The following is a 71,652-nucleotide window of genomic DNA, read 5'->3' on the forward strand; positions in this document are numbered from 1 at the left end:
CCATTCTTTTCAAATTCTGAGCAATGTACAGACAAAAGTCTTATTATATATGTATATATATATTAATCCAGGACCGAAGGAGCATGTTTACTACTCTGGTAGCTTAGTGTACTGTTTGTTCTGTTCGCTAGACCAAGTGGAATGTTCCCAGCTGTCATTGGAGATATAGCGTAGAATTACCTTAGTAGACGAATAAGCTTTAGTAGAGTTACCATGGAAATACCTACAACAAATCATCCACGATTAAAATTTTTTACATACCACTGTCCAAACTCAACCGTCAGACATCAATCTTGTAAATGGAGGAAATGTTATTGCACGCAGTATCTCAGATTGATGAATATGATCCACTCACTGAAAGAAGTTTTCCTTGCATTAAACACTTCAAATATGATTGTTGCCATAGCACTGTTTTTTGTAACCTAAACATGGTGCCAATTCCAATCTTCTAAACGTTCTAGTTTATCAGTATATCTCTGGATTGAGACAGAACTCCTCAATGGACGTATCCACACCGATAGAACTGTGCGCATCAACGAGGCGAATGTGGCATAGTACTTTTACTGAAAATAACATTTTATAACAAAAGTTCATTGTCGTCAGGGTTCACTGAATTTTTCTAGTAAAGGAACAAATTATATCTGATGTCAGTTTTAGCTGTTGGAACGTTCTCGTTATCACCATATTGAAATGAGAAATTGCATACGGATTTCGTGTATACTGTTAGGTGCCAGCCATGTGGTAGCTCCTTTTGATACTTCCAGGAAGGGGCTGGACACTCAGACGGCCTGTGAGGTGGGGCCGGTTTTTGTTTTCGTCGGCCGGATAACCTGTGAGTTTCTTGGAGATTCAACGGGAATGTTCTGCCTTTAGTGACATCGTGAAATTTCTGGATAAAATCACGCTAGCTATAAAAAGGTAGGCTAACCGCGGACAGTCAACCAGAGTTGGGCTCCGCGGGGGAGTCAGTGTGACACTGAGGGAGTTGAGGTTCGGTGGCTGAGCTGAGGGCGACAGAGGTGGTTGGCTGTCGCTAGTGCCCCACCGAGGTCTGAACGAGGTGCTTTTGTTGTGCTGTCGGAGAGACCAGTGAGTGTGTAACTGGGACGACAGAACTGAAGTCTGTACTGTGTGTTCATGTAATTCTGTGGACTGGGGATCGCCGTGAGTCGGCGAGGAAACGCGCTATGGTGAGGGCGAGGATAAATGGATCTGTGTTAATGTTCGCTGTCGTGAGTATCGTCCTGCTGTTGTATACTGTTGAGCTGTTTAGTTGTTCACTGCATGGGACTGTGTGAAGTACAGGATGGTATGTGAAGTCGAACCAACAAACAGTCGTCGTGTGTTGTATAGCCAGTGTTCAAATCCAGCTGTCTACTCATGACAGCTGTAGGAGGTGACTGGACTTTGGGAAAGTGAAAGTAAGGATTATAGTCGTTCCCAGGTAGCAACCGGCCGGGACTACCGGGTGTATGTACAGAAGAATGATTTGTAAATCGACTGTTAATTAGTGTGGCCATTCATAACTGGTTAGAATACTTTGTGTTTAAATATGTCATTTATTAGGCCATCCTGAAACAGATGGAATGTTATTCGTAACAATATATAGTTTACGTTTACGTTTTAGGACCAAGAGACAGAGATCGGAATCTTCTTCTTCGTCCTATGGTATATTCTGCACAGATGCAGGGTCCATGGTCCATTTGTTGGTTTTCTTTCTCCATTTAACTCGATCCAAGGCGTCGTCGGGGCTGACGGCTATAGCACGCGTATGTTCAGAGAACCCACCGCATATTAGGCCGACCGCATGGCCAGCGTCCATCAGGTAACATGCGATATGCCATCTTCGCAACTGTAGTGTCGCTGCTTAATCTCCTCCCACACATCTTGTCAACAATAGCTGCCGTCTATTTCCATACGCCTCCAAAGGCCTCACACGAGGCCTAGAAACTATATGACTTTTCACGAGAGTTTAATCCTGATGTAAACATGGTACGTCCACGCCTCCGCCAAAGAAAGAGTTGTGATTCGCTGAGCGTGTACCACCGTCCTCCACCCCGTCAACGTCTCGTGTTCGGACTTACAGGGCTGCGCATCACATACGACAACAGTGCGAAGATCTGAACTTCTGAATAAACGACTGAACCTGGATTCTGTTCACTTAGTTTATTGAACACATTCACAATGGACTGCCTATGGTCACTTCTGAGCGGTTTTCCTCTTTTGTGCTTCACTACACGCGATGGACCTACCTCTTGCTCCATTTCTCTCACTATGAATACTGACACTGCAAGATGTAACACCTTATCTTCACGCTGTACAGCTTGGGACTTTCCCTCACTACGAGAGGACTTCCCGTATTACACCACGCCTTGTGCCTTCATTTCTCGTTATTTAATCACTATTTTATTAAAACAGTATACTGGCATGTACGACAACCATATTTTAATTTGATTACGTACTCTTCCAAACTCTCTTAATGTAATAAAGTAAAAAAGAAAATTAATGCGACGTAATACTTTTCTTCGAGCTCATTTACAGTGGAGTGAGTGGGACTGTTGCTTCTCCAATCAACTACGTTTATGTGCACGTGTATAGGCAAGGTGCTCCACCTATTTGTTTACATCAGAATTAAACTCTCGTGAAAAGCGGTATAGCGCACCATATTCATCTCCATGGCTTGCCGTGTTTGCTCATGTCTGGCAGTTGCACACCTTGTACGACAAGAGAGCGAACAACGGACTTACAGATCTACACATAAGTGCCACTAGGATCAGAGTGAGAATAGAGAAAGCACTGTCCACCTTTAAGGAATGTGAGGCATTTGCTCTGTTGTAAACACTTGGCGTGTAAGGCTAAAGTAATGAAGTGCTGCATCTTCCACATGTTTTGTATGGAGTTGAGTCCTGGACTTTGACCAACACGTCTGATAGGTATCGGGAAGGCTTTTGAAATATGGACTTATAGACTGCAACTTATATTATCATGGAATGGCCAAATGACTAACCAAAACGTAGTGAGCCGAATTAGTGAGGACAAACAGTTAGTTAATACAGTCAAATAAAGGAAGTTGGAACACTTGTGGCATATCGTGAAGAATAAAGGAAATTACCGAAACTCCACCTCGTAATGTATAAGAGAAATAAGGCGGAGAATGCCTATTTAAAGAACCTGAGATGTTGGCACAAGATATATTCAGTATAACTGTTCCGAAACACCACCAATTACTCTGAAATCGCCATATGGCGAACATCCGGAACGAATAAGACAATAATAGTAAAAGAAGAAAAAGATATGCAATTAATACACTAACACTACCTGCTGGGTTTCTTTAATACGAAAAACATTTCGTCCTGAAACCTAACATTTTCTATGCCCCAAATATGATGGTCTGATGTCGGAAAGTGTCATTTTACAAAGAAGACTCCCTTTTTTGACGTAAATATGTTTATAACTTCGGTCCTCGGTCCATTACTCACGATGCCTGTCACTGGTTTGAGGCGAGCTTTGTCACCCCTATAGTTTCTAAACTGCACGACATATTCGACTGAAATAAACGATGGTAAACAGACGAAAGATCATTATATCTTACTTTACCTTGAGATGGAGTGGGTGACGTCATCCATCGATACGCGGGAACGGAGGAATTAGTGGCACAAATTGGCGCGTCGCGTTGGAGTCGAGACAGTGCAACTTCAGAATGCGAAGCTACAATACGTTCGTAGTACCAGGCTACAATCTCAACTGAACAATAATCAACAGTCGACAAAAATCGAGAGTGAATTTGAACAATGAGGGAAAATAACTAATGTCGCGGCATTCGCGCAGTGCAAATGGCGTGGGGTGCCAGCGGCGGATAACAAACGATTGAGCGCATTGTCACGAACAGAACAAGCCGAAAATGGTCAACTATGACCCGGTTTCATCAACGTGGGTCAAACCTCAACTAATTGTTACACAGTTTTAACTGTGAATTTGACTCTTCATTCGGTTTTATCAAAAAGGGTTAAGTGTAACCCTAGGTCAAAGTTGCAGTGAAGTTAACCCCTCCTCTCACTTGAATTAAACTGTTAACACGAAGTGGTGGTGGTGGTGGTGGTGGTGGTGGTTGTTATTGTTTTAAGAGGAAGTACAACTAGGCAAACATACTCTATATAACACTGATCAGAGAGAAAATAATGGAGGGGATCCGTGTGTGTAATTCAGGTTACCACAGAAATGTGGAAGAAAGACAAGAGCCACAAAGGGCGTGAAAATGACTCCCTCGCCCTCGAATGCTCTAATAGCGTCGGGATCGGAAAATAACAAGAGTTGACAAAAAGGGAGGTCGGACAGGATAGATGAAAATGAGGAGCCTGGTACAAGTAAGTGGAAGTAATGCCAGAACACAGCCAAGGGCCCCGTGGTCGCCAACCCACGCTGCCAAGTTGAGAGCCACTAGGACCCTTTTTTAATGCTATTTGTTCGGAGCGTCGACCTACAGAGATCTTTTCCCCTGCTTGCACCATGCAATATGAACCTGCGTGTAATTGGAATGGAGGAAGTGTAGAGTGGTGAATGTGAGGAAAGGAAATTTAAGGACGACACAATCACCCAGTCCCCAGGCCAGGGATATTAATCATTTACAATTAAAAACCCCTGACCCTGTCGGGAATCGAACCCGGGGCCCCCGGCTGACAGGCGGACGCGTTGCCCCCTACACCGCGGGGCCGGACTGGGGCCCCTTGTAATAGCCTCTTACGACGGGCAGGGTATACCTTGGGTGTTTTTTACCGAAAACATTTTCTGGAAAGGTATAGATAGACTGTCGAAAACCGGCATCAGTAAGGTCAGCGATGAGATTTGCGAGATGTTAGAATACATTACAGACAGTAATTTTATTTCTTGCCTTTCTTTTTCCTTTTCTTTCCAAATGTGAACTTTGCTAAGCAGATAAAAAGTAATCAGGTACAAGGTCTAGCTCGTGAGCTCAAGACACATAATAAGAAAAACTATGATAACAAGATAACAACAATTTAACAACCCGAGCTTGAAGCTCCCCGTTACAAATTTAACAAAAGCACCACTGCTTCCTTCAATACCTACTCAAGAAAGCAGAGCTCCAAAATTTTACATCCGGAGGACAGACGTTACACACTAGGAGACTATTCTCGAGTATTTACAGTTCCAGGCCTTCTATTAAGGCACAGTCTATATATAACTGAAACCAACAGTATACACTGTCTTAATTGCTCAACAGTGTGATTTACCTTGACAAAAAATGAGAAATAGAAGCTAACTTAAACAGGGGTAACAAGTAATAATAATAATATTTGTTTTACGTACCACTAACTAATCTTTGACGGTTTTCGGAGACGCCGAGGTGCCGGAATTTAGTCCCGCAGGAGTTCTCTTACGTGCCAGTAAATCTACCGACACGAGGCTGACGTATTTGAGCACCTTCAAATACCACCGGACTGAGCTAGGATCGAACCTGCCAAGTTGGAGTCAGAAGGCCAGCGCCTTAACCGTCTGAGCCACTCAGTCCGGCGGGGTAACAAGTACCCATTCTACATGGCCTTATTTAAAAACAAATGGTTAAAGTTGTTACCGAGGTTTGGTGGATTAGCAGAGGTGAAAGAAGGTGCGGGGGTGAACAGGTCTCAAAATACGAAATTAAAGTTAAGATAAAATTTAACAAGGTTATATTTTCTTTTTAAGATTAAGAAATAACAAATAGAACAGGTACTCAGTAGCCGAAACACAAATCGATAATGTACAATTACAGAGTTACAGAATTTGGGCTCCGAGAGCCAGACACACAATTCTTGAGCTATAAGCCCAACCTTACGATATACAGAATTCAACAAAGGGGCAGAAGACCCCAATCATGCCCAGGAGCACTTGCTCCCAATTACACAGTAAAGCCTCCTCGAGGCGCGCAGAAAACAAAATTTTAGAAAGAGCAACCCGCTCTTAAGTTCAAGCCTATCAAAGGCCACACCAAACTCCACTTTCAAGCTGTCCTCCAAGGACATGAAAACAGGGGTAAAAATACCCAACCTACTGAGGCCTATTAAGTAAAGAAACAGGTCAATTACATGGCCTCTAAAGTACCAACTTGAGAGGAGGCGTTCTTGCACTCCTAATACACTTTATATAAAACCTACTTGGCACTAGGCCGTTACTGCAAGGGCTAATCCCATACTAAAGAGGTGACTTATAGAAGGAGACAATTTACATTACGTTAAGGAAGAAACGGTAGTGAAAATAAGTTCACCTCAATGCAATATGAGTGGGAGCTCGAGAGGGTTAAGCACTCTCTATCCCAATATGTAGTTTAAAAAGATAGAATTGATACTAAGTGTCTTTACATTTTAGGGGAAAGTTACATGGTAGAAAGGCTTCGGACCTGCCCCGAAGGTTAAACTGCTGAGCTAACAAGAAAAGAAGTTATTAAACGGCCATTACCTGGTGGTTGAACGGCTGCCCGAAGAAAGAGGCGCTTCCCGCCCCCCTGCTACGTACTTTACACACTGATAGATGTTACTGAAGTGGCGCGGAGATCCGAAAATCAGCAGTTTATATACCCTCGTGGAAAGTTCGAGGCGTTTCAGGAATGAGGACACCCGCCCACAATCACTTTATTGGCTAGTAACGAAAACCCTTACACTAGATGAAGAAGAAACACATTATTGGTGGAAAATTAATTACAGAAATTTCTTATTGGTCAAATTCAAAACTGGCGGAAAGAAAGAGTTAATATTGCCAACATAAACAATAACTGAAAGAAATTTAACTAAGAACAAACTTACGAATTCAAAATTTCTCCAAAAACACAGTTCTTTCACTTCGCACTAGGGTGCATAATTGTAGTCCTTCAGTAGTGCCATCTGGAAGAGAATGTCCACACTTCTTACTACAGGCAAAACAAAAATACATCGAAAACGACCCAGTTCAGAAACTTCAAAATTTACAAGTAGGGACATCTTCTGAGAAACTTGAGAATTAACACAGTAGATAAAGTTCCTCCAGTAGAGGAGTTTCAACTGGCGCAAAGTTTGAATTAGCGGCGTGGAGGTGTACCACCCGGTACAGACATCCCCCCCCCCCCCCGCCAAAAATTTCCTCCAAGGGGTAACACAGAAGAACATAAACTTTTGTTTCAAAATAAGGTCCAAGTCATGATGTTGATATAGAAGTTAATTGCGGAAGTATTTACCAACAAGTTTTCTTAAAATGTTTGGATCCAGTTTCAAAATTCCTTGGTTACTATTGATGTAATGTCTTTGTGCTTGTAGAAGTTGAATTCAGAAGGAGAAACCTTTAATTCTTGAAAGTCGAGAAAATTTTTCTAAGTCCACCAGATATTGTCGTTGCATTCAAAAATGGTAGTAATGTTGATATTAAATGTCCATATAGCTGATTAAATATATATTCAAGGTTGATTAAGTTAGACGGCCAGACCGGCCGCTGCTGCTTGTGTCCAGAGGAGGCCGCTCGGACCCCTCAAGTACCCTGAGATACCGCTCGCCCGCACTATGAGAGAAGTAGTGGAGTTGAAGCACGCCGCGCCCGCGGCGAACATGCAGGTCGCGGGCCAGGTGCCGGTTGTGCGCCGCACATCAGCCTTGGCCAGGAGGAGGACTCCGGCTCGCCGTACACTGGTTGGCCTCACTGGAGAGGGACGGGCCCATACCCCACCTCAGTGGCGGTACGGCGCCGCGCTACTGCGGGAGCACTGAAACATTAAAGCTCGGCGGCAGAATTTGGTTGGACCAGAATGATTTTAGGGTACATTCATTGTGGTGGAACTGAGGGGCCAGCGGCGTAGAAATATTTATTTCATTTAAAAGCCACTGTGTGTTGTTGAGCAGGAGACGGGAGCAGGGTAATGGCCATGGCAAGGACAGGATGGCAGTTTAACTGGTCGGGGGAGGTTTACAAAAATGCTTACATGCAGGGAAACAGATTCCAAGGGCAGAAGGCCTTAAAAGTGAAACCTCTCAAACAAAAATATAACCTTCATATTTCTTTCAAAATTATATGAACCAAGTTACCACAGAAATTACACCGGTTTCACCTGTGACAGGTGAACCCTAAATATCCTCTCGGTGGCTGGATTGCTTAGCAATAAGGTAACGGGTGTAAGGAAATCGAGAATAGTACACGGCCCATGAAATCTGGGGGCAAGCTTGCCCGGGGGAACAAAATTCTTGACCATCACCTGGTCGCCTACCTTCAAATTGGTGGGTCTCCGTCCACGATCATATCTTTCCCTAACCTTTTCATGAGACACTTTAAGATTGGCTTTAGCCTTCTTCCAAAGATCTTTAATATTATCTGGATCTATTGTCTCGGGTAGAATGTCACTCAGAGACCAGAGGTTAGAGATCGGTGTGTTGGGAACAAACTTGAACATTAAAGAAGCTGGAGTAAACTTATGAGATTCATGAACAGCCGAGTTCAAAGCAAAAGCTAACCAATGCAGTTACGTGTCCCACCTGGAATGATCTTCATGATGATAGGCAATAAGGGCCGACCTGAGATTACGATTAACCCGTTCAGCCAGAGATGGTTGAGGGCAAAAAGCAGAAGTTGTCACATGAGAGATGGACAGGTCAAAACAGAATTTACGAAATAGATTAGATGTGAAAGCCTTAGCATTATCAGACACAATATATTGACACGGAACAAAAGAAGCAAAGATTGAATTTAGACAAGTGATGGTGGACTGAGCGGTAGCCAGCTTAGTCGTAAATAACCAGGAAAATCTTGTAAAACCATCTACACATAAAAAGATGAACTTGTTGGCATTTCCCTTTGACTGGGGGAAGGGTCCTACATAATCAATATACAGGCGTTCCATTGGGCGCGAAGCCTGATGAGAAGACAAAAGGCCTACCTTGGTGGACATGGTTGGTTTACTAAGCAAACAAGATTTACAAGCCTTTACTAGTTCACGGTCCGACTCGTTGGCTGAACGGTCAGCGTACTGGCCTTCGGTTCAGAGGGTCCCGGGTTCGATTCCCGGCCGGGTCGGGGATTTTAACCTTAGTTGGTTAATTCCTACGGGACGGGGGCTGGGTGTATGTGTTGTCTTCATCATCATTTCATCCTCATCACGACGCGCAGGTCGCCTACGGGTGTCAAATAGAAAGACCTGCACCTGGCGAGCCGAACCCGTCCTGGGATATCCCGGCACTAAAAGCCATACGACATTTCATACTAGTTCACGGATTTCACCGTCCATACCTTTCCAGATGAACCTTTCACGAATCTTTTCAAGAGTTTTAAAGATGCCTAGATGACCCCCTAATGGGGTCTCATGATAGTACTTGAAGATCATAGGTACAAGATCAGCTGGAACGACAACTTTCATCATCTTATCATGCCTCGAAGGGCTACATAAAACACCATTCCTCAGTACATAAGGGACGACGTGTTCCCCAGAAGAAAGGGTTTCCATTATCGGAGCCAGCGTCGGATCTTCACGTTGGTATTTCTCAATGTCCCTAAAGAGCATGGGAGCATCTGTTAAGATGGCATTAACCTCAGATAGTATGGACTCGGGAGGTGATGAACTATCGACCGGTTCATGGGTCTCGACGTCGTTGGAAAACATACGGCTGAGTCCGTCTGCAACAACATTTTCAGTACCTCTGATATGCCTAACGTCAAATTGGAATGCCGAAATTCGGATAGCCCACCGGGCTATACGACCAGTACGACGCGGCCTACCTAAGACCCAGCTTAAGGCTTGATTATCAGTCTCCAAGTCGAATTTGACATGTTCCAGATAGAGACGGAACTTTTCTAAGGCAAATAAGACTGTCAAACCTTCGAGCTCATAGATGGAATACTTGGCTTCTTGAGCCGATAGAGTCCTAGAGGCATAGGCGATGGGTCGCCTCCCTAATTCAGTCTCTTGAAGAAGGACTGCAGCTACCGCCGACGACGACGCGTCGGTTTGGACGGTGAATTTTTTGGAGAAATCGGGCATAGCCAGAACAGGGGCGTTACACAGAGCTAATTTAAGATCTTCAAAAGCGGCTTGTTGAGAAAGTCCCCACTCAAATTTTATGCCTTTCCTACGGAGAAGGTTCAAGGGCGCCACTCTATTAGCGAAGTTAGGGATAAACTTCCTGAAGAAATTCACCATACCAACGAACCTGGCGATACCTTTGATGTCCTTGGGAGGTTTAAAATCACGGATGGCCTGTGTTCTAGAATGATCGACCGCAACACCATCAGGCGACACAATATGCCCTAGGAATGACATGGAGGGCTTAGCGAAGGCAACCTTGGACAACTTAACAGTTAACCCAGCCTTACGAAGGCGATTGAGAACTTCTCGCAGATGATCTAGATGTTCTTCAAAAGTCTCCGAAAATACGACGACATCATCAAGATAGTGATACAAGTACTCGAATTTGATGTCGGGGAAGACCCTATCTAGCAGTCTAGTGAGTACAGCTGCTCCCGTAGGGAGCCCGAATAGCACGCGGTTGTATTCATACAGATTCCAATCCGTGGCAAACGCTGTAAGATGTTTAGACTCTTCAGCTAGGGGAATTTGATTATAGGCCTGATTCAAATCCAAGATGGTGAAGAATTTAGCTTTACGAAACCATGAAAAACAAGAATGATGGTCAGGAAGGGGCACAGATTGTAACACCACCTTCCGATTGAGAGCCCTATAATCAATGACAGGCCTGAAGCCACCTTGGTGTTTCGGGACTAGAAAAATAGGCGACGAATACGCCGACTTAGAGGGCCTAATAATACCATCCTTTAACATTTGATCGATGATTTCTTTCAATGCCTTCATTTTAGGTGGAGATAGACTATAAGGTGGAAAACGGACAGGAATCGAATCCGTGACCTCAATTTTGTATTCGATCAGGTCAGTAACACCAAGAGTATCAGAGAACACCTCTGGAAACGACTGACACAATTTACGAATACTATCAGCCTGCTCCTCAGGTAGATGTCTAAGGTCTAACAACATCTCATCCTGGGTAGGCGAAATAGATGAACATGATGCAGAATTACATTTTAACAAGGGGATTTTACAGTTGGAAGCAAATTTGAATGTGCACGACCTACTCTGAAGGTCGAGCACTAGACCGGTGTGAGAAATGAAGTCAGCTCCCAATATTATGGGGCAAGACAAGTGCTTGGCCACAAACAATTTAACTTTCCAAGTAAATTTAAAAATACGAATTTTGGCATATAAGGAGCCTAAAATTTCTAATGGAGAAGAATTAGCCGAAACATATTGAACAGAAGATGAACAATGGTCAGGAAGTTTACAAATAGATTTCAGTTTCGAATACCATTCAGTCGAAACAATAGAACAAACACTGCCTGAATCTAAAAGAGCAGTTATAGGCCCATTATTTAACTCAATTTTGAGAAAAGGCACAGGTGCGGGGGTATCCGCCGCAATCCTAAGACATTCTTTAGGGCATTCACAAGATAAATTTGAAGACTGAATTTTCCCTGAATTTTCGACCTGTTTACCACGGGCTGAGCCTCGGGAAGATGGATTAGTCGACTCAGCCGAAGCCACTAGTCACTTTTGATTGTTGTTGGAAGTTGCACCCGAATTTGAGCAAGAGGGGGTGCTGTTGGTATTAGGGCAGTTCTTAGCAATATGGGAGAACGCGCCGCATTTAAAACAGTCTTGAGATGACCCTGCTCCATTCCTTGTCCCACTAGACTTGATTGATGGGCACTTGTTCCGAAGATGGTCAGGCGACCCGCAAGCATAACATTTACGGGGTGTGACTGGTCGGTGAGGTGGAGGCCGAGGATTACTAAAAGAAGGAGGGAGTTCTTTCGCAACACGCAAGGAATCGGCGTATCTAACTCCTTCAGCCGATACAGCCATAGCTTCTAGATCAGCGAAAGTTTGCGGACGCGACGCAAAATACAAGTATGATCGGTAAGGTGGTGAAATACCTTCTACAATAGCCTGTACAATCTGATCTTCCGGAAAATGAAGAGCAAACACCCTGGTATAGAATTTAATGTCTTGTATGAAATCAGCAAGATTCTCATCCAGTCTTTGTACTCGATAATAGTACTTCTGAATCAGAGATGACCTAGCACGAGCAGGAATGAAATTTGCAAGAAGATGTGCATGAAAATCTTCAATAGATGACTGTTCAGCAATGGCTCTTACTATTTTGTCTGAGAGAACACCAATTGCATAGGGATAGATGATTTGCAAAATCTGACAAGCAGAAAGAGAAAAAACGAGGGCATGATCCTGAAACTCAACCAAAAACCTTAAGAATGAAATTACGTCACTTGTAGAGTTAACCGAAAACTTAGAAATACCTTTAAGCAACATAGCCAATGGATGGGGTAAACTGCTGAAACCAGGAGACGTGGTAGGAAGGGGCCTAAGTGGCGGAGAAGCAGATTCAGAAGGAGCATTATTTAACACGAAGGGTGGAATGGACTTGCGACGATCTGACATAGTTTCTGATGGGGCAGATGTACGTTGGGTAGTCGCCTCAGTATTACTTCCTTCCTCTTTCGAGGAATCCTCCCCACTAACAATATTTACTACCATAGGTTGGTCGACTTTAGGGATAGCAGGTCCAGATAACAACTGACTAACTTTACTAGACATTTCGGACAAGTTTTCAGCAAGGGCACTAGCTTCCTTACCCTGAAGGTCATTTAACTTCAGAGACAATAGATCACATACCCTATTATAAAAGTGGTACAACCTAGCCTGTACTCTTTTAAGTTGATTAGGAGATGGATCACTTACTTCAAAAAAACTAACTACAGATGCTAGCTCAGTAGTATTGTCATTGATCGTAGAGAGAGCATAGTCAATCTCTTTTTCTCCCAAAGTCGGGATGGTAACAGGTAAATCAAGGGAATATTTTAGCTTATTGGAGTCGACTGCAACCGTGCCTCCAGATTGAACGTTTCTGAGAGATAGTTCATAAATTAATTCCTCTTTACGCAAATAGAAAGGATGAAGAACCTCGTGAGGGCCGGACATGCTGATAGAACAATTTTGAAAAACGAAAGGGAAAAGTCCAGCAACAGAGAAAATTGTTAGAGTTCGAAAGCAAAGCAATGTTTAGCCGTCAAAAGGGGCTAAATTGAGACCCATTCAACCACGCTCTGCTACCACTTGTTACCGAAGTTTGGTGGATTAGCAGAGGTGAAAGAAGGTGCGGGGGTGAACAGGTCTCAAAATACGAAATTAAAGTTAAGATAAAATTTAACAAGGTTATATTTTCTTTTTAAGATTAAGAAATAACAAATAGAACAGGTACTAGGTAGCCGAAACACAAATCGATAATGTACAATTACAGAGTTACAGAATTTGGGCTCCGAGAGCCAGACACACAATTCTTGAGCTATAAGCCCAACCTTACGATATACAGAATTCAACAAAGGGGCAGAAGACCCCAATCATGCCCAGGAGCACTTGCTCCCAATTACACAGTAAAGCCTCCTCGAGGCGCGCAGAAAACAAAATTTTAGAAAGAGCAACCCGCTCTTAAGTTCAAGCCTATCAAAGGCCACACCAAACTCCACTTTCAAGCTGTCCTCCAAGGACATGAAAACAGGGGTAAAAATACCCAACCTACTGAAGCCTATTAAGTAAAGAAACAAGTCAATTACATGGCCTCTAAAATACCAACTTGAGAGGAGGCGTTCTTGCACTCCTAATACACTTTATATAAAACCTACTTGGCACTAGGCCGTTACTGCAAGGGCTAATCCCATACTAAAGAGGTGACTTATAGAAGGAGACAATTTACATTACGTTAAGGAAGAAACGGTAGTGAAAATAAGTTCACCTCAATGCAATATGAGTGGGAGCTCGAGAGGGTTAAGCACTCTCTATCCCAATATGTAGTTTAAAAAGATAGAATTGATACTAAGTGTCTTTACATTTTAGGGGAAAGTTACATGGTAGAAAGGCTTCGGACCTGCCCCGAGAGTTAAACTGCTGAGCTAACAAGAAAAGAAGTTATTAAGCGGCCATTACCTGGTGGTTGAACGGCTGCCCGAAGAAAGAGGCGCTTCCCTCCCCCTGCTACGTACTTCACACACTGATAGATGTTACTGAAGTGGCGCGGAGATCCGAAAATCAGCAGTTTATATACCCTCGTGGAAAGTTCGAGGCGTTTCAGGAATGAGGACACCCACCCACAATCACTTTATTGGCTAGTAACGAAAACCCCTACACTAGATGAAGAAGAAACACATTATTGGTGGAAAATTAATTACAGAAATTCCTTATTGGTCAAATTCAAAACTGGCGGAAAGAAAGGGTTAATATTGCCAACTTAAACAATAACTGAAAGAAATTTGACAAAGAACAAACTTATGAATTCAAAATTTCTCCAAAAACACAGTTCTTTCACTTCGCACTAGGGTGCATAATTGTAGTCCTTCAGTAGTGCATCTGGAAGAGAATGTCCACACTTCTTACTACAGGCAAAACAAAAATATATCGAAAACGACCCAGTTCAGAATCTTCAAAATTTACAAGTAGGGACATCTTCTGAGAAACTTGAGAATTAACACAGTAGATAAAGTTCCTCCAGTAGAGGAGTTTCAACTGGCGCAAAGTTTGAATTAGCGGCGTGGAGGTGTACCACCCGGTACAAAAGTTACTGGCCGAAAATCAAGATGTTAGGAGGCGAACTCTTGCACTCCTTGAAATTCACATGAAAACACTTAAAACTCTATGTAGGTTTATGGCCCGACTTTAAGAGGCTAAGCCTATACTACGGAAGTGACTAGATGAATAAACAAAATTAAGTTACAAGATAGATTTTAAAAGTTACAAAATCATAGACACCTCAGTGCCAAATTTAAGGGGAATACGAGAGGGTTCCCACTCCTCATTCCTTAAGTTATCTCAAGTTCTTTAGACTTGTTTGAGAATTTACATGAGAAATAGAAGTTATATTACGAAAGAAATTGGAAACCTTCCCTTCGCACTATCTTTCAGAGACTATTACACGTTTATGCTGAGTCTGCCATTACCTTGAGCTGGTGGACCTCCCGGCGATGGACGAGGCTGCCCTTTCCCTGCCTCTGCTACGAAAACACTCTAAACCTCTTGATTGGAGCGATCGAAAGACAACATATCGCAGCTTTTACAGCGGAGAGGGAGGTTCCAGATTTCTCTGGGCCGAAACCCTGACACACCCACAATTTCCATTGGACAATCAAATACATATCGAAAAATCTGAGTGGTTACTTAAATAAATGTACAAAATTTCCTATTGGCTACAATTTTAAGCTGGCAAGAAGAGATAGAATTGCTGATAAGTTCCGAATATCAAAAACAAGCTATAAACAATTCAGTTTAGCAAACCTTAATACACAAAATTATTTTGAAAATTAATTGTTCATCCTCGCCCCAGAGAGCGCACATAATTTGACAGTAGCGACATCCGTTGATAAGTGATCAAACTTCATCTACCACATAGTTTGAAGCACAAGACAAAGTTGGCCTTCTAAAAGGCGCTTAATTTGAATATGCGGAGCTGTTGTACCTCCGGTACAATTATTATTCATTTGACAGAAACAAGCCTCTCTTTTCTATACTGCAGGTAACGTTTGCATTAATATTTTACGCGACAGAGTCGTTCCATACACGGTAATGGTTGGAGACAACGTTGGAGTATCAAAAGCTACCGGCAGCAGAGTGGTGTCTAAAGTGTCTTCAGCTATAGAATTTATAGAATTGTCTAAGTTGTTTGCAAGTTCACACTCTCAAGTGGGCAATGCTATTAAATTACCCTGTAATTTGTTTCCATGTGTCCTCTCTTTCTTTTAAGGTAACACTATCATTCTTCCTGCATTCTAAGATACTTAGTGACTAACTTCGCGAGTAATGTTTAATTTGTTCTTCAGTTTCACTTCTGAAACTCTTCCATTCATTTGATCACTAATGTCAGGCCTATTCCGAATGAGTAATTCAGGTTACCACGGAAATGTGAAAGAAAACAAAGTGCAGCACAAAAATGAAACACAAGAATCGCACAGGAAGCGTGTTCATAACCTCTGATTTTCGGTTACAGCCTCCTTTATTGGCACGGTAGATGTTTCCGGTGGGGGTAAATACAGAAGGTCATTCGGGATCTCTGGTGACTAGTTTTTAGGCCGCAGACAGGGCTGTTATCAATATGGACACGTCAAAACGAGGTACAGAGAACGTGCATGTAAAGTTTAGTGACATTAGTTGCAACAATGCCGAAGCAAATTGGCCCTTACTGGGACAGCTACATAACAGCCCTTTTCGATGCTAAATATAGCTATTCTGCAATCCAAGGAATGTGCAAGAAGCGTGATTTCTTGATATCAAAGAACGGGATCGGTGCTGTATTGAATAAAAAGATGCCAAAACGGATTGAGCTTAATTCCAGTGGGGAAAAACAGGCAAATCCACGACTAGTCAGCAGCCGTACACCAGAAGTGGTGAGGAAAGTGAAGGCCCTTGTCCCAAGTGATAACTCTGCCCCCCCCCCAAAGGACTATCGTACGTAAGTTGGGTATGTCTGTTTTAACAGTTATCACCATAATCAACAAGAAAATGCAATTATAAAAGTAGCATAAGCGCTGAGTTCAGAAGCTGTTGCTTCGTCACATTTCGGAATGTCACACTAACGCAAGAAAGCTGTATAGGAGATATCTGGCAGGGGACAGATGGAAAAATGTGGTGACGTTAGACGAAGCATATGTGTACCTTGATGACAAACCGCCCCAGAGACTAAAAGTGTTATCAATCATTGTATAAAGAATACCAGGAAAGCTTTCCAAGGGGTTTCATTATCATCGCTGGATACTGCTACAGTGGCAAGTTAACAATTCGCCGTGTCGTTAATAATGTGAAGGCGAGCTTTTTCCATATATCAGCAAGAGGTTTTAAAACCCATTAGTGCATATAGGTTTTTTTTGTCTTGCCGCCTTCCTGGCTACAAATGATTCAACAATGAACGCTAAGAACTGAGAATAATGTATTCTTGTTTCCTTTTAGCTACAGCCTTTCTGAAGTGAAAGAAAGTGCTTCTTATCGTACTTTTTATCATTTTTAAGACATCCGATTTTTCGGATGCTATGCACTAATGGGTTCACCCATTTACAACACAGATATCCCAGCACTGTATGGGAGGGCGAAAAATCAGGTATGAGTACATCAAGGTAAAGCATCCAGCAACACCTCTCGTTCGACTCGTCTGTTCTTAGAGAGAATGGAGATGGATACGGGAATCCGTGCAATTCCTTTCACCGATATTCCACTGAAGGCACCCGATGGGGTCACCCATGGACGTCTGTGCATTTGGACTCCTAAAAAGGGTCTTAGGGAATATATATCCATGCACTGTCAATGGCCTCTGGAAAGCCTTCCAGGAGGAGTGGGATAAGATATACATGCTAGCTCTGCGAAAAATTCTGCTGCAATGGAAATTACGTTGTCGGGCTATACCTAGAAATGCTGGCTTTCCAAATCAGCATGTTCGTTGGCGGAGGCAAGGCTTTTCTGAAGCTAATTACTCTTCAATACCCTTCGAACATCGTCCCCAGAGATCCCAAACGACCTTCTGTACGGTGTTAGTTAACCATCTGCTGAAATAGCTCGGTAAAACGCATGACTCACAAGAACCGAGTTAAAATATTAGTCCGAAATGAATAAACCCAGGGTTGGAGTATATTTAACCCTCCTTGAAAAATCCGGCTTAAAAGGCGCAGAAGGTACAGAGAACGAGAGAAACTCGAGGTGGTACAGCGAATCGACTAGGAAGCGAGCGCATCAAGTCCGGCTAATCTGGACCCTGTGGATGTGGACAGGTATACCGATCTATTCCAAGCTAATGAACATGAGGCGATAGACTTTGAAGCACAGTTCCTAAGATCGTCAGATTTTGAAAATTATTGGAAGTTATCGATTAAAGACTTCCAGAGATAAATCCATTAACATACCACCTAGAGAGATGTGTTCACGCATAAGAATTGCGGCAGTCTTCGCGATATAGACTATCCCAATATTTTTAGTACAATCTATCTTTTTCTCTGGACAAAGTTAAACACTTGTCGAGCTTATTTGTCTTGAGTTTTTATGTCTTAAATCTGCGACGTGCTGATGGAAATGCAAGCCATGATCACCTAGGGAATCATTGGGGATTATATCACGAAACTGTTACAACAAAAGCAGAGCAACGCCTCGCCGTGCAGAACACAAAGACCCTTGGAGGAGTGGAGGATAAATTCCAATTTCCGTAGTCTAACCTAGGCACTTAGCTGAATAGGGTGATCACCTTACGTCTGGCTGAGTTTGCTCCAACGAATTACCCTGTTACTCATATTTGGCTGAGTAAACCTTAGCGGCATGTACCTCCTCAGACATGGAAACCTCGTTTCTTAATTATTTTTTTTTTTTTGGTAGGCCATATATTTCTGAAACATACCATCCCTTTGTATCATTCCCCAGCCCAAGCTCAACTCTTTTATGGAGATTACCCTAATCTCTTCTCCCGCCATTAATTGAGCAATATTTAAAGTCATATTCAGGCAGGCACATAAGCGAAGAACGTTTTTCAAGCTCACATAAGAGAGTCGGTTTCTATGTTGCGGTTTGCAGATCTAAAGAACTGTTCACATGCATAAGTAGATCCAGACATATTGAACATCCCAACAGCGTACCTTTGCAAGTGAGCCCCTGTGTATTTGCAGTAATACGACTTCACTACTTGCTCTGCCGTGTTCTTCCGGCCAGACGTAACTGTAGCGTTTACCGGTCGCTTCTACAGTTAGGTTGAACTCCAAAACATCGGCTGACACATCAGTGTTTTTAATGTCTACCGTACGGATGTAATACGTTTTATCCGACTTCATGACCAAATGGTTAGCGTGCTGGCCATTGGTCCAAACGGTCCCGGGTTCGATTCCCCACCGAATCGGGGATTTTAACCTTAATTGGTTAATTCCAATGCTCGGGGGCTGGGTGTGTGTGCTGTCTTCAGCATTAGAAGTCATCATAAGAAGGGCCCTATTTTCACACGGATGCAGTTCTGCTATAAGGAGTAGACTCGAAAGAAGCCACACGACATTAATTGAAATACATTCATTTCGTAGCTACTTTCGTGAGTTCCCCTGGTTCTCATCAAGTGATGTGTTCAATTATACATTTTATCTATCGAAGGAGTACTCTGCGTATTATGGGTAGCGCAGCTGTAAGTTTGCAGTCAGGAGATGGTGGATTCGAACTCAATAGCCGGATGCTCTAATACACGGATTTCCAAATGGCGGCCCGCGAAGCCATTTTTGCGGCCCGTGAGAGCAGTGTAAGAAATAAGGTGAAGAAAAATCACAAAAATATTTCATAGCTCGTTCAAAACGGTATTAATTTTTATACACCTTGTAGACCGAAGTCAGAACTAATTATTCCTTCATGCTAGTTCCTCTATTCAAGTATTCACTTGTTCTCAGTAGATTATATTCAACTTTAAAAATTTTAAATATAAACTTCAAGTAATAATATTATTTTTTCGTCCCACTGACTACTTTTGATGGTTTTCGGAAACGCCGAGGTGTCGAAATTTTGTCCCGCAGGAGTTCTATTACGTTCCAGTAAATCTATTTACACGAGCCTGACGTATTTGGCAACTTCAAATACGACCGGACTGAGCAAGAATCCCAGCGCCTCAACCCTCTCGGCCACTCAGACCGGCTCCGAACTTCACTCTTTTCTGCAATTTTAAAATAATGTTTTAAGCAATTAAAATTATCAAACCCTCATTTCAATTGAACTATTCAATATAATTTCCTAATGGTGCTTCTGTACTATTTGCAGAATTTTACGAAAATTGGCCTATTCAAGTATGGCCCGCGAACATGACTAAGGTTTCCAAAATGGCCCTCCAAAATGGAAACCCCTGCACTAATATTTCCCCTTTTCACATCAGGCAAAGTGTATCTTAATTAAGGTCATGGCCGCTTCTTCTCCTCTCGTAGCCAATCGTCGCCGAAAACCTGGCAGTTAGAATTTAAGCCACCAACAAAACATATGAAAAATATATGTTAACACTTAACTTTAAATGCAATCATGGCTAATCCATTTAGTGAAAACTTAATACTTTGGATTATTGGATTATTCGTTTTTAAGCTTTCAATGATGACACTATATTCCCTTTAGCGTGCGAAGTCATTAAGCCTAATACAAATCAAATGATAACGCTCAAGGATTAGTTTATCTCAACTAAACAATCTCCTGTGACGGACAAAATAACGATATTGTGTGATATAATGATACATAAAGATAAATCACTTCTGAGACATTAGAGATAACACGAATAAGTGAAACGCTGTAAGATCACAACAAATGATTATAGGATTTTCTAAATTACTCTGGAATAATTTACTTCAACGTAAGGATAACGATATTGTTTGTTATTGTTCAATAATCCTTTCCCGCTTGACATTCAATGGACGGCTTCAAACTACTGTAACTAAATGATTTTTTATGTGAAATATATTGGATAGGATACACTGCTGTACTTCTCAGCTTCTTCTGTGGATTAGTGGTAGAGTGTCTGTCTCCAGATACCAAGATTGCGAGCTCAGACTTGGCAGAGGCAGTCGGATTTTTGAACGGTGTAAGAAAGTCTATTCGACACTCTATGTTGCACGATATCGACACGTACAAGATCTCCGGTGACACAATTAGTGTTTAAGGGACAAAATTAATTAAAACTCAGCCATAGATCGACAATAGTGATCAGTTAATCTGCCACCTGGTAGACTAAAATGGAACGTCCAAAATTGGTTATTATTTTATTAAGAAAGTTTTCATTTCCCCTCCCCTGAAGGGGGAGGTGGGCCACCTAGAAGGTAAGGCCTTCTCACTGGCCAGGAGATTCAGACGTGTTAAAGCTGAAGTGAGAGAATTGTGAGTTGGGTAAGGGATGTGTGGAAATGTGGAGTTAGAAGGGGCTTGGCCTAATGGCTAATCGTATATTAATTCTTTTCTTTTATACAATGTTCTTTTGCAATGTTGACAAACAGGTAGTCTAAATAATGGTGTCCGATCTTAATGCCTGCACACAATACATAAGGCTTTATTATTATTATTATTATTATTATTATTATTATTATTATTATTATTATTATTATTATTTTGGATGAGAAGAGACTAACGAAAAGGATTTTCACAATACTAGACAGCAGACCTAAAGTGTCGGACAAATGGTTCAGGGAGGTGAGAAAGGATTTCAAACAGGTGGGACTAAATTCAGAAGACATCTCAAACCGAACAAAGTTTAGGTCAGTGATCGACAGATTTCAGGGATTCCATGACGAACCAAAACTTAACCGTGGGTGGACGGAAGAAGGAAGACAGGATGCCAAAGAAAGGATGCTAAAGTTCTGGGCTGTGAGGAAGGCTTCCAGAAACATGTAATTGTTACCTAACGTGGCCTCTAATGGCCGTAAACGAATATATATTATTATGATGATGATTGTTGTTGTTGTTGTTGTTATGAAAAACAACAGCCTGGTCATTCATTCGACCAGGTCAGGAATGGAATGACTGAAGCCCCCATCTAGATGCGAGGATAGACGTTGTGCCTGCTGCAGAAGCCTGTCCTACTCCTCTAGGAGCAATCATTAACACAATGAAAAATATTAGAGAGCGTTGCTGGATGACATGGTAGTTTAGGGGAAGGTGCCTAAAATTCCATTTTTAAATACGTATGTTATTGGTCCTATCGAAAAATACTACATAAGAAAAGTTATAGAGAGTACAATTTCATAAAGTTTATGTCTTATACAGTTTTACCGTGCCGACTATGATAAGATATTTGATTAATTCAGACTTTTGTTGCTTATCCATATCAGCACCGAGCACTGCTAACATGGATATAGTACTCAATCGTGTTAACTGGCAATGGTTTTTGTCATGATTGTCTTGAGGTGTAAAACCGTGTGGTCGTTCGTCCGTATTGACAAGAAAAATTGTGAACATGATTATAAAAACTGAGAAGAGTACGTGAAATAAGGATCGCTTGGAGAGTAGGAAAAGAGGAGTTAAGAAAGGAGGAAATGCCCTAATATCACTGAGTCGGAGGAAAACTAAAAGTGAATGCCTACAATATCGAAAGCTCAAAAACCCATCAACAATAACATTACATTGACGATTCTTGTGATATGATTTTCTCTTCTGCTGCCACTCATCTCCAATATATGGGATTACTGTTGCGTCCCGAGTAAAACAGCATGCCTGAATATTGGCGGAAAGTACTGGGAAGTTAGATAGATGGCACATGCTATATGATTATCCTGCCAACAATGGGTTCTGCAGCTAGTTAGGAATATTATATTCACGAGTTCATCTCTTGGCTAACAAATACTTTGATTGAGAAATTGCGAGAAGTCAAAATAACAGTCACCCAAGTTGTAGGGTCAAAGAAGGGTACAGAGAGCAGAGAGAGCGTAACATAAATGTATGAATTTGAAATATTTCGTTTAATGCCAATTATATCATTTTGTCTTTAAAAGAAGACATTAAATTTATTTATTAGCACTCATTATAGTAAGAACTTGGGTATCCGAACTAATTTGTACTAGGAGTCATCCGGATAATCGAAATCAAAACTTCAAAAATAAGCATACACTAGGTACAATTCAGTATATGAAATATTTATGAAACAGTTATGAATTGAACATTTTAAGATTTTTAGATAGATGCAAACCAAGAGTAATAAAATAAACATACAGTACAATATATGAAACATTTACGAACGATTATGAAGGCTCAGAGCTTACGTAACGTATCGACGAAGAAAGAAATGAGATCTTCATATAGGGATAATTAAGCATCAGCATAGCTGAGGTCCGGATAACAAACTTTCTACTGTACTTCGTTAATTCCATTCACGTCTGGATATTATTAACCGTCACCTGTTGCTACGAAAAAAATCGTTGCTGGCCTTTTTGCCGCAACGATGAGTCACGTTGATGAACTTGAGGGCAGCCACGAGATTTACGTGGTTGGTGCTTTGGTGTGCTATCAATCTTCTGTTATATTTTTGTGGTCCTGAACTACTGAAGGAATGAACTGTAGCAGGGAAATAAGCCATCAATTTTTGCAGACAGCTGAGAGGTGTTGTTATGTTAATTACGGTGTGCTTATTATGGCACGCAGTTCATTAGTTATTAAAAAGCCTGTCACTCCAACATCTCATGCAAAATGACCTTAAAATAGTTTACAATGTTAGAAATATAATTATCATCCCCAGCCTGAATTCACTTCTCATTTACACTCTTCCCTTTATTCTAAGCCATCCCAACAGGTTTGAAAAAACCATCACTAGTATTTGGAACTTAAGCCTCAATCAAGTCTACGTATCCTCGAACTGAAGTTTCATTGCAAGGGCGGAAGAAGAAAATACGACCTCGTCGATTAATTCCTGCTCTTGTACCGGGTACAAGAATTCATCACACCGTCAAAACTGTCTATTGGTAAAGTCCAACTGAAACTGAAAGATTTGCAAAATAACTAATACGTCATTAATTACCGCAGGATTATTTATTTATTTATTTATTTATTTATTTATTTATTTATTTATTTATTTATTTATATATTTATTTATTTATTTATATATTTATATTTAAATGCATGATGTATAGTACCATTTCTGCAAACAAGTTTTAAAATTTGATGTAGGAGCCCATGGAGTGACTTTTTATTGCGTGCTTCCAATGCGTTCCATGACGTTGATAAAATATCTTTGAAATTAGTTGCTCAGTTTTTGTGTGCACTGTGAATTTACAGCGTTGTCTCCTGATGAACGGGAAGAGACCACATCATGCTGCATTGCATTGAAGCTTAGAATTCGTTTTGAAGCTACTTTTTTAAGAAGATAAAAATCATATCATGTTCATGCATATATTGTACAGAAAAACATTTCGATATTGAAACGACTGTTTATCGAGCACGTCGTATGTAAACAGAAAGCAAATAATTATCTTTGCTTTTTAAATTGAGTTGGAATTTTAAATTCGTTCTTTCCTACATATAATCCTCCCAATAAATCAAAAAATTTAAAACATGAAAATGTCATATATTACATTTAAGGATTAACCCAGTCTATGAAAAGAGCTTCATTCCAATTATAATGGATTCTACAAAACGATATAATGAGCAATCACTTCATTGACTAGGCAGCAAACTACTTGCTTTACTTTAATTGATGCCACAACCAGAATAGTTCATCGCTATAGAGGGGATTATCCTTATACCGATCATCGTTGAAAGGATATTTTATTCCTCGACATGTTCTGCTCAGAGCTACTTATCTTTCCAGTTCTTGAAATTTTAAATATATACAACCTGTGACAATAAAGTTCGGTGAATAGTACTGTACTATCAACATAGATGAACAATGCACGACAGTGACCTTACTGTCTTTCGAAATAGTCCCCTCCGATAACTATGCACTGTTGAGATCGGCGATACATGTTCCGGAAACGTTGCAAGAACGCGTCCTTTGGGATGGCGTTCAAAAGCCTCGTAACGTTTCGTTGGATGTCAGGAATATCGTCAAATCTCTTTCCTTTCAAAGCGAGTTTGAGTCGTTGGAATAGGAAGAAGTCTGGAGGTTTGAGATCTGGTGAGTATGGGGGATGTTTATGTTTCACCACCCCCTTTTATTTCATGAACTGTTTCACGATAGTGGCTGTGTGTGGGTGAGCGTTGTCATGGACAAGAAAACCATGAATCTTGTTGTGTGTACTGGGGTCGTACTCTGCGTAGACTTTTCATGAAACGGGTCAAAATTTCAATGTACCGTGCAGCATTCAACGTCGTTCCCTCAGGTAAAAATTCCTTGTGGATAATGCCTTGACTATCGAAAAAGATGATGAGCATCGTTTTGATGCGTGATTATCAGGTTCTGACTATTTTCCGACGGAGAACGCTATTCCATGCTTTGCCGTTTCGTTTCGGGGTCGTATTTGAGACACCAGGTTTCATCCTCAGTGACAATACAGTTCAAGAAATGAAGTGTCGTATGACTTTTAGTGCCGGGATATCCCAGGACGGGTTCGGCTCGCCAGGTGCAGGTCTTTCTATTTGACTCCCGTAGGCGACCTGCGCGTCGTGATGAGGATGAAATGATGATGAAGACAACACATACACCCAGCCCCCGTGCCATTGGAATTAACCAATTAAGGTTTAAATCCCCGACCCGGCCTGGATTCGAACCCGGGACCCTCTGAACCGAAGGCCAGTTCGCTGTCCGTTCAGCCAACGAGTCGGACACACGTTTTACAGTTCAAGAAATTTGCTGTCGCATCCGCGGTTTCGACAAAATCCTGTGAAGCCTCTAAACGTGCCTGCTTCTGATCGTCAGTCAAGTGATATGGCACAAGACGAGAACACGTTTTCCTCTTCTCTAACTTCTGGGTAAAGATTTGTCGCACGGATTCACGGTTAATCTGCATGCGCGTAGGTAATCGCCGATCGTTCGTGACTAATGTCCTCACCTTCTCAGTGTTTTCGTCACTGACGGCGGTCGCCGGTCTTCTGCTACGGGGGTTGTCAGAAACACTTTCTTGGCCTCCTCGAAAACGAGCGAACCACTCGTACACACACTTCAAGGTCAGTGCTTGATCTTCATAAACACGTACCAGCATCGCAAGCGTTTCTTTCGGTGTCTTGCCAAGCTTAAAACAAAACTGTACATTGATATTTTGGTCGTTCATGTTCCTGTTCGCAGTTCAGAAAGAACGCACTAAACACGCAGTGTCAAGCAGGTCTTACACGGCACACACACGATGCTCAACTGAACAACGCTGGGAGCAGGTGGTCAAAACCTGCTGCTTCGCAGGTGCAGGATTGTGTGTCGCCAGTGTTGCCGGATCGACCATTCTAAGTTCATTCACCGAACTTTATTGTCACAGGTACTATGATAAAAATGTACGTCGTGTGTAATGAAATGTCGGGCTTATGATCTATAGATAGTGAGTCTACCTCTTACTCGGAGGCCCCGCTGACGATTCCCGAGCAGGTCAGTGATTTTTACCTGTATCTGAGGGCTCGTTTCGAGATCTACTCAGCCTACGTGAGGACATTTGAGGAACTAGCTGATAGTAGGATGGTGTTTCCAGTCTACGACGCCGAAAATTATAACTGAGAAGATCCATCGCGTTGACCACGCGTAACCACGTAATCTGGAGGATTTCGGGCTGAACAATGGTCACTTCATAGACCAAGGCCCGTCAGGGCTCTAGTGTCTTGATGTGTGTATCCTATAAAATGAAATTCAAGTACTTCAGGTTCGCCTGGGAACAATTAAGTATTTATGCTAACTGTATACAAAAATTTTGACTACTGAAGTAACGACAATATTTGAGAATTTCATGGAAGGTAAAGGAACCAAACTGTAAATTTGAGGCATTTAAATGCTTATATACTATGAATGCCACTTTTCACTGGCCAATTCAACCACAGTGATGAAATTTCAATTCAATAATCCCTAGACCCGAATTTACATCAAAATAATTTTATAGATTAATCAATCAGTTTCGCCTTTATATGAGACAAATGTTCTCATTTTTGTTATAAACATTTCCTGGAATTTGAACTCAACTATTTTTAAGGCTTTTGCATGTAGCCATTCAACATTTTAAACTAAAACCCCACTTGACATTCGGTATTCCCCAGTATCTTTGGTAATGTGTTAAGTACCATTGTGGTCCATTCATATTCTTATCAATTCGATGATACAGGCTTCTACATGTTCAGAATGTGATCGTCATGCTGATAAGAGGTAATCAATGATGAGCAGAAGAAGAATAATGAGGTGCGGGAAAAATTTAACCTTCGAGATACAGTAATTAAATTTAAATCACATGGATTAAATCTGAAATCCCGAGATCACGGAATCAGGCGAACCGGGCTATAAATAAGATCCAGTATTGGCAGTCCACAGTAGATTCGTTCAACATGTTGACTGCTGTAGTACTGTTGTGTTTGGTAGCTTCCTGCTTTGGTGAGTATAGTACTGCGATAGCCATGCATTCATACATACTGTACTTCATACATTTGTAAATAAATTAATGGAACAGCAAACATATGCAGTATTCGAAGCTGTTACAACTTTCCCAAGAAAAAACCAGACATATATTAGATTAGCCTTAAAATCGATAATATCACAAGGAGTATTTTTATTATGCGAGGAGATAAGTGAAAGATTCTGTCTTGAAATGACAGCAACTCGTTGACACCAATAAAATGAAATTCAGACACCTTTACAGTTAAATAATCATTTGATGTATCGTACGTTGGAACTTGAGAATTGTTTTCTTCGGTTCTATTGAAAGATTTCGAGCCTCTGTTACCTTACCACGGGTGTCTATAGAAAAGTTTATTTATATTAAAGTAAGGAAGGCAAGTAAGTACAATGTATCATTCTCAACCTACGGCTGTGGATGTATCACACTGTAAGAACGTGTTCATATAACCTGGAAGAACAAATATTATTCATATCATCTCTTTACTTGATAATAAGTAGTAGATTATTAACACGCTTTGGAAACGTCGGGACGTACCTTATTCCTAAATAAATCAGTAGGAAGTATAACGAAACTATTTAGAGTTCTCTCTATTACAGTATATTAACAGGATAAGCGTATTCGTCTTTCAGTATTTATAGCCCAAATATTTATTGGCTGAGTAAACTAACTCCAAGAAACTTAGTGTGGAGTTCTTCTTGATATCTTTTCGTACACATAATTTTCTCCTCTCCTTACGAAATGGTTAATGGGAGTGAAATGATCACTTTAAAAGAACTCATTACGTGTCTCTCGAATAAGTAAGTGATAGTAGTCAATAAATTTCACGAGTTCTTAACACTTATTTGTTATATTGAAAGACTATTTGATCACCTTCTTTGAAGCTGAAAATGTTCACCAGTTCTATCAAAATCAAAAGTCTATTTCTATTCAAATAATTTCACACAGGGTATGAAAGCCTGTTAAAATGTCTTCTATATTTAGCCTGGTTGCTACTGAACCGCAAACTTCAACTCTTCTCCTTACCAGCTTTTCCTTTAGAACTTACGTGGTGTCCGCCTCTGTGGTGTAGTGGTTAGCGTGATTAGCTGCCACCCCCGGAGGCCCGGGTTCGATTCCCGGCTCTGCCACGAAATTTGAAAAGTGGTACGAGGGCTGGAACGGGGTCCACTCAGCCTCGGGAGGACAACTGAGTAGAGGTGGGTTCGATTCCTACCTCAGCCATCCTGGAAGTGGTTTTCCGTGGTTTCCCACTTCTCCTCCAGGCGATTGCCGGGATGGTACCTAACTTAAGGCCACGGCCGCTTCCTTCCCTCTTCCTTACCTATCCCTTCCAATCTTCCCATCCCTCCACAGGGCCCCTGTTCAGCATAGCAGGTAAGGCCGCCTGGGCGAGGTACTGGTCATACTCCCCAGTTGTATCCCCCGACCAAGAGTCTGAAGCTCCAGGACACTGCCCTTGAGGCGGTAGAGGTGGGATCCCTCGCTAAGTCCGAGGGAAAAACCGAACCTGGAGGGTAAACAGATGATGATGATGATGACTTACGTGGTACTCATATCTCTAGTTCACTTTTCGGAAACTATGGTCACCTTTAATTAATTTTCGACGAACTGTGGGAGAATAAAATAAAATTCACGTTCTTCCAGGTGAATGAAACGTGCATATCGTCTTGTCTAGACAATCTCCGAGGTGTTCTTGATACGGTGGAACTCCCACTGTCCTCTTTTAAAGGTATTTCTTGTGTTTCAAGCTATTTTGCACATATATGTAGATAAGTGAGCGTTTTGTCATAGACAACATTAGTGTTTACGAGAGGATAGGAAATTAATTTGAAACCATTTCGAGTAATCTTCAAGTAAAGGTATTCAACCTTGTCAGGCAATATTCATTCTGTCACAGCTCCCGGATTAGTCCGGATTAGTTACACTATATTTAAAAAATCTGGAATTCTATCGATTAATGAGTCTCGTTTGCTAATACATTTTCCATTATCAGTCGTCGTGACGTAAAGAACACAATAGTCTTCATCATTATATAATGTTTCTACTGTCCTTTGTGGGACATAAGGCAATAAAATGGTTTAGTAATTTAATTGCGCCACTAAAAATTGAATACTTTGAAGATATTTCTGGAGCATTTATCAGTTACTTGTTCCATCAGAAAGTGAAGAGTATTCAAATTTGAAAAGTGTACAGACGCGTTCTCTTCTTAATTATTATGTCCATAGTCAAATTTCCCTTTTTTTCTTCATTTTTACCACTTTCTGCTAGTGGTTTATCGTGCTAGAACATGCACGGGTGACGATGAGATAGGAAAGGGCCAGGACTGAAGAGATCGTGGTCATGGCCTTAATCACTGTACAGCCTCACCATGTGAAAGTGGAAAATCTCGGAAAAGTGTTTTCAGATAAGCCAATGATAGGTTTCAAACTCATCATTCCCCGAATGCTTGCTCAGAACTACGTGAACATGTACTACGTATCCATCTCACTAGATCAGTCGATCTTCAGGGGTCTACTAATTAGGGCATGCATAGATATTTACTAGAAGGGAATGTCATCTCTCAAATCAAGGAGATTTTAATTTGTGAAGGATATGTATGGTAAAGGCGATGAGGTTGGCGGCCGTGGCGTATGGTGGGAAATTTAATTTCGAGGCCATGTGTGTTCATTTCATTTTTCCACAGGGTCAACCGTTTACGCGTTATTTTAGTTCATGAAGGGCAAAAATTACCAACTTTGGGACATGCCCACGTAAAATCCCCCACGTATTCAAAACGGTGATATATATCGAAATCAAAAGTATCCCTTTAGTGACGCCGGATTTCAAGCTATCCCCTTAGCAAATTTTAGCTCATTTGGTCCAGTATTGTTTGAAGATATCCAGAACGAACAAACAAACAAACAAACAAACAGGAAGACAATCTCATTTTATTAAAGGTACCGATCATTAGAAGGGGCTGTCTGGCCGAGGCGGTAAAGGCGTGCTCGGTTCGCCCGGAAGGACGTGGGTTCGAATCCCCGTCAGGAAGTCGTAAAATTTAAGAAACGAGATCTCCACTTCCGGAGGTGCATATGGCACTGAGGTTCACTCAGCCTACACCAAAAATGAGTACCAGGTTAATTCCTGGGGGCAAAGGCGGCCGGGCGTAGGGCTAACCACTCTACCCCACCAAGTGCCGAGGTTAACAATGATGGAAGCCTTTACCTTCCACTCCTCCAAGGGCCTTCATGGCCTGTACGTAGGTGACTTTGCGTTTTTACAGATCATTAGAAGTCAGGAGAAATATACCGCCTGATATACATAATGTACTCGTGCAATGTACTATGAAGGATTCGTAATTGATAAGATTTGTAGATGCGTATTTTACTTTTGATAATAAATATACAAAGCTATCGGTTAGAGCTTACATGAAATACAACAGTTTCCAATTTCCTTATTTCATTTCAGGAGGAACGCTCCCCGTCCGTCCACGCCTGGATGGAAGGATTGTTGGTGGTCAGACAACCAGTATCTCCAACTACCCTTACCAGGTAATAGCTCCTAAATGTGAATGGAGATTGCATTACAAACAACAAGTGTCTTATCCAACTTTGCATTTCAGACGTGCCGTAAATCCCGACACAATAATGATCCACATAATATATCGAAGATTTGTAATTAATGACAGATTTAGTTGAATGTGTTAGTTCTTAATTCATTCAAAATACAACAATTAATATAAATAACAATAATAATGGCGTGTGACCTCCGGAGAGGTGTGGTGCAGGTCTTTCGATTTGGCGCCTTGTAGATGGCCTGCGCATCTGTGAGAATGAGGCCCTACTTATCAAAAAAACTTAAATAAATAAAATACCAAATACCAGCCCTTTCAGATCAATTTACACGTTACTTTGCATTGTGTGCTAGAATTCTATCATCTGGCATAGTAATAAGATGAAAATCTATAATTTGCCTCTTCACAGTATCAAATAGACACATTAAAATATTCAAAATAATATTTTTCTTCATCGCTATCTTAACTATGTCTCAAAGTAAGCAAGGATTTGGGTTCATCAATTATTTCATTGTAACTGTTACCGTGTTTTGGTGGTAGGTAGAGGTGTAAGAAGGTGCGGGCGTGAATGGGTCTCAAACTACGGAATCAAAGTTAATGTAAAATTTAATAAGGTTATATTTTCTTTTCAAGATTAAGTAATAACAAAGAACAGGTACTTAGTAGCCGAAACACAATTTGAAATGTACAATTACAGGGATTACAGAATTTGGGCTTCGAGCCCTGAGTTCACAATTCTTGAGCAACTAGCCCAACTTTCCGATATACAAATTTTAACAAAGGGGCAGAAGACCCCAATCAAACCCTGGAGCACTTGCTCCAAATTACACAGTAAAGCCTCCTCGAGGCATACAACACTCCGTTTCCAAAAGAGCCACTCGCTCTTTAATTTAAGCCTCTCCCAGGCCACACCAAACTCCACCTTCAAGCTGTCCTTAACGGACATAAACACAGGGGTAAAATACCCAATCTACTGAGGTCTATTAAATGAAAAGCAGGTTAATTAAATGACCTCTAAAACAATTTGAGAGGAGGCGAACTTGCACTCCTAATACACTTTGATTAAGACCAACTTGGCCCTAGGCCGTTAATACAAGGGCTAATCCCATACTAAAGAGGTGACTTAAGAAGAGAACAATTTGTTTTACGTTAACGAAGAATAGATTGAGAAAACTAAGTTCACCTCACAACAATATGAGTGGGAGCTCGAGAGGGTTAGCACTCTCTATCCCAGTATGAAGCTTTAAAAGAGAATATATCAAAAGAGTAGTTACATTTTAGGAAAAGGTTACATGGTTGAACGCTTAGAACCCGCCCCGAAAGTTAAACTGCTGAGCTAGCAAAGAAAGAAGATATTAATCGGCCATTACCTTGTTGTTGACCGCTGCCGAAGAAAGAGGCGCTTCCCGCCCCCTGCTATGTACTTAACACACTGAAAGATGGAACAGAAGTGGCCCGGAGACCCTAAAATCAGCAGTTTATATACCCTCGCGGAAGGTTCTAGTCGTTAGGGGAAAGAAAACACCCTCCCACAAATTCTTTATTGGGTAGGACCCCGCAACCGATACAAGTTGGGGGAAGATACACCAGATTGGTCAGAAATAAATAGAAGAATTTCGGGATTGGATACATTCATAACAAGGGGAAGAAAGGGGTAAATATTGCCAACTTAAACAATGACAGAAAGAAATTTAACAAAGAACAAACTCTTGAAATTAAATTTTCTCCAAAAAAATAGTTCTTTGACTCCGCACTAGGTTGCACTATTGTAGATCTTCAGTAGTGTCCTCTAGAAGAGAAAGTTCACACTTCTTACTTCAAGTGAAACAAAACCACATCAAAAATGACACAGTTCAAAAACTCAAAATTTTCCACGTGGTGACATCTTCTGAGAAGGTAAAGAATTAACAGCGTAGATAAAGTTCAGCCCTCCTCCAGCAGAGGAGTTTCAACAGGCGCACATTTTAAATTAGCGGCGTGGAGGTGTACCACCCGGTACAGACCTCCCCCCCCAAAAGTTCCACCAGGGGTGACACATGAAATTGTTTGAAAACAAGGTCCAAGTTTTGATGTAGACATGGAGATTAATTGCCAAAAAAATTTATAAGGTTTTCTTAATTTGTTTTGATTTAGTTTCAAAATTTTGTTGTTGCAGATGAAGAATAGTTTGTAAGTTTGTAGAAGTAGAATTCCGAGGGTAAACTTTTAATACTTAAAAGTGAAGGAAAATTTTGCAATGTCCACCAAATATTGCTGTTGAATTCCCATGAAACGGTATTAAGGTTGAACAGGAATGTCTATGTAGTTGATGTAGGCTAAGTTGGATGGCCAGACCGGCCGTTGCAGCTTGCGTCCAAAGGGAGGCCGCTCGGACCCCTCAAGTACCCTGAGATACCGCTCGCCCGCACTATGAGGGGAGCAGAGGTGTTGAAGCACGCCGCGCCCGCGGTGAACATATACAGGCTGCGGGCAAGTAGCTGGTCGTGCGCCGCACATCCGCCTTGGCCGGGAGGAGAGCTCCGGCTCGCCGTGCACATGTCGTCCTCGCTGGGGCCGAGGGGGCCCGTCCTCGAACCCAACCGCGGCACAGCGCCGCGCGGCTGCGGGGGCACTGAAACATTAAAGCTAGGCGGCAGAATTGTGTTGGACCATCATCATTGTTTTGAGGGCACAGACTTGGTGAAGAGGTTGAGGGGTCAGCGGCTTGCAGATATCCATGGCATTTACTCAAATCAAGCCACAGTGTGTATTGAAGCAGGAGACGGGAGCGTGGTAATGGCCGAGGCAAGGACAGAATGGCAGTTTAACGGATCGGGGAAGGTTTTACAAGAGGCTTACATATAAGACCAAAATATTATAGAAGGGGCAGAAAGCCTTAAAAGTTGAACTCAAAAAAAAATATAACCTTCATATTCCTTTCAAATTATATGAAGCAAGTTGACACAACATTTACACTGGTTTCACCTGTGACAGGTGAACCCTAAATATCCTCTCGGTGGCTGGATTGCTTACTAACAACGTAACTGGCGTAAGAAAATCGAGAATGATACAAGGCCCATGAAATCTGGGGGCAAGCTTGCCCGCGGGAACAAAATTCTTGACCATTACCTGGTCACCTACATTCAAAGTGGTGGGTCTCCGTCCACGATCATACCTTTCCCTAACCTTTTCATGAGATACCTTAAGATTGGCTTTAGCCTTCTTCCAAAGATCTTTAATATTATCCGGATCTATTGTCTCGGGTAGAATGTCACTCAGAGACCAGAGGTTAGAGAGCGGCGAGTTGGGAACAAACTTGAACATCAAAGAAGCTGGAGTGAATTTATGTGATTCATGAACCGCCGAATTCAAAGCAAAAGCTAACCAATGCAGGGACGTGTCCCACCTGGAATGATCATCATGATGATAGGCAATCAGTGCGGACCTAAGATTACGATTAACCCGTTCAGCCAGAGATGGTTGAGGGTAATACGCAGAAGTAGTTACATGAGAGATGGATAAGTCAAAACAGAATTTACGAAATAAATTAGATGTAAAAGCCTTAGCATTATCAGATACAATATATTGGCACGGACCAAAAGAAGCAAAAATAGAATTTAGGCAAGTAATGGTAGACTGAGCGGTAGCCAGCTTAGTCGGAAATAACCAAGAAAATCTGGTAAAACCATCTACACATACAAGGATGAATTTGTTGGCATTTCCCTTCGACTGGGGGAAGGGTCCTACATAATCAATATACAGGCGTTCCATAGGGCGCGATGCTTGATGCGAAGACAAAAGGCCTACCTTGGTGGACATGGTGGGTTTACTAATCAAACAGGATTTACAAGCCTTTACTAGTTCACGGATGTCACCGTCCATACCTTTCCAGATGAACATTTCACGAATCTTTTCACGAGTTTTAAAGATACCAAGATGCCCTCCTAATGGGGTCTCATGATAATACTTGAAGATCATAGGTACAAGAACCGCTGGAACAACAACCTTCATCATCTTGTCATGCCTCGAAGGGCAACATAAAACACCATTCCTCAGAACATAAGGGACAACATGTTCCCCAGAAGAAAGGGTTTCCATTATCGGAGCCAGCGTCGGATCTTCGTGTTGGTATTTCTCGATATCCCTAAAGAGCATGGGGGCATCAGTTAAAATGGCATTAACATCAAATAGTGTGGACTCGGGAGGTGATGAACGGTCGACCGGTTCATGGTTCTCAACGTCGTTTGAATACATACGGCTGAGTCCATCAGCAACAACATTTTCAGTACCTCTGATATGCCTGACATCGAATTGGAAGGCAGAAATACGGATGGCCCAACGGGCTATACGACCAGTACGACGCGGCCTTCCTAAGACCCAGCTTAAGGCTTGATTATCTGTCTCCAGGTCGAATTTAACATGTTCCAGATAGAGACGGAACTTCTCTAAGGCGAATAAGACTGCCAAACCTTCGAGCTCATAAATGGAATACTTGGCTTCTTGAGCCGACAAAGTCCTAGATGCATAGGCGATGGGTCGCCTCCCTAGTTCAGTCTCTTGAAGAAGGACTGCAGCTACTGCTGACGACGATGCGTCGGTTTGGACAATGAATTTCTTCGAGAAATCAGGCATAGCAAGTACAGGGGCATTACAAAGAGCTAATTTAAGGTCTTCAAAAGCGGCTTGTTGAGAAGGTCCCCACTCGAATTTGATGCCTTTCCTACGAAGCAGGTTTAAGGGCGCCGCTCTATTAGCGAAGTTAGGAATAAACTTCCTGAAGAAATTCACCATACCAATGAACCTGGCGATACCTTTAATGTCCTTGGGAGGTTTAAAATCACGAATGGCCTGTGTTCTAGAAAGATCGACTGCTACACCATCAGGTGACACAATATGCCCTAGGAAAGACATAGAGGGCTTAGCAAAGGCAACCTTGGACAACTTAACCGTTAACCCAGCCTTACGAAGGCGATCGAGAACTTCTCGCAGATGATCTAGATGTTCTTCAAAAGTCTCTGAAAATACGACGACATCATCCAAGTAGTGATATAAGTACTCAAATTTGATGTCGGAGAAGACCCTATCTAGTAGCCTAGTGAGTACAGCTGCTCCGGTGGGGAGCCCGAAAGGCACGCGGTTGTATTCGTATAAATTCCAGTCCGTAGCAAACGCTGTAAGATGTTTAGACTCTTCGGCAAGGGGAATTTGATTATAGGCCTGATTCAAGTCCAAGATAGTAAAGAACTTGGCCTTACGAAACCATGAAAAACAAGAATGAAGGTCGGGAAGGGGCACAGATTGTAACACCACCTTCCGATTGAGAGCCCTGTAATCAATGACAGGCCTGAAGCCTCCTTGGGGTTTCGGGACCAAAAAAATAGGCGAAGAATACGCTGACTTAGATGGCCTAATAATACCGTCCTTCAACATCTGATCAATGATTTCTTTCAGAGCCTTCATTTTAGGTGGAGATAGCCTATACGGTGGAAAACGGACAGGAATCGAATCCGTGACCTCAATTTTGTATTCAATAAGGTCAGTAACACCAAGAGTATCAGAGAACACCTCGGGAAACGACTGACACAGTTTGCGAATACTATCAGCCTGCTCCTCAGGTAGATGTCTAAGGTCTAACAACATCTCATCCTGGGTAGGCGAAATAGAAGAACATGACACAGAATTACACTTTAATAGTGGGATTTTACAATTAGAAGCAAATTTGAATGTGCACGACCTAGACTGGAGATCGAGCACAAGACCAGTGTGAGAAATAAAGTCAGCTCCCAATATAATGGGGCAAGACAATTGCTTGGCCACAAACAATTTAACTTTCCATGTAAACTTAAAAATACGAATTTTGACCAGTAAGGAACCTAGAATTTCTAATGGAGATGAATTAGCCGATACGTATTGAACAGGAGAAGAGACATAGTCAGGAAGTTTACAAACCGTTTTCAATTTAGAATACCATTCAGCCGAAATAATCGAACAAACACTTCCTGAATCTAAGAGAGCTGTAATAGGCTCGTTATTTAACTCAATCTTAAGAAAAGGAACCGGTGCGGGGGTATCCGCCGCAATCCTAAGACATTCTTTAGGGCATTCAAAAGATGAATTTGAAGGCTGATCGTTCTCTGCATTTACAACCTGTTTACTAGGGGCTGAGTCTCGGGAAGATGGATTAGTCGACTCAGCCGAAGCCACTAGTCACTTTTTATTATTGGCATAGTTGGAATTTGCACCGGAAGTTGAGCAGGAGGGGGTGCTATTTGAGTTTGGGCAATTCTTGGCGATATGTGAGAAAGCCCCACATTTAAAACAGCCTTTTGCTGAACCAGCTCCATTATTTGCCCTACTACTTTTGACCAATGGACATTTATTGCGAAGATGGTCAGGCGACCCGCAGGCATAACATTTACGGGGTGTGACTGGTCGGCGAGGTGGAGGCCGGGTGTTACTAAAGGAAGGAGGGGGTTCTTTTGCCACACGCAAGGAATCGGCGTACCTAACTCCTTCCGCTGAGACGGCCAACGCTTCAAGTTCAGAGAAAGTCTGCGGGCACGCCGCGAAACACAAGTATGACCTATAAGATGGTGAAATGCCTTCTACAATAGCCTGTACAATCTGATCTTCAGGAAAATGAAGGGCAAACACCCTAGTATAAAACTTAATGTCCTGTATGAAATCAGCCAAGTTTTCATCCAAGCGTTGTACACGGTAATAGTACTTCTGAATAAGGGAGGACCTGGCCCTAGCCGGGATGAAGTTAGCTAGCAAATGGGCATGGAAATCCTCAATAGATGATTGCTCGGCAATGGCTCTTACGATTTTATCTGAGAGAATACCAATAGCATAAGGATAGATTATTTGCAAAATTTGACATGGAGAAAGAGAAAACACAAGGGCATGATCCTGAAATTCAACTAGAAATCTCAAAAATGAAATTACATCACTGGTGGTATTAACAGAAAACTTAGAAATACCTCTGAGCAACATTGCCAATGGATGAGGCAAGCTGCTAAACCCGGGTGACATAGTAGGTAAAGGTTTCAATGGCAAGGAAGTTAATTCAGAACGGATGTTACTCAACGATGCACGGCGTTCAGGCTCGTTGTCCAATGGGGCAGAGATAGTTTGGGCAGCAATGGTTTTCCTATTAACTTCTCCCTTGGGAGGCGCTTCCTCACTACCTGCATTCACTATGGTGGGTTGATCAGATTTGGGAGGAACTCCCCCAGTCAACAATAGAGTGACCTTACTAGATAATTCGGAAATATTTTCCAGGAGCGTACTAGCTTCCTTCCTCTGAACGTCATTCAGTTTTAGAGACAACAGATCGTTAACCCTATTCGAAAAATGATATAGCCTGCCTTGCACACGCTTAATTTGATTAGGAGACGGATCATTTTCATCAAAAAAACTAACTACAGAAGCTAGCCCAGTAATATTCTCGACGATCGTGGAAAGAGAGTCATCAATTTCTTTCTCTCCCAAATTGGGGATGGAAATGGGCAAATCTAGGGACTCTCTAAGCTTGTTAGTGTCTACTGCAACCGTGCCTCCAGATTGTACATTTCTAATAGTTAATTCATAGATCAACTCCTCTTTGCGCAAATAGTTAAGATGGAGAACATCGCGAGGGCCGGCCATGGTGACAGAACAATTTTGAAACAAAATCAAGAAAAATTCCAGCAACTGAGAAAATTGTTAGAGTTCGGAAAAAAACAATATTTAGCCGTCAAACGGGGCTAAATTGAGACCCATTCAACCACGCTCTGCTACCACTTGTTACCGTGTTTTGGTGGTAGGTAGAGGTGTAAGAAGGTGCGGGCGTGAATGGGTCTCAAACTACGGAATCAAAGTTAATGTAAAATTTAATAAGGTTATATTTTCTTTTCAAGATTAAGTAATAACAAAGAACAGGTACTTAGTAGCCGAAACACAATTTGAAATGTACAATTACAGGGATTACAGAATTTGGGCTTCGAGCCCTGAGTTCACAATTCTTGAGCAACTAGCCCAACTTTCCGATATACAAATTTTAACAAAGGGGCAGAAGACCCCAATCAAACCCTGGAGCACTTGCTCCAAATTACACAGTAAAGCCTCCTCGAGGCATACAACACTCCGTTTCCAAAAGAGCCACTCGCTCTTTAATTTAAGCCTCTCCCAGGCCACACCAAACTCCACCTTCAAGCTGTCCTTAACGGACATAAACACAGGGGTAAAATACCCAATCTACTGAGGTCTATTAAATGAAAAGCAGGTTAATTAAATGACCTCTAAAACAATTTGAGAGGAGGCGAACTTGCACTCCTAATACACTTTGATTAAGACCAACTTGGCCCTAGGCCGTTAATACAAGGGCTAATCCCATACTAAAGAGGTGACTTAAGAAGAGAACAATTTGTTTTACGTTAACGAAGAATAGATTGAGAAAACTAAGTTCACCTCACAACAATATGAGTGGGAGCTCGAGAGGGTTAGCACTCTCTATCCCAGTATGAAGCTTTAAAAGAGAATATATCAAAAGAGTAGTTACATTTTAGGAAAAGGTTACATGGTTGAACGCTTAGAACCCGCCCCGAAAGTTAAACTGCTGAGCTAGCAAAGAAAGAAGTTATTAATCGGCCATTACCTTGTTGTTGACCGCTGCCGAAGAAAGAGGCGCTTCCCGCCCCCTGCTATGTACTTAACACACTGAAAGATGGAACAGAAGTGGCCCGGAGACCCTAAAATCAGCAGTTTATATACCCTCGCGGAAGGTTCTAGTCGTTAGGGGAAAGAAAACACCCTCCCACAAATTCTTTATTGGGTAGGACCCCGCAACCGATACAAGTTGGGGGAAGATACACCAGATTGGTCAGAAATAAATAGAAGAATTTCGGGATTGGATACATTCATAACAAGGGGAAGAAAGGGGTAAATATTGCCAACTTAAACAATGACAGAAAGAAATTTAACAAAGAACAAACTCTTGAAATTAAATTTTCTCCAAAAAAATAGTTCTTTGACTCCGCACTAGGTTGCACTATTGTAGATCTTCAGTAGTGTCCTCTAGAAGAGAAAGTTCACACTTCTTACTTCAAGTGAAACAAAACCACATCAAAAATGACACAGTTCAAAAACTCAAAATTTTCCACGTGGTGACATCTTCTGAGAAGGTAAAGAATTAACAGCGTAGATAAAGTTCAGCCCTCCTCCAGCAGAGGAGTTTCAACAGGCGCACATTTTAAATTAGCGGCGTGGAGGTGTACCACCCGGTACAGTAACTATCACAAACCTGCCTGCAAAGTGTTTGTCTGTATGTTTCGCCGCTTCTCAAAAGCTACAGAATTCACATATAATTTCCAGTGTTCAGTATTTTGTGAATTAAATAAGAGCTAATTTATTAAAAGCATAACATGATAATGTCGATGATTGGTATGATGAAGATGATGACGATGATGATGATGGAGAAGAATAATAAGATGATAATGATGATAGAGGCTTTAACATTTAACTGCAGTGAAAAGGCAGGAAATATGATAACTTATAGACTAAACATAATTCTGTACTAAGTAGATTACTGAGGGTAATAACTTTGATAGCATTGATAATAAAACAAGTAACGTACAACATAGGGGCAAAAGATCTCCTTAGGTCGACGCCCCGAATAAATAGCATTTTATCCACAAAAAAACATACAACTTGAATTATTTGTAGCATTCTGATGATCTACATGAATTAGTGCGTCTTATTACAATTATATTACTAATAAATATATTTAAATACGACGTCATTCATTATCATTTTCACCTAATCGTGCATGCTAGCTGGCTACGTATTAAATCGAGGCAAGATCATTTCAAAGAGGCCATTGTAGTGCAAATCCTAAAGAGCAGTTGGAGAGAAGTCCACGGCCTCTATCTAGACACCAGAAATATACGGTTGAACTCTGGCGTACGGCTTATACAGTCCGTAGGCCTATAGAAAGCGAGCAGTTGGATCGGGTGTAATGCTGTTGTAGGAAGAGAGGTAGTGGCTAAGATCTAAGGAAAAATACCGGGGTTTTGCTTTATTCAAAATTTGGAAAACGAGTGTAGCAGTGTGAAAATATCTCATCTGCTTAATCTTTAAACAGAACTGTGTTTCATAATAGCGGGTGATATCTGTTGAATATTTAAATGAAAAATAAAAAGTTATACACGAGTTAGTTGCGTCCTGCAGTTTCTTGGTCTGTTCTTCAGCAGCATCAGGGTAACAATATATTTAGTGAAGGATAACGTTTAAGAGATATATTTTAATGTTACCTTCAAAATTAAACGGACATATAAGATAATATGTCCTTTAACACCATTGTAGAAGTTGAAACAACATATTTCCCTTTATCTTCAGTATTCCTTGAGGATGACGAACTACAACTAACTTGTTTTTATGGTTTGTTTACAGCTGTCACTGCAGTCTAGTGGCAGCCATATCTGTGGAGCTTCCATCATCAGCACTACGTGGGCTATAACAGCTGCTCACTGTGTCGCTGGGTAAGTGCTGTTCCACAAAATACTCCAGTGGGTGTTTAATTTAATTTAATTCAAGATACCTGTTTCGATATTTTATCACAACATTTTCATTTGATCGTACAGTTGCATAATACTAAAAGAGTGACAATCAAAATAATAATGTCAGTTTAATGCATTTATGCCCTGTTCCAAAAAACATTTTTAGACTAACATCCGGGATCCATTTCGGCTTTTCCAGATGCGGTAGTACAATCATTTAAGAATTTTTAGCAACACTTTATGTATGATCTCTTATTACATACATTGAAAATGTTATTTAATTGCTATGGAATTCTTCAGAATTAGGTTTAAATATCTTAATACATTTTTTATTTTAAATAATTCGATTTTCATTAAAAATGTCGGTGTACAAAACGTATTGTATTTGTTTTCATAATGAACGAGGAATACAGTGAAACCGTTAGGACATGTATAGGTATTCCTAGGAAGGTCTTCATTGATGAGTGAGGAAAAATTTGCTTACTATTTCATATCGAGTTTCCGTGGTTGTTTATTGTTTCATACCTCTAATAATACAGACAAAAACAGGGTTCAAAATCCAGTTAGTTTGGCGCTCAGAACAATCTCCCCCGAACTGAACTTGGAGTTAGACTAAGCACTCTGTGTGAAAAAGCCACAAAAGTGAAGTAGGACATACTGCCCTTTTTATTCGGCACTCAATTAACCGGCAATCTTAAAACAACGGCAGTTTCACTCGCGAATTCAAATGTAAGTTCAAAATATTAAAAATAAGAAAGAGCAACACGCGGGAATCCAATATTTCGAGTCACACCTGCGCAGCTGCACTCTAATGTTAGACAGTTATTACTCTTCCCTACCGGGCTGAGCGGATCAGGTTGAAGCACTGACCTTTTGAACTCAACTTGGCAGGTTCGTTCCTGGATCACTCGGGTGGTATTTAAAGCTACTCAAATATGTCAGCCTCGTGTCGGTAGACTTATTGGCACGTAAAGGAACTCCTGTCCGCCTCTGTACTGTGGTGGTTAGTGTGATTAGCTGCCTTCCCCGGAGGCCCGGGTTCGATTCCCAGCTCTGCCAAGAAATTTGAAAAGTGGTACGAGGGCTGGAACGGGGTACACTCAACCTCGGGAGGTCAACTGAGTAGAGTTGGGTTCGATTCCCATCTCAGCCATCCTGGAAGTGGTTTTCCGTGGTTTCCCAATTCTCCTCCAGGTAAATGCCGGGATGGTACCTAACTTAAGGCCACGACCGCTTCCTTCCCTCTTTCTTGTCTATCCCTTCCAATCTCCCACCCCCACCAAGGCCCCTGTTTAGCATAGCAGGTGAGGCCGCCTGGGTGAGGTACTGGTCATCCTCCCCAGTTGTATGCCCGACCCAGAGTCTGAAACTCCAGGACACTGTCCTTGAGGCGGTAGAGGTTGGATCCCTCTCTGAGTTCGAGGGAAAAACCAACCCTGTAGTGTAAGCAGATTAAGAAAGGAAGAAAAGAACTCCTGCGGGACTAAATTCCGGCACTTCCGCGTCTCCGAAAACCGTAAAAGTAACTAGTGGGACGTCAAGCAAAATAACATTATTATTTTTCCCAACATTGTCAAATGATCCGCTGGCATTCAATAGCCAACAATTCGGTTTAATGGACGTACATCGTCAGAACACCAATCCTAAAACAAATGGCGTGTGATTATGTGCTAAACTGAAATACTTCAGTAGTATGGGTTGGACACACATTGTAAACATCTTAGTATCTTATTGTTCTTCTTCAGAGTTTATCGAATCTTAATGAAAGATCGTTGTTTCATAAAAGATGCAATTTACAAATACCTTCAAATTAATATATTTCGATTTCCATTTGGAAAGAGAAGTACCATATTCTGCAGTAATATGATGCCTCATATTACGTAATTGTTCTAGGTCTTCTGCAAGCCGTTTGTCTCTCCGTGCAGGCAGTTCCAACCGTGGCAGCGGTGGTTCAGTGCACCAGGCTGCTCAGGTCATCGCACATCCCAACTACAACTCCAATACTGTCGACTATGACTTCGCTTTGATCAGGGTAACTTGAGCCATCTTTATTATAATTTAAACAAACATAATATGACATATATCAAGAATATTTCATTGTTTTATCGATAGATAAATACATAACACTGTGGATACTAATGTAAAGTGAAATTGTGCATTTCAGGTATCAAGTGCCTTCTCTCTGAGTTCAAACGTGCGCACCATTCCTCTACCTTCTCAGGGCGAATCTGTGTCTACAGGCACCAGTGCTGTCGTCACCGGCTGGGGTACCACCAGGGTAAGTATTTACTCTTGCCATCATTTCAGCTCCCATTGATTCAAACATCACAAATTAAAATGTTTTAAAAAGGCGTTGGTGGATGTGTAGCGCAATTGATTAGGAGCTCACCTCCCATACCCACGGTAACAGAATCGATTCCAAGCGTGATGGTTGACAACTATTGTAAGCTGATCTAAAGTGAGAGATCCGCATCAACAAACCTCATTCAGAGCAAGGTTCCGGCACTTCCTTGTCTCATACGGTAAACGGTAAAATAAATGGACCTTGAATTTAACGTATTTAAAGGAGTTTCTATACCAGTGCAGTGTTTCCTAATTAGCTCCCAGAGCATAAATTTTCACTTTCGAGATTAGTTCCAGAGAACTCCACCGCAGTTTGACAGATATTTTACGAAGGTCTGGTCAAAATGCTTTATAGCTGCGCAGTATTTCAACCATTAGCTGCGTCATTTTTATAACGTGAAATATCCTAGGTATCAAATACGTTCCCTCTACCTCGTTACAACTAACAATATTTAGAATACAAGGTCAGATATTTCAGGACCGAAGAGGTGTCCTTGGGAGAATAAAGTGTTACATGTCTTTTATGCGATAAACGACAGACATCCAATCTAGAACTCAGAGAGCAGGTCGTAAGGGGTAACCCTCCAGAAGAGAGTGTATCAGTAGTATCAGTAAATACTAGGTTAAGGGTAACACTGTGTTCTGAACCGCCGGTAAACGGAAACCCTCTATGTACAGACGGAGACATAATGGCTTCGTCGGTAGTCTACATAATATATAAAAAAGGAAATGGCGTATGGCTTTTAGTGCCGGGAGTGTCCGAGGACATGTTCGGCTCGCCAGATGTAGGTCTTTTTATTTGACTCCCGTAGGCGACTTGCGCGTCGTGATGAGGATGGAATGATGATGAAGACGACACATACACCCAGCCCCAGTGCAAGCGAAATTAACCGATGATGGTTAAAATTCCCAACCCTGCCGGGTATCGAACCTGGGACCCCTGTGACCAAAGGCCAGCACGCAAACCATTTAGCTATGGAGCCGTAATAGAGGTAGAATACAAACTGGATAGCTGCCCTTGTACAGGGGTTGCCGTGAAGATGCAGCCTCAGAATTGAGGAGTCTCTGTTCAAAGGGCGCTATTTCCTCAATAAGTTGTGGAAAACCCCAAGGAAACGTATAACATAAAGCACATCGAACATACTCATAATCGGATATGATACTACTTTTGAAGAATTACATATTTCCGGTCTGGATTTCTCATGCGTTCAATAGTATTCATCCACTTCAATTGAATTACAAATAGCACCTGTTGGGAAGACACTCGTCAGTTAGGTTTCTCATACAGGATTTCATTAATGTTGGAATTAATGTGTCTATTATTTATTTATGTGTCAATAATTTTTCTAGATTCCTCCTATGAGGAAGCTTTCCCCGAAAGGAAACTCATTCCATTTGTAATTCATCGTGCTATACAAATGGTAATAATGGTAATACTAATAATTTCCGCTCATACTTCGAAGTATTCTTGTAGGTAGTACAACTAACAACAAAAACGAATCATGTTTTACATAAAAACGCAAAGAAATATGATAGGAACATTTATGAAAAAATACATCTTTATCTTGTGTTTCAGGAGAATGGTGCTGCTGCCAGTGTCCTTCAAGTGGTAGCCGTGCCTGTTGTTGCCAACAGCCAGTGTAACTCAGCTTACGGTGGCGGTATCACAGACCGTATGCTCTGCGCTGGCTACACCAGCGGCGGCAAAGACGCTTGCCAGGTAAGTCAAAATCTTAATTTCCCAAGATTATGATTATGATTATGATGAGCACTTCACCCGCTGTTTTCTTTAATATCTGAATATTAAAGTCTAATGTCATTGACATTAGGTTTCTCCACGACAAAAATCTTCCTCTCTGCGGTTTAGGTACAGTTAAATATATATGACAAAAATAGCCCGATATGAAAATGATCTGATCTGGTGATCATAGGCTTCTGATAGGTACTATAACTTTATCAATTAATTGATTATTTATTTATTTATTTATTTATTTATTTATTTATTTATTTATTTATTTATTTATTTATTTATTTATTTACTTATTTATTTATTTATTTATTTATTTATTTATTTATTTATTTATTTATTTATTTATTTATTTATTTATTTATTTATTTATTTATTTATTTATTTATTTATTTATTTATTTATTTATTTATTTATTTATTTATAGCTAGTGGTTTAACGTCGTAGTAACATGTCGCAGGTTTTCGGCGACGTAATTTTGAGAAATGGTTAGGGTTGGGAAGTTAGTGGCTATGGCCTTAATTAAGGAACAGCCCAACAATTTCCCAGTCTGAAAGTGGGAATCCATTAAAAACCATATTCAGGGCTGTCGACTGTCCTTTTCGAACCTACCTTCTCATAAATTCAATCCCACAGCGACCCTAACCGCACGGACAACATCCTCTCCGTTATAAATTATTTTTATGTGCACCTGAAATTTTGAGTAGTATCCATCTGTTCCATTTCCAACGGGTTCGGAGTGAGACAGGAAGTGTGAGCTAGATTAGTTAGTTAGCTCAAGGTTCCAGTGACCAATCCGATATAAAAACGACGGGAGCTTCAACCCGATAAATGTCATCGATATTGTGCCCTGACAGCAATCCCTGTGACCATTTTTGTAAATTTTAATTCTGTATCTCAGTGTTGGGTTAAGCCGCGGCGAAGCAATGCAGTCGGAGATCCATGAAGGCTCCACTCAAGGGACGTGCAAGTCCGACGAGTTGGGTCACAGGTTAATTAAGTGGACTGTTATCATCGTGGCTTTTAACGTAGAATGTAATCATCATTTCTGCCTAAATTACGTGAATATCCCGCAATAGAATATTAAGAGATCGAGAATATTGGCATATTCGTTAAGATACATTGACCATCATTTAATCATATCTTAAATTAAATAACTAATCTAGTGTTCCTACGCTACTTTAAATGAGAACTCCGTAAAATGTTTTATTTATGGAAGGATTTTCCGTTTAATGATTTTTAAATAACTTCAGAAGTATCAATTACATTAAGAGCAAATTAATGGCAACTCAAACGGATATAGGAAGGAAAATATTATGTTAAATAGAAAAATAAACACCTAACTTCAAGCTCTTGTTACAAATAAGTTATAACATCGTCAATCGAAAAACAAAAAGAGACAAAGTGTCCCCCTGCTGAAGGCTTACAGTGAAAGATCAGTTATCAACCTTGCATTTTTCTAAAATAAATCACTGGGAATTATAGAATCATCCACTTCAGAATGTTATTTTCTACCCAAATATCTCACAATATTCCGTCATTTCTCTTTTTAAAATCACCGCATTATATGTCGGTATCTGTCTATCTAGCAACTTGAAAAATACCGTTATTCTAACTTCATAAAATCACCATAAATGCAATAGAAATGTTTGAAAGACACAGGATCGTAACATAATATGACGTCCATCAAAATCATGCATTTAAAAGACAGACTCGATCCTCCCATACATTCATCGGTGACTGCGCCTAGATAAAAGACATCAAAAGACATTGCAACGTCTACAATACCCTTGTCTAACTACGTTGATTCTGCGCCTCCGGATACCACTGCGACGTTTGACCTGGAATACTACATTAGCACTAGGCGTCAACTCAAATGATCTACAAAATCCAACTAGCAAAGAAATGATTTACTTACCATAGAAGATCATATTTCCTTTACGACATGACCTCAATATCTTTACGTTACCGATTATCTTGCGAAGATCCTAAACATCCCTTTAATATCGTGCGCTCTGGTCAATCTTGTATTTAAATAGGATAAATGTGACGACCAACTACTAGTGTTCGTGAGTGCAACATCCTATAACATTATTCTAAAATACGGCCTCGTACCTAAATAAATTATTCATCACGACAACATCAAAATTCACGCATGACCGACATAGTTCCTACCGTCAATACCATCATCAGGACCTTCACATAACATCATCATAAAATTCGCAATCCTAATGACGCGTCTATAATCATCACATCTCTCTATCCACGTAAATACTTTCAAAGATCCTACCGTAACTAACACCTTATTACATCGCACAACTCGTCATGCACAGCGAATTCACAATACTAAAGAACAATCTATTCAGGCAATTACGTAAAATTACTAAATACGTTGCCGCATTAACTCCATATCACCACAATAGTATCACTCTTCTATTATCAAAACACTGTATTTCCACACAAGCACATAACATTTTGAAGACCACAGAATCGCACGTCGCAAAATACCGAGCTCCTCCGAGGTATTCTGAGCTACAAGTTAAATTAACGTTCAATACCATAACACCATTACGATACCAATAACATCCATGTCGAAAAATCTTTCCGTAAAACCTTGCTAACAAACATTAAAGAAATCTTTCACAACCATCGCATATTATCACAACGTAGTCTGGCTCACCACACTAGACGTAACGATCATAAGTATTACAACGCAATGTCCAACAAATAACGGTCGCTTTCAAGTTAAAATTGTTCATGTCAAATCGACAACAAAATAAGCACTACTCTACAACTACAATAAGCAATTACGTGGCGGAATATATAAGATATTCAAGTACTCATCCTGGGTTGTTGCTCCACGACGGTGTCACCTTCCGAGTTCAGCTCTCACTCAATAACATTATCAAGTATTGTCCATCACATTTCTGGTCAGATCCTTTGAGGTCCCTCTATTTTAGTTGTTCATGTTGATACGTGCACTCATTTCATCTGAATAATTAATTGCTGACGGTTCCATATTACCTGAAACTCAGAGATATCAATTAGAACAAGGTTATACACCTTAATACCATTTTTACAGTTCAAATGATACACTTGCCTTTTTCATTCAATAACAAGATATCTTGTTTTACAATATTATATGTTTATAATATGCCAATATCTCTTTAATATTTCCTTTCAATACAATCTTTTCCCTATGAATTCTTGCTTCCGATCTTTCTGAGATGCAGACTGAGAATGTCAACTTCTTCAGAGACAAAACAGATTCTACCACAACATAATAATTGCAGACGGTTTGCTTTTCAGAATTCTTCTCAGCTTCTAGCTCCCATATGTTCTTGACAATTGGAAACATTTGACACATAATGCAAGACGATCTCGTACAAATCAGCTGTACTAGCAAAGGAACTTATTTAATAATTGCCGCCTCGTATTTAGGTTAGTAATCGACAGTTTCTTTTCTTCATCTCGATCGTTGGATCGTGCGAGACTAGATGTACAAGGTATGGCCCTCTCATATGAATTTATTATTTACATATTTCATGGCCCTCAGTAACATTCTGTCATAGATATTCTGCCGTTCATGCATTTCGGAAAGTTTACTTGAGGAATACGTATTATTCATTTAATCCTGCCCTATGTTTCCCGATGTTTAACTTTCTACTAATATTTCCGAGATACCACGGGGTTTAGAGCTTGTTATCAATCCGCTGATATCTTCAATTCAGCGATGCCGTTCACGTAATTAGACAAATCAACTGCCTTCTAATTCATCTGGAGGTGTGATAACCGGACATAAGATTTCATTGACATTATTTCTCGACATAAACTTCCAATGTGTTCACCAATCTCATCCTGACATACATTGGAAGGTTATATTCCTCCTCTACTCAAAAATGAAATTTCGTATGAAAGGAGAAATTTCATGTTCATGCCAGATCTAATCATAATTCTCTTCTTCAATGAAATCTTCTTTTATCAGGTCTGAAATGAACGAAAATAACTCTGGTCTTGAGATACTGTTATACCATATCCTGCCTTCCAATCTTGTCTGGACTTCATCATTCGTCATCTGATCCGTCGGTCAACGAATAAACATCCCAAGCATCTCCGTTTCTTTCGTCTTCCACGATGATATTAACTTCCTCCTCATCAACGATCGGGAAACTGTACTGTTTAAGACTTGAAGCATTGAAAATAGCAATGTTGTTGGACTCCAAACTCTGTATTTTATATGCGTTATTGCCCAACGCTTCAATAACCTTGAACGGCCCGATGTACAAATGTGCAAACTTGGAATAGAATTTTTCCGTAGGACAAGACACGGCTGGTTTTCTTACAAGAACATAGGTTCCAACCTCCAAAGGTTCTCGAAATTTCTTATGCCTTAACTTCTTGAGACGTTTTTCGGCTTGCCTTTTCATACACGCCTGAGCTTGCTTTATGTTCTCTTCGACGCTAGGACTTTCTTCGACTGGTCTAGCAATGACCTCGTTCCAGGGACGTCTTGGTTGCTCGTTCATGTGAAGAATGCTTGGAATATTGCCGATAGACTCGTGCCATGTAAAATTTATACAATCGGCTATTGTCGGTAAACAAGAAGTCCATGTCCAATGACGTTCATGGCAGAAAATTCTACAATATTTCGCAATTTCCTTCATGACCCTCTCAGCTGCATTGGATTCAGGGTGTCTTATGGAACTAAACCGGTGTTGAATGTTCATTTTCCTTAAAGCTTCCGCAAATTCGTTTGACGTAAACTGTGTTCCATGGTCCGTTATTATGCATTTTGGTTTACCCATCTTTGGTATCGTTACTCTTTCTAAACTCCTAATTATGGACTTAGAGTTGGCCTTCCTAATGGGCTGAAGTGATACAAATTTTGACATCACATCGAGGACTACCAATACAAAACGGTTTCCACGTTTACCTACGGGTAAACTCCCATACAAATCCATGGCATATACTTCCCTAGGTCGGTCTGGTATTACAGCTATCGGTGGTTGATATAATAATACGGAGTTGTATTTCACCCTCTGGCATATATCACAGGTTTTTACTATTCTACCTATGGTTCTCCGGAATCCAGTCCATGTGAAAGTCTCTCCTATTGTAGCCGCTAATTTATCTAGGCCACCATGACCAATCATTCTATGGATGTACCATATGAGTTTACATCTTAATTTGCGTGGCACCACCACTCTTATTTCTTCCGATCTTTGTCTATGTACTTATACAAGATGTTATTCGTCAGCACATAATCATCTATTTGATCTTCGGGTCCATCATTAGCTGACCTTCTTAGACAATACTCAATAATTTCTTTCAAAGATGAATCCTCAAGTTGCAACTCCGGCAATCGTTTTAGGCTTTCCAAACATTCTTCATCCTCTTGAGTTATTTCGATCACATTGACCTCCAGAGGCTCTTCTGTTGGATTTCGGCTTAGACTGTCTGCCAACACATTACTTTTACCTGGGCAGAACTCAATTCTTAAATTAAATTGCTGCGCATAAAGTGCCCATCGTGATACTCTCTCGCTGGATAATGTGGTTTTTAACACAAACGTTAGTGCCTTATGGTCCGTCCTAACAACTACCGGATACCCATACACTATTTTCCTCCACCGTTGTAATGCGTAAACAATGGCCAACATCTCAAGCTCAGTGGTCGTATACTTAAGCTCATGGTTTCTTAATTTTCTACTAACGAAGGCCAAATAGTTTATATTATTCTCCCCATTACTCTCCTGATACAGTACAGCTCCAACTCCAACTGCTGAGGCATCAGATTGAATAATAAACTCACGATCAAAGTCCGGATATCCAAGTTTTATACTGTTAGCTAGTAATTCCTTCGCGTTAACAAAAGCTCGATCATGACTCTCATTCCACCGCCAACGATTATTGGTCTTCAATAAATCTTGCAGGGGAGCTAATATCTCTGTATACCTTGGACAGTGGCTAGCGAAAAATCTCGTCATTCCCAAGAATTGTCGGATATGCTTAATCCTTCTGGGCTTCGGAAAGTTACATATGGCCTGTATCTTAACTGGGTTTGGTCTTATTCCAGTTCCATCAATTACATGTCCAACAAACAAGATTTCAGATTGGCAGAACTTTGACTTGGATCGATTGATTTTGAATCCAGCCTCATCTAAATTTCTTAGCAGCTGTTCCAACTTGACTACATGCTCCTCGAAAGTTGCTGTCGCCAGTACGATGTCATCAACATAAATGGTTATAAATTCTTTTACTTCCGGTTTCAAGTTCCTGTCTAAAGCTCGTACGAGCGCAGCCGCAGAATTAGAAATGCCGAATGGGAGTCTTTCAAAGATATACGTTTGATTATCAAACATGAAACCAGTAAATAGCTTGGATTTTCTCTCCAAGACTATGTGGAAGTATGAGGAAGTCAAATCTAATATCGTGAAAAATCTCTTGTTCCGAAATCCTCTTATTATCTCCTTTATTACTGGGGCTTTATCATACTCAGGAATTAATTTGGAGTTGACCTGTCTCGCATCAATGCACACGCGAATCGATCCGTTGCTTTTTCTTACCACTACCAGAGGGCTAACGAATGGTGTATGTGCTTTAGATATTATACCATTATCAATCATTTCTTGTATTACCTTCCTAGCCTCGGGCATGAATTTATCTGGTATTGGATACGGTTTGATCTTAAACGGCCTCCAATCTTTCACTAATAACTTGTACTCAAAGTTCTTTATTGCTCCAGGCTGGCTCTTAAAAGCATTGCTATACCTTTTCAGCAGATTCTCAATTATCCCTTGCTGTTCAGGATTTCCTCCTATTCCACTGTCGATTGTCTGTCCACACACAGCATCTTCTGTGTCGTATCTTTCCATCATCTTCTCGGCAATATGTGCAGCTTCATTTATTGAAATGTTCATGGTTTTCTGTAGCTCACTCGTTTCCTTGTTTTCTATTCTAGCTGTAATGTCCTGTCCTCTTTCACCGTCACATCTGATCCTTATTTCTTCTTTCTTTAAATCAATTACTATGTTGTTTTCCCTGATAAAATCGGATCCAATAATTAAGTTATATTGGATTTTATCCATGACTACAAATGGATGTTCCATTAAATTTCCTCCAATCTCTATTGGCAAATAAGTTTGTATCTTGCATTTCGTAACCTTATCTGGGATTATGCCCTTGATTTTCATGTTGGCAATCGGAATTACAGGCAAGTGTGTTTTGTTTTGTAACTCTGAGAATAGTAGTTTGGAGATGATACTTATACTCGCTCCAGTATCCAATAATGACAATACTCGAATACCCAATATTGTGACGTAAATAACGGGTAGTCCTCTCTTTAATTTCGTTCCTTCTGGTCGACCGTCTTCGTGCAGCAATTCCTCGGGTTCAAATTCCCACGATTCGATTCCTGCTATGACCCATTCGTGCTGCCTATAATTTGGATTTAACTTACTAATTCTATTATTTGTTACTGATTCCAAAACGAAGTTTTTTTTTTCACCCCGTCATTGCCTTGATTATTCTTGTCAAATGGTGTGGCTGCGGGATTTAACGTTTTATCAGCGCTTTCCTTTCTTTGTTCTTGCTGATACAACAGACTAGTCGCGCCCACGCAATCAGCGTTCATATCTTGATTCAATATCGCTCGTTCCCATTGTTTGCATTCCTGCTGCTTTCTTAATTCGCCAAGGTACCTTTCTCTTTCCTTGTTTATCTCCTCGTCCTGTCGAATATCTGATTGTCTTGAATTTTCTCGATACCTATTTCTGCGGTACGGCCATTTATCTTTGTTCCGACTCCACCTTGTATTTCTGTAATACCTAGGATATCTCCGCTCTTCGTTTCGAAACGGTGTCCACTTCTGGCGCGTCTTGTCACTCTTCTCATCCCTATGTTCCACTCTTCTGTAGCCTTCATTCGTCCTAGGTCTATCTCCTTGACCGTGACTGTTGTATCCCTGGTTTCTTTCTACACCTTCATCTCCTGCTGGTGTTACAACATTTACCGTCAGATCGACGTGCCTTACTATGCGGCTATTAGTATGTGTTGTCGTGCTGTCAATTTGCCGAAGTATCGACTCCGCTTGCACGGCTGATTGAATGTTTGCCGCCGTCAATAATCTCTGTATATCCGCAGGGAACTGTTTGATTATTGCTCGTACCATTTCTGTTTCTGTAGGTGGAGAATCAAGCTCCTTCAGTCGATGAAATTGCATCGTGAAGTATTCGGCAAACCTACTCGGTCCCGTTAAAGAATATTTCTTTGAGTATAGATCGAGTCTGATTCCTTGCTGAACGTCGATCCCCCAGAATTTGTCCAAGAAAGCTTGTTTAAAGCCTGCATAATCTTCAAAAACGTAGCGAAAAGCCTTAAACCAAATGAGTGGTGCACCCTCTAGGTGTTTCTCCACTGTCTTTAACTGACGCTCTGTAGATACCTTTGTTTCCCTAAAATATTCCTCAATCTCTCTTAGAAAACCACGAGGAGTCATACTGGATCCTATATTTCCGTTAAATTTCTTAGGCCTATCTTCATAAGTGCGTATAATGTTAACAATCTGGGTTCCACTTCCTGTATGAATTGTCCCGTTGTCATTAATATCAACGCAAAGCTGTGGTATCTCAAATTGACTGTTTACTTCAGTCTTCCTTCCATCCTCAATTATCGTCTGTCGGTCGTTCAACGATGATACCAAATTACTATTTGTTTCGTTTTCAATCCTCAGGTTCTGTACGTCCTTTTGAATAGCATTTAAATCGTCTTTTAATCCTTTTATTTGCTGATTCATCAAAGCTTTATTCTCTTCAGTTTCTTCCGTTATCAAATTGAATCTGTCATTGATCTGTTCTCTTGCTTGGGTTATCTCTTTCCGTATATTCTCATTGGTGATATTGACTTCATCCGATACCTTCTTGAGTTTTCCATCCCAACTATTATCAGACTCTTTTATCTTCTCCTGCATCACATCTACTTCTTCTTTGAGCTCTTTAAGGTCATGGTCGACTTGAACTCGCAACTCTTGGATGCTTGACTTAAAATCATCCTTCAATTCTTCGAATTTTTCTTGAAAATTCCTCTTATTCTCATTCATCGCCGCATTCACTTCTTCTTTTAAACTTAATACTTCTCCTTGTACCTCAGCGACTTTCGATCCTAACGATACAATCTCTTCTTGCATCACCTTCATGTTTTCTTGCACCATATCGGTGATTCTGTCAAAAGTTCCTTGCATTTTCTCGTGTGATTCGTGAATTTCTGCTCTAGTAGTATCCTGTGATTCCTGGATTTTCTTCTCGGTATTTTCTTGCGATTCTCGTACTTCCTGAATCCTCTTCTCAGTATTTTCTTGTGCCTCCTGAATTTTCTTTTCTGTATTTTCTTGCGCTTCCTGAATTCTCTTTTCTGTACTTTCTTGCGATTCTCGTACCTCTTGAATTCTCTTTTCTGTACTCTCTTGCGATTCCTGCATTTTATTCATTTTTCCAGCGAGCTCCTCCAATAACAGTTTTACTTGAGCAAGAGACGCCATCGTAATTTCCTATATCGTTCCTTATTAAGAATATATCACTTTCAATCTCTTTCTACAGTCCTTATCTAGTGTTTCCACAACACCTATACCTGTCTAGCACCTCACGAATTAGATTCAATAAATGAACGTATGGGTCTCTCCGGATCTGACCCGAAATATGACGGACATCCAACAATAAGTGACACGGAACAACCTATCGCTCTATCAAAGTTAAATGACTCATTATCCCGATTAACAAGAGCTGAAACTCTACGGAAAATCCTTCCATAATGTCATAAAATAAAACTAAGTAAAATCGTAGTATTAATTAACGATCAAATCCTTCCAGTATTATTCATAAAATATACGATTAAATAATATTTCAAACATCCTTCACCAACGACGTTGTAGATTCAATGTTCTCTGATTACCAATGTCGTCACGAGTTTTCCTTTCTTTAATGATATAATCTCTATTCTGTTCTCTTCGTCACGAATTCCACTGACAGGCATTAAACGATGATGTATACAGCTCAAGTCCACTGCCAAGCGATAAGTAATTCGACTCTAGTCGTTCGGTAATAAAATAATTCAACTCTGGCCCCACAGTTGGGTGTCAAGTAAAATTAATAACCTATATGTGCCCTGACAGCAATCCCTGTGACCATTTTTGTAAATTTTAATTCTGTATCTCAGTGTTGGGTTAAGCCGCGGCGAAGCAATGCAGTCGGAGATCCATGAAGGCTCCACTCAAGGGACGTGCAAGTCCGACGAGTTGGGTCACAGGTTAATTAAGTGGACTGTTATCATCGTGGCTTTTAACGTAGAATGTAATCATCATTTCTGCCTAAATTACGTGAATATCCCGCAATAGAATATTAAGAGATCGAGAATATTGGCATATTCGTTAAGATACATTGACCATCATTTAATCATATCTTAAATTAAATAACTAATCTAGTGTTCCTACGCTACTTTAAATGAGAACTCCGTAAAATGTTTTATTTATGGAAGGATTTTCCGTTTAATGATTTTTAAATAACTTCAGAAGTATCAATTACATTAAGAGCAAATTAATGGCAACTCAAACGGATATAGGAAGGAAAATATTATGTTAAATAGAAAAATAAACACCTAACTTCAAGCTCTTGTTACAAATAAGTTATAACATCGTCAATCGAAAAACAAAAAGAGACAAAGTGTCCCCCTGCTGAAGGCTTACAGTGAAAGATCAGTTATCAACCTTGCATTTTTCTAAAATAAATCACTGGGAATTATAGAATCATCCACTTCAGAATGTTATTTTCTACCCAAATATCTCACAATATTCCGTCATTTCTCTTTTTAAAATCACCGCATTATATGTCGGTATCTGTCTATCTAGCAACTTGAAAAATACCGTTATTCTAACTTCATAAAATCACCATAAATGCAATAGAAATGTTTGAAAGACACAGGATCGTAACATAATATGACGTCCATCAAAATCATGCATTTAAAAGACAGACTCGATCCTCCCATACATTCATCGGTGACTGCGCCTAGATAAAAGACATCAAAAGACATTGCAACGTCTACAATACCCTTGTCTAACTACGTTGATTCTGCGCCTCCGGATACCACTGCGACGTTTGACCTGGAATACTACATTAGCACTAGGCGTCAACTCAAATGATCTACAAAATCCAACTAGCAAAGAAATGATTTACTTACCATAGAAGATCATATTTCCTTTACGACATGACCTCAATATCTTTACGTTACCGATTATCTTGCGAAGATCCTAAACATCCCTTTAATATCGTGCGCTCTGGTCAATCTTGTATTTAAATAGGATAAATGTGACGACCAACTACTAGTGTTCGTGAGTGCAACATCCTATAACATTATTCTAAAATACGGCCTCGTACCTAAATAAATTATTCATCACGACAACATCAAAATTCACGCATGACCGACATAGTTCCTACCGTCAATACCATCATCAGGACCTTCACATAACATCATCATAAAATTCGCAATCCTAATGACGCGTCTATAATCATCACATCTCTCTATCCACGTAAATACTTTCAAAGATCCTACCGTAACTAACACCTTATTACATCGCACAACTCGTCATGCACAGCGAATTCACAATACTAAAGAACAATCTATTCAGGCAATTACGTAAAATTACTAAATACGTTGCCGCATTAACTCCATATCACCACAATAGTATCACTCTTCTATTATCAAAACACTGTATTTCCACACAAGCACATAACATTTTGAAGACCACAGAATCGCACGTCGCAAAATACCGAGCTCCTCCGAGGTATTCTGAGCTACAAGTTAAATTAACGTTCAATACCATAACACCATTACGATACCAATAACATCCATGTCGAAAAATCTTTCCGTAAAACCTTGCTAACAAACATTAAAGAAATCTTTCACAACCATCGCATATTATCACAACGTAGTCTGGCTCACCACACTAGACGTAACGATCATAAGTATTACAACGCAATGTCCAACAAATAACGGTCGCTTTCAAGTTAAAATTGTTCATGTCAAATCGACAACAAAATAAGCACTACTCTACAACTACAATAAGCAATTACGTGGCGGAATATATAAGATATTCAAGTACTCATCCTGGGTTGTTGCTCCACGACGGTGTCACCTTCCGAGTTCAGCTCTCACTCAATAACATTATCAAGTATTGTCCATCACATTTCTGGTCAGATCCTTTGAGGTCCCTCTATTTTAGTTGTTCATGTTGATACGTGCACTCATTTCATCTGAATAATTAATTGCTGACGGTTCCATATTACCTGAAACTCAGAGATATCAATTAGAACAAGGTTATACACCTTAATACCATTTTTACAGTTCAAATGATACACTTGCCTTTTTCATTCAATAACAAGATATCTTGTTTTACAATATTATATGTTTATAATATGCCAATATCTCTTTAATATTTCCTTTCAATACAATCTTTTCCCTATGAATTCTTGCTTCCGATCTTTCTGAGATGCAGACTGAGAATGTCAACTTCTTCAGAGACAAAACAGATTCTGCCACAACATAATAATTGCAGACGGTTTGCTTTTCAGAATTCTTCTCAGCTTCTAGCTCCCATATGTTCTTGACAATTGGAAACATTTGACACATAATGCAAGACGATCTCGTACAAATCAGCTGTACTAGCAAAGGAACTTATTTAATAATTGCCGCCTCGTATTTAGGTTAGTAATCGACAGTTTCTTTTCTTCATCTCGATCGTTGGATCATGCGAGACTAGATGTACAAGGTATGGCCCTCTCATATGAATTTATTATTTACATATTTCATGGCCCTCAGTAACATTCTGTCATAGATATTCTGCCGTTCATGCATTTCGGAAAGTTTACTTGAGGAATACGTATTATTCATTTAATCCTGCCCTATGTTTCCCGATGTTTAACTTTCTACTAATATTTCCGAGATACCACGGGGTTTAGAGCTTGTTATCAATCCGCTGATATCTTCAATTCAGCGATGCCGTTCACGTAATTAGACAAATCAACTGCCTTCTAATTCATCTGGAGGTGTGATAACCGGACATAAGATTTCATTGACATTATTTCTCGACATAAACTTCCAATGTGTTCACCAATCTCATCCTGACATACATTGGAAGGTTATAATATATATATATACTTCTTTAACATCGCACCAATACGCATTTTTTGCAGTAAATGCTTAATCAAACACAAGCAGAACTTATTTGCTATAATACTGTGCTTCAGTTGACGGCAGTATTACATTTATGTCACTTTTCTTGGTTATTCTGACGAAGCCGACAGCTGCCATATTTGTAGACTGTGGTCCAAAAGTGTACTTCCGTACTGAAATCATAGGTTATGAACACTTATTTAGATGGCTTGGCGTCATTTGGAATTAGGGATACAAAATGTCTGATGCGATGTTACGTAGCTACCGCGCGGGCTGTGATGTGAATTATTAATGGATGGCTATGTCCGAGTCACATACAGAACGCTCTTTCATCAAAGAGTTCTAAACTCGTCATACTCTAGAGAAATGAATATTTCAATCGTGGCAGTTGGCCTTAATCACTTTCCTCCTTTAGATACACTGATCCCTACACTTGTCGACTGAAATTTCCAATCATATGTCTCTCGAAAATAATTCAGTAAATGGAAATAAAATAATCCCTATAATTTTGAGTTTCATTTTTAGAAAGAAAAGGGGATATTTGACACGTTTTATTTATTATTTATCCACGTTTGTTACTTATCATTACTTTTCTCTTTAGATGTATTCTGGAGTTCTCGTCATATGGCAACAATTCAGCTCATCGTTCCCGTTTGTTTCAGGGTGACTCTGGCGGTCCTCTCGCCGCTAATGGTAAGCTCATCGGAGTTGTGTCCTGGGGTTACGGCTGTGCTCGTCCCAACTACCCTGGAGTCTACGCCCGTGTTGCCTCTGTCCGCAACTGGATATCGTCCAACAGTGGAGTTTAAATTCCTCCCTGACATATTCTCCCGACGCAGAAAGTTTCACATGAACCATTCCTTTACCATCTAGGAAATATTGTGAAACATTCAAGAAAGAAAATACAATAAAACTGAGAAAATTTTTACTTTATGTACAAATTATTCAACCGATTCGTATATATCCTATGGAATCCCTCCTTAGAAAATAATAGGCTCTCAACGAACAACTCTACTGAACTGTCTAATAAGCGTAACAAAAGTGAAAATTGTTAATAATAATAATAATAATAATAATAATAATAATAATAATAATAATAATAATAATAAGAATGCTATTTGCTTTTCGTCCCACTAACTACTCTTTTACGGTTTGCGGAAACTCCGAGGTGTCGGAATTTTGTCCCGCAGGAGTTCTTTTACGTGCCAGTAAATCTACCGACACGAGGCTGACGTACTTGAGCACCTTCAAATACCACCGTACTGAGCCAGGATCGAACCTGCCAAGTTGGGGTCAGAAGGCCAGCGCCACTCAGCCCGGCTGAAAATTGTTAGACTTAGTACCGAGCTCGATAGCTGCAGTCGCTTAAGTGCGGCCAGTATCCAGTAATCGGGAGATCGTGGGTTCGAGCCCCACTGTCGGCAGCCCAGAAGATGGTTTTCCGTGGTTTCCCATTTTCACACCAGGCAAATGCCGGGGCTGTACCTTAATTAAGGCCACGGCCGCTTCCTTCCACTTCCTAGGCCTTTCCTATCCCATCGTCGCCATAAGACGTATCTGTGTCGGCGCGACGTAAAACAAATAGCTAGTTAGACTTAGTGCTAATTTATATTTGAAATGAACTTCTATAATATTAGGTCGTGTTCAGTACATACAGAATGCGCCGAAGAGATGCCATGACAGTAATACAACTGGCCCAGGATCCGTAGTTTAGATCCTTTCCAACATACCGGGCGTCGTCTCGGCCACCATAGCTCAACTGATAAGATCATCCATGATGATACCCTCAGGTTATGAGATCGTATAACATTGATGACCGATTGGCCATTTTTTCTGCACTTAACTTCTCTTCGGTATGTAATATGTGTAATGAATACGATGGAAGCTTACAAGTTACTTTACGTCGCACCGACACTGATAGGTCTTATGGCGACGATGGGACAGGAAAACGCTAGGAGTGTGAAGGAAGCAGCCGTGGACTTAATTAAGGTACAGCCCCAGCATTTGCCTGGTATGAAAATGGGGAAACCACGTAAAACCGTCTTCAGGGCAGTGAAAGTGGGGTTTGATCGCACTATCTCCCGAATACTGGCGGCACTTAAGCGGCTGCAGCTATCCATCTCAGTCGTTTAAAGTTTATTTCGATTACAATGTGGTCACGAAAATTCAATATTCACTTGTTTATATTATTTTCATAATTGATATCAGTGATCTACTCTGCACTCCAGTGACGTTCTACCGTGAGTTATATAACTATTCCTCTAAAAATCTCATCAGCGGTTAATTAATAGTGTATGGCCTCCGGAGAGCACTGGCGCGGGTCTTTTTCTAGAATACGGCCTATACGCAACCTGCATGTCTGTGAAGATGTACCCTACCTAAGATGATTTCTAAAGATGAAGACAGCACACACAATCATCCCCCGAACCAGCCGAATTAGCCAATTACGGTTAAAATCCCTCATCCAGCCGGGAATCAAACCCGGGCCTCCCTGAACCAAAGGCCAGAAAGCTAACCATTTATCCATGGAGCCGGTGACATCAGCGGGGGCTACCAAATTACGAATCGATATCGTCTTCCAGACCTATCTGTCATTCCTTATACACATACAGCGCAATGGACTCAGAAGTTGAGGATAAAAATCTGTTAACGGCGTTGTGAACTGTTCCTGGAAGGAGCCAGCATACATTATCATACCAACAACAAGGATGTAAAGATTCCTTTTTCCTCTTGATCCATACAACCGAACGGTTTAATTTTAAAAATAACATAGCAAGCTAACGAATAGAGTATCCGCATTAACCAGCACTACAACGATTATACGTATCTCGCTGATTGTGTTTCCTTTGTTTCTGTTGCTATGGTTAACCAGCAGATGCGAGAGATTTCCTTGATGATAAAGTAGAACCAAATTTCACTGTGTAAAATGTGATAACTATCAATTCGATCGCCATTGATCTGCATTTGGGGCAGTCGTCCAGGTGGCGGATTCACTATCCGCTTTTTTTGCTAGTTGCTTTACGTCGCACCGACACAGATAGGTCTTATGGCGACGACGGGACAGGGAAGGGCTAGGAGTGGGAAAGAAGCGGCCGTGGCCTTAATTAAGGTACAGCCCCAGCATTTGCCTGGTGTGAAAATGGGAAACCACGGAAAACCATTTTCAGGACTGCCGACAGTGGGGTTCGAACCTGCTATCTTCCGAATACTGGATACTGGCCGCACTTAAGCGACTGCAGCTATCGAGCTCGGTTATCCGCTTTCTACCTAGTCTCGTACCAAGCCTAACTCCATAATCTCTCAATATTTATCCGGCTGTTTTACTACGTATTATTGCGTTATGAATTTATTTCATCCATAATAATAATTTCGTGTGGCTATTTCTAGTCGAGCGCAGCCCTCGTAAGGCAGACCCTCCGATGAGGTGGGCGGCATCTGCCATGTGTAGGTAACTGCGTGTTATTGTGGTGGAGGATAGTGTTATGTGTGGTGTGTGAGTTGCAGGGATGTTGGGGACAGCACAAACACCCAGCCCCCGGGCGATCGGAATTAACCAATGAAGGTTAAATTTCCCGACCCGGCCGGGAATCGAACCCGGGACCCTCTGAACCGAAGGCCAGTACGCTGACCATTAAGTCAACGAGTCGGATATTTCAACCATGAAGATCGATAGTAGTGTTACTAATAAAAACTCTCTGTTTACTGTCCGTCTTATCGATCTAATTTAATTCTTGGGTGACCCAATTAGTACACTCACATATTTTATACACACAATAATATTAAACCATGAATGACCTCACTCCACTGAAGATGAAGAAGGCACACACGACCATCCCCCGAACCAGCCGATTTAACCAATTAAGGTCTTACAAAGTCTTACAAAGTCTTACAAAGCCTCTGTCCGGTTCGATTGATATTTAACTATCAAGGGATTCAGAAAATAACGCTAAGTGATGGTCGTATAGGAAAAGTTACTGTGATACCACTAGACAGGGTACAAAGGAATGTCCAAATATTGAATGTTCCCCAGTAAGTGCCTATAAAGTCCATTTAATTAGCGTTAGATAAATACAGGAAAGTGATAGAACACAGGGAAGAGGAGTGGTCACAGCAATACCCCTTCAAAGTATGCAACGGTACACGTGTTGTTGGAAAGGAGTTAAAAGACCCAATACCTTCCTTCTGATATATTGAAGGACTTCACGCGCAGGTAATTTATGACGGCCAGACTAGAACACGCCCAGTCACTTAAAGGTGAACTGTCCGCTATGCCAGATTCGCTTAGCATAGAGAAGGAACATAAACACTTCAACAGACACACCTGTGAACTCCACCATCAGTGAGCAAGGCCCCGCTAGACCAGTTTCAGCCTCGCCGCACAACACAGCCAGTAAGCAAGCCCTGTGAGCAGATATACACAATGTGGAAAACACAGCACACAACACGGTTATTGACAGGAATGAATTTCACGGAGAGTGAGAACAAACGTCTGAAGACTGAGTTGGAACCTAGCATTTCCAGATCCCTACCTTCTTGAAAACTGTGAACAAATCAGTGAAACTAAAGACTAAAGACGTCCCTACCATATCCTTGGCCACAGCAAGCTCAACACCTCCCCAGGAGTCCGTCAATTACGTGCTAGATACACCAAGGATCCCCTTAATCCTTGATCTTAGCCAGATCCCGAAAACTTACGCTCTCCCTCTAAGACGGAAAATGAATATACGGACAGTGCAGATACACCCAACAGGGAGCTAATATATATTGACATGGCAGAGGACGGTATGGAAAACGAAGGCTGTAATGGAACAGAAAAACAGAGTAAGGTGTATTTACCTAGAATGCGAAAAATAAATAAAACATACAGCATGTCATCCACGGCGGACAAAACCTTGAAGGACAGTAAAAATTCACACACTTCCTTAGCCATAGGGTCCCAAGTACGCACACAAGAAAGAAGAGCGCCAAGTGACAAGGGTATAATGCTAAATCATCTGTACCTAACTGACTCTGCACCTACAACTAACTGCCGTGCCTATGAATAACCGCCTACACAAAAATGAATATATCATTTTGGCTTTTGGCTCTCCCTCTCTGCCTTTTCATCGTGTGCCTTCTTACAACTTACGCTACCCTTAATATTAATGGAGCAAGAAATCTTACAACCCAAGCCCAGCTTAGTCGGTTCGTGAAAGAATATGATATTGATATCTTATCCCTCGAGGGAGTTAATGAGACAAGCTTCCACTTCTTATATATCTATGACTATATAACGAACGTACGTGATAACTTCCGAGGAACTGCAATAGTATACAGGAAAGGAATTCAACTTACAGATGTCATCATGTACACTATGGGAAGATTTCTGTCTGCCACCTATAATTACACAAGACTTATAAACGTATACAGTCCATCCGAGTCACAGTACAAACAGGAACGAAACCTATTATTTACCAATGAAATAGTGCCCCACTTAGTGACACCCTGTCCAATAGTTCTAGTAGGTGCTTTTAACTGCACTCTTCACCCACGAGACCAAACAGGTAGTTTTAACTTTTGTCTAGGCCTTCACACACTTACACAGTCCATGCAGCTGAAGGATATTTGGCAGCAGCTAAACGGCACACATGTCGAATTTACATATTGCCGTGGAGACTCTAAATCGAGGATAGATAGAATGTACGTATCGACATCACAAGTACAACACCTCGATAGTTGAAAAGTGATTCCTGTGGCCTTTAGTGATCACAATAGTGTTCTAGTAATGATTAAGACAACACAGAATGAAAGATGCTCCAGTGGGAAAGGAATATGGAAGATGAATAGGTCTGTTTTCAATAATACTGAAGATGCCAAACGTTTCACAGTGTGTTATCACTAATGCAAATTAGCGCAAAATCACTACAGTAGCGTTATGGACTGGTGAACATATAAAATTAAACCAGCAATTAGATCGCTAGGAAGAACAATAGCGTATGAGCACAACCAGGATACAAGTAGGAAAATTTTATTTTATAATAGAGTTATGTTTGATCTGAATTACAAGGAACAACAAGGCTAAAATATCTATTCTGAATTAAAATCTATTAAGGGAATTATTTTAGGGATTAAGGAAAACAGCTTAGAACGACTACATCAACACGTGAAAGGCATTTCCCTCATAGAAAGAGAGAAAATCTCTCTATCACATTGCCAAGATCAGAAGATCAGCAAATAAACAATTTATAAATCGATGGGATAATGGAAAACGGACAATGTTCAATACTAAGTAACAACTCTTTGCAGATGTATTTCCGTGAAATGTTTGCAGAAGAAAGTATCTCAGGGTTTGATATTGGCAGGCACCTTCATTATCCCCAGAGTCATCTAGAAGGAGATAATATCGCATATCTTACTAATGATTATTCCGAAGAAGAAGTGAATCAAGCGTTACACTATACTGCGGGAAATAAGACGCCGGGCTATGATGGGATATCTTATGAATGGTGCAAGACATTCAGGGAAATTGTCAGTAAAGATCTAGCACAAGTTATTAATTATGCCTTCAGTCACACAATAAGTGATTCATTCACAGAGGGAATTACCATCCTACTTCGCAAACTCTTCATGTGCACGTACATCAGTGACTATAGACCTATTACAATATTAAATACGGACTATAAGCTACTGGCCAAGATCTTAGCGAACAGAATCAGAACGCTTCCCCTTCCATTAATTAGTAATGGACAGGTTTGCACTATACCTGGGAAAAACACATTACAAAATCGACTGGCAATTCGAGACGTAATCATATATAATTCAGTATGTGGCAGTGCTTCAGCAGCATTGGCTAGCATTTACCTCAGCAAAGCATTTGATAGGATAGCACAGTCTTATCTACAGAAAGTTTCAAAAAGTTTCGATTTCCGAACAGTATCATAGAAACAATACAGCACATGTAACAGAAGGCACTCTCACGAGTTACGATTAATGTATTTCTCTCAGCAAAATTGTCAATAAAAATCAATTAGGCAACGATGCCCATTATCACTGGCACTTTTTGTTTTAGCAATAGGAACCCTGATTCAAAGTTTGACAAATTCTTCAACCGGACTAACTACTAACAACGAATGCTTCACAGCACGCTCATACGCGAATGACATTACCCTACTGTTGACTAATGTCCAAAATACTAATAATGCACAAGAGACTTTAGAGGCCTTCTCTAAGATGTCAGGTGCAAAACTGAATTATAACAAATTCTCATGATTGCTATTAGGTTCAAATGAATATCGACAAATATTTCATAGCTCCAGGATTCCAATTGAAAACCGCTGCAAGATATTGGACATTCAGTAAGTATATTTCAGAGACGATAGAGACTAATTGGACATCTGCTCTAAACACTCCACGGTTTCAGCTAAAGGAAGAACTGTCAAGGCGGCTAAACATTTTCCAAAAAGTTTGGCATATTATTATTTTTACTCCGTCGAAGCTTTTTTTCCTTGCCCAAATTTTTCCAGCTTCACATGTCATTTGCCGACGTGTTGAAATGGCAATTGGATTTTATCTATGGAAAGGCTACATATACAGAATAAGGGGAGACCAACTCACCTGACTGACAAGGATGGTGGCTTGCGTCTAATTGCGGTTCAAAATAAATGCAAAGCACTCTTTCTGTCACATATCATTAAAGCATTGTACTCAAGAGGAAATGAATTTGATAGTGCAATATTAAAATTGTATGTAACAACAAACCTGAAAGAAAAAAATCCAATAACGATGATGCTGCTTCCGAACTCTTTACCCATTCTACAACAACTTCCAGATACAGATATTGGCGATGGAAAGTTGGACAAGGAAAGAATCTATACAATTATACATTGAAGCCATATAAATTTATTCCGACAATACAACAGAAATACCCACATCGCGACTGGAAACAGATCTGGAAAAACATATGGAACAAATGGATACCAATTGAATGGAGGGTATCGCTCTACATATACACAAATGAAATCATTCCAACGGGTGAGAAAATGAAAAGACTTGGACAAGCATCTGATGACAATTGCCTTGTAAGTCATCAGACGGAAATTCGCGTGGAGTGAGTGACGACATGCAACATTAGTTCGGAGATGGACACTAAACGGTATCTTCCGGCTATCAGGGACAACAACAGCCAGTGATAGAGTGAGGGAGATACTGAATCTGGAACTAAATCACGGACAGAACGAGAGCAAAAACCCTTGCATATGAATAATAGCTGGAGCCATTCATTACAATATCAATGAATATCACACTCAGCATACAACTGGGTGTCTGGATCATCTCAGCAAAGAACGCTGGAAAATGGTCAGACAGAAGTGTCTTCAAGAAGCCTTTGGAAAAAATCTAAATTCTGAATTACCTTCGTATTATTTGTTGTATGTAACATCTATAAAATTTTATGTTAATATGAAGGGTATTTTGTGTTTAGTATAGCTGTGTACTATTAAATAATTATGATAACGAAGATGACGGAAGATGCTCCTAGTGTGAAGAGTGAGAAAGTGATTTTATTTTTCAGCTCAAATATTATGTAAACAACTTGATGTTCTCTTGTATTAATTATTATTTTAGATGCGAACTTTTAAACGTTATGGTTGCGGAATAATTATAAACTTGTTTTATCACATTTGCTTTGTACGTAATGATACAACTTATGAATAAACCGCACAATCTTTATATTTCAAACAGTAGATTTTGTGTCTTATTTTCAGTTTGTACATGTAATGATATTTGTACGTATTTAATTTTTGTGTATTCATATACTTTTTATGTAACGACTCTTGGAGAACGTGAATACAAATGTTATTAATACTAAATAAAAATATCCGATATACCAAATAGCCAGGATGTTTGAGAAGATTGGAAGTTTATGAGGCGGTGTCTAATGTTTCAGATAATATCAGTAATCGTCAGACGTACGGTTTGCATCAACAGAACAGAAAATGGAGGATTCATTCTAGACCTAACAACCCAAAAGAACAATAAGCAAGCATTCGCGTTTGCGAAGAAGAGGAGACCATGTACTTTACGCTTCACTTAAGTGAGATATATTACTTGCTTGTGTACCCGATGCATTTACTGGACTTATTCCAAAATGGCGCCTACGGAAGGTAGAGACCAGCCAAGGTAAAGGAATGTGTAGCAGAGTATCGATATTTAAGTATGTTAGAAGGCCATGACTGATTTAAACCTACCACACTATGAAGGCAATGTGCAGCAGAGTAGAATTGACTGAATTGTTTTTAAAAAAATAAGAAGGATCGAACGGATTATTAGAAAAACTTACTTAAAAAATTGACAAGACGTGCTGAACATTGCTCTGAAGAATTAAGCAAGATTGATAGTTTCTAACGAAAATATTAAGTTGAGACGACGTTAATATTGAAGGAAACAACGTGCTAATCCCTGAAATACTGTAAGGAGGATATAAACCCCGGAAATTCTGGAAATTTCGTCCGGATACTTATACGCTAATCGTCTTGAAGAATAAGGTTGACCGAGACGCGAGAGCTGAAGCTTGAACTACAACAGGAGAAAATAATAGCAACGATATCGTAAATAGAGAAGCGATCATTGGAAAATTATACTTCCCAAAGGAAAATAAGCTAACTTTGAATATACGATTAAGACGAGGCAAATAATCTTCTACTGGCCTCAAGGAATAAGAAAATATTTCTGCAGAGGAAGGCTAGCAAAGATATATATAGTTATCAACGATAAATACTAAGATTTCAGAGAACCATGATGAATACATATGTTTCAGAATTGATGTATATTATCTACAGTATTCCTGAGAAAATGATGGCTTGCTAAATCGGCATAGACCGACCTGGAGAGAGATGTCGTCCTGGCAATTAAAACCACCCGACCCGAGAGAAGGATGAGGTCACTCAACCTGAGCTACCAGAGATAAGGATCCGTCCAGTTGTCGATCCATGGCCTATGACCAAACCATGGAGCAGTTGAAGAAGAGCAACTAAGGCCCAAGATATTGAATGGCGAGCTAAGTAATAGTAATAAGTAGTATAATTTCTTATGTAAAGTATTACCAGTATGTGCAATAGAACTGAATAGCCTAAGCGTGAAATAATTAAGTGTGCAATTAATATAAGGAAGTGCAGTGTGAAATATCTAAGATGATATTAACATATATTAAGTCAGTGTGAACTTAAGATGATATCTCGTGGCATAATGGTTACGTATTTATTATATTATCTTAACCAGAGGAGTGAGAATACGATTTTTAAAGTCACATAGTGTAACAGATGTTTGCAAAGAACCCCAGTTAGCTAAAAAGATCTATGAATGATATAGTACCATCCGAACCCAGCTTACGTCATAGAGGGACGCATATTTGAAATTGTTTAATTTAGGTTACCATACTCTTTGCCGAATGATTATTTTGGAAGAGTAGACACCGTATTCGGTGTTATGTGTGGAATTATACGATAAATTGTGTTGTAAGAAATGAATTATGCGCTAAAAGAATGTCATGTCTCGTTATATTTAATGATTATTGGAGGTTAAACGCGTTAATTGCAGATGCTGAATAAGTTAAATATAAGTTGAAATGAAGGTTATAGATGAAATAATGGAAGTGTATGTGATGTTTTAAGTAAAATATTGCGCAGATTAGTAAGAAATGAGACGTATATTATATAAATAATATGCGGTATATGGGCAAGAGTAAGGCAACTACGGAAAGGAAATATGCCCCAGGGAAGAACTATAGCAAGGTATGGTTAGTAAAATTATATTCTATATTTAGATGAAGTTTGAGAGTGATTTGACAGTAGTAACAACTGGTGATGGGTAGATTTATGCATGATTGTGTCGTATTCTGAATGAATGTTGATTGCATGGAAGATGAAACTATTATGTATCCAGTATGATAATATAATATTGAGATACCGTAATGCAGGCACTTGCACGTATGTATATGGTAAATGCTCATTGGCTGTGTGCACATTGAGCTGAGATACGTTACATAAGAAATTATCTAGCTAGAGTAGGGAAATAATATGAGATTTACATAGGATATCATCGATGTTTTTAATTTGAAATACTATACAAGCGAATATTAAGCTAGGAGCCGTATTTTAAATGGCAATAGGACCAAGAAACTTAGTACGTCATTCGATTTCTCATTTTCTTTACTTTATTCAGCACCAACGAATTCAGATAATTTTTTAATATAATTCAGATCACTTATATTAGAATTTAGGACACTTTTATTGAAATTCAGACCATTCTTACAATAATATGAATACTGTAATGGTAGCATTTTTATGATGATGAATACTTAACACCGCAAGTGATAGAATTATTTATTGAAATACTGGTCAGAAGATTATGATATATTTGTGTACATAAATGACCAGACTTAAGTTTTGGTAGGAAGATGAAACAGAATTTGAATTCATTTGAGGAATACTCAACCCAGAATGTGGTGATATGCAAATTTAGATTAGAAATAAGCCATCGCTGACTTAAAATACCTTATTCAAGAGTTAAAATACTTGTTTTATTAGGTTAATGACTGAAAGTTCATGAACTTGTTTTGAGACTTAACCATTTCTTTCGCGATTCTCAGTAATTTAATAAATATGTTTCTAGATTATGTTTTATATAATTGAATGAGTTCTCATTTGTAGTGATAGATTGTAGTTATATTTAGTGAATAAGGTACTCGATAAGCGGATATGTCTTAGAAAATGTTAATTGAATTATGCGTATGCCGAGTTCACGATTGAGCGTTGAATTACGGAATTTTGAACTGCGTAGGGTGTCACTATCTCTCTTTGGACGCACGTTAAATGGAATTGTAGAAAAATTAACCATTTTTCTGGAAACATGGATACCCTAAGACGTTTATCTGACTAGCTGGGAAAATAACTGTGGTCACCCTGACCCGAAGGGTGCACTTGCAAAGCCAAGATTAAAGAGTGTCCTTTCCAAACCTCAGGAAATATCTTTTAAATGTGTAATCAACATACTGAAACAATTTGACATCACAGGTAACGAAATAGATGAAACTTCGAAAGACTCGATTAATAATTTGCGCAATAGTTTTTATGGAAATATTTGAACGTCTTTCTAATGTGATGATTGAAAATTATGTACCTCATATTCTTCTAGACCTTTGTGGTTGCCCGCAATCACGACCGTATATTCTACAGGAAATATATTTATAAAAAAGGAGTAAGAGTCACAATACGCCACATTTCGTTGTGGTGTATTTACAGAACAGGCGACGAACAGAAGAAAAGAGAAAATGAGAACATGGAATCAGATTTGAAGCAAGGGAAATGAAAACTCTGACATTGATGATATTGTTATTTCACTGGGTCTGCAGACGATGTGGAGATATTTTTGAATAGTGTGAACACAGTCTTGCTGAAGAAGTACGAGATAAAAATATGTTATAAATCAAAAGCAAAGTATGCACTAGAATGAAGTCAGGTGATTAAGGAAATATCCTTGTAGGAAATGAAATATAAAAGGAAGTAGATGTAAACAGTTGTTTGAATTGAAGAACTACCAGTGATGAAGAAGTAGGGCGGATATATATGCACACTAGCCCAAGCAAGGAAATCCTCCCCCAAGAAAATAAATTTGCTCACTTCCAATATAAGATGTCTCCGAAGACTTAAATGTGGAGCGCGTCGCTGCTTATTGCTGAATGAAAGAAAATAACAGTTTTTGAAAAGAGTCGCTGCAGAAGAATGCTGAACGTGAGATGAGAAATTGGTGGTTGTGTTGATGGTAATGTCCCCTTCAAATTTGGTGATCTTGAGAATATTCAACAAGTTAATGTTAAAAGTTTTATTGTCTGCTGGGAGCTGTAATTTGTCATTTGGAAAGCGGTCGGCGAGCTCCGAACCAGTTTTTTCTTCATTCAGAGGGGCGATGTATTTATCCAACTTCGACCAAGGGCAAGGTAAATCACGTGACGAGCCCGTGTGCTAACCTGCCACGCGCAAGCGACCTGACTGCCAGCAAGCTTTTCGAACAGTCAGAGCCAATTGTGAGAGACTTCGGTAGCCAGTTATCGTCTTCGAAGAGTACACGCCTCCCAAGCCAAGGATATAAAAAGCCATGTTCCGAGTAAATCATTCTCTATGCTTCTCGTCTCTATGCTGTTCTTCTCTATGCTGCGCTACTCTACGCTACTTGACGCTGATCTACGTT

At 40.3% G+C, this 71,652-nt stretch overlaps 1 protein-coding gene across 1 annotated transcript; it reads left to right on the forward strand.

Moving 5' to 3' along the window:
• The first annotated feature begins 26,924 nt into the window (after positions 1-26,924).
• Positions 26,925-59,359, forward strand: LOC136874459 (trypsin-1). Its single transcript, XM_067148088.2, has 7 exons — positions 26,925-27,029; positions 30,502-30,584; positions 41,018-41,106; positions 43,018-43,156; positions 43,289-43,402; positions 45,044-45,187; positions 59,094-59,359. Exons 1-7 carry the CDS (start codon positions 26,984-26,986, stop codon positions 59,238-59,240), a joined length of 762 nt encoding a protein of 253 aa, XP_067004189.2. The 5' UTR covers positions 26,925-26,983; the 3' UTR covers positions 59,241-59,359.
• The last annotated feature ends 12,293 nt before the right edge of the window (positions 59,360-71,652 follow it).

The sequence above is a fragment of the Anabrus simplex genome, chromosome 5 (genome assembly GCF_040414725.1).
Source record: "Anabrus simplex isolate iqAnaSimp1 chromosome 5, ASM4041472v1, whole genome shotgun sequence".
Lineage (NCBI taxonomy): Eukaryota > Metazoa > Arthropoda > Insecta > Orthoptera > Tettigoniidae > Anabrus > Anabrus simplex.

Excerpts from the sequence above, each read along its gene's own strand:
- LOC136874459 (XM_067148088.2), top strand. The coding sequence starts at position 26,984 with ATGTTGACTGCTGTAGTACTGTTGTGTTTGGTAGCTTCCTGCTTTG. Across the intron at positions 30,585-41,017 it reads TCTCCAACTACCCTTACCAG|CTGTCACTGCAGTCTAGTGG; the intron begins GTAATAGCTCCT and ends GTTTGTTTACAG. Across the intron at positions 41,107-43,017 it reads GCTGCTCACTGTGTCGCTGG|GTCTTCTGCAAGCCGTTTGT; the intron begins GTAAGTGCTGTT and ends TAATTGTTCTAG.